Here is a 72,089-nt window from a genome sequence, read left to right on the forward strand (position 1 = left end):
ATCTACAATCTACTGGGGATTTTTATCGTCAGGCATGACAATTACCCTTTTCTTTGTTGTTAAATTGGCCTACTTTAATTTAGGTAGGATTTCTTTGTATGTCAGTAGACCTCAATCCAACGCAGAATTTAAACTCCTGAGAGTTCTACGTGTCCTTCACCACCCCCCATAATTTTTGTTCTCTTCATATTTTCCTGTTTCCAGATTATTTCTCCTTTTTTAAATTTGGTAACATTTTTCTATGTTTAAATGAATAAAAATCAGACAACTTGTGATTTATTTTGTTTAGTTCAGTTGGCCTTCTAGTGCCAACATTTCTCTTTCTTTGTAGAAAATCAATCTGGGTTTTCAAGAGCTTGCTTGATTCATGGTCAATTTCAAATTCTAGTTCATTCTAATAAATCAGCCTCCAAATCAGGTGTAAGCGATGTGGAAAGAGATGCATTTTTATTTAACTTTTCAGAAACACCAGTTAGTGAGTTCCTAGGGCACTGAATTTTTTTATAACTCATAGGGCCTCGCTAAGACCTTTGTCCATGATAGTTCAGTAGTGTTGAATAAAGTAGAAAAATACAATGTTAAATAAAGGAGACCAAGTTAGAATATGAATACAGGCCAAAACCAGAAATCCAAGACAAGTTTCCTGAAGGTGGGTTTTCATGGTTCTCTTCCCCTCCACGCTGGGGATGAGGATGGAGTGTAGAGTGGTGGTTAGGGGAGAGTCTGGCGCTCCGGCCACAGACCTGAGTCCCTGCCTCTGGCTGGCTGGACTGGGGGCAGATGCCCATAAGGAAGGTAGGGCCTGGCAGGCCAGGCAAAAACAAAGGTATAGGTGTTGTTGTTTTTAATATGCATATGTTTAAATTTCTTAATAAAGGTGTTATTTGAATACCTGAAGAAACTTCTGGCCATGAAGCCTTTTGAAGGTGATGTTATGTTGTCAAATGGAAGCAACCTTGGCTGGGGACACTGGGGCTGGACTTCTCTTCACAGTCTAACCTGAGAGACCGGACAGGTCTGGTGGGAGACCGTGTGAGAAGTAAGGTGGCATTGCTCCAGGCAACAAAGGGGTCGAAGGTCAGGCAGAGGGCAAAGTCCAGCTGTAATGGCAGATAACAGCAGCTGCTCAGCCTGGGGACCCGGCTCAGCTTACCCAGGTGCTTCGGGTGTCACTTAATGGACAAGTTCACCAAAAAGAGGCTTTCACAGGGAAGATACCCCTGAGCTTGCTGCATCACAGGGAGACACCCCTGAGCTTGCTGTGCCAGGACTCTGTCTTCTGAACTACCAAATGGTTGCAAATCCATGAGACCTTAGTTGTGCTAGGACACACAGGCCTCACCATGTGCAGGCCAGGAAAGAGAGATGTCAGTGGATGCAGTCTAAGACATGAGTTTTCCCGCCTTTACTGAAGGGCTGGGTGGTTTGGGGGCAGCATTTTTTCAGGCCAGAGCCTGCATACTCCCCACAGAGCAGGCATCGTTGATTTCCCTGGGAGCGGGCTCATTCTGTGGCATTGTGAAGGAAGCCAGTGGACTGATTACGTTGCAAGGGCAACTGCAGAGTTTGACTCTAAGCAGGGACGTGTTCCAGCAAAATGGAATGTCCTGCGCAGTTTCTGATCCACTCCTTCGGCCTTCCACACAGATCAATGTCTTTGGGTCGCCAGAGGGCTTGGGAGGGCTTGAGGTCAGTCATCTTGTAGCACACGTCCCCAGCCCCAGGACTCTTCGGAACCGTGACTGCGCTGCCCAGTGAGAAAGAACTCTATGTTTGACCGGGAGTGATGTACTGCCTGCTCCGCGCCTGCCAACCCAACACCCACCCTCCGTGTTTAGAGCTTGTTCCAAGCCCTTGGCTATTTCTGAGTCATTTCGTGGAGGGTCCTTGACAGACACTTCTGTTAGCCATTTAGAGTGACACATGGACTCCACGCTGGCTGTTTGACACAGGGGAAACAAAACACGGTGTGCAGAGATGGAGACTCTCTCAGATCAAACCCAAATCTGCAGCACTGACTGAGCGAGCACCAGTGGTTTGGGGATGTGGAGGAATTCTGGGCTTTTGAACTTTCATGGATCACACGGAAAGGAGGAATGAGTGTTCTCCCATTCTCCCAGCCCTACTTTGCTTATTTGCCATCTGTATGTCTTCTTTGGCAAGGTGTCCATTAAGGTTTTGGGTCCAATTTTTTATTCATGTTGGTTTTTTAGTTATTGTTGAGCTTTAAGAGTTCTTTGTATTTTGGATGATGTCTTTTTTAGATGCAGTATTTACAAATAGTTTCTCCCAGTCTGTGTTTTGTCCACTATAGATTTCTACTGTGATGAAGTGTGGTCTTCTATCCATATGCTTTTTTTCTTCAATTTTTAAGAGCAATGGTTTACCTCGTGACTTCATTTCCATTACGGATCTAGGACGAGTTGTTGACTTTGCAGATCAGTGGTTGCCAGGGGCTGGATGTGCCAGCCGACTACCAAGTAGCGTGAGGGATCTTTGTGGAGTGATGGAAATATTCTACATCTTGATTGTGGTGCTGGTTACTCTATTATATGCATTAGCCAAATCTCAAAGAACAAGACACTAAAAGTAATTAATTATTCTGTAGGTAAATTATACCTTAGTAGAAAAAAATTTTTTTTCTTAGTCTAGGCATTCAGAGTCAGGCTACATATAAATCCTGGTTCCTTCACATTATTGCCCTGTGACCATAGTTCATGTAAGCTTTCTGTTCCTCATTTTCTTAACTTGTAAAACAGACCTAATAACTGCAGAGCATTGTTGGGAAAATTAAATAAAATGATGCATATAATTGTTCATCGCAGTTCCAAGCCATATAAGTGCTCAACAAATGGTAGCTATTGTTTTTGTCTCCCTATTAAAGAGCTAAGTGGTTGTTTAAGACAGAGGTTACTAGACAGAGTTGTGTGAGTTTCTCTTTGAAAAAGGAAACAGAAGTTTTATTAGACAGCTTGTTAAGAGCACTACAGTCCCACAAAAAGAGGGCATCTCTTTTGTTTCCTGAGCAAAATATTATTCTCCTGCAGAATTCCTGTTAATTCTTTCTCAAAAATATTGAGGATAGACTTCAGAAGTCATTTATTCATCTTTCTTGAGAGAATAATGGCCATATTAGGTAAGTTTGAGTTCCTGGAAAATAAACTGAGGAAAACATGAAAAAAAAAGATAAATTACCTTTTACAACCCAGACCACTATATTTGTTCCTAAGATATAATTCATTCAGTTCTTCATTTAACCAAAAAGCAGCTACATGCACCAAATACTGACTGTCCCAAGTGCTGGAGACTCAGCAGTCACCTAGGCAGGAAAAGAGCCACTGTCCTCGTGAAACTTCTGTTCTACCTTTAATGAGACTCAGGGAGCAAGCTTCCTGTGTATCCTCCCCACCGGGATTTGAATGAGTCCCCTCTAGTCTCTAGTCACCTGGAAACAATTAATGAAGACATCTCCCCCGACCACCCATACCCTCCCATTGAGTCCCACAATGAAGGGTGTGTATTGCTCTTCGTTTTCTCCCTTTCAAGACTATGATCCCCTCAGACTATGCCGTATAGCCTCCCTTTTTGTTAACTTTTTAGTTTGAAATAATTGTCAACTTGTAGAAAATTTACAGAAATAATACAGAGAGTCCTGTGTATCCTTCATTCAGCTTTCCCCAATAATATAATCTTATGTAACACAGTACAATATTGAAACTGGGAAACTGGCATTGTACTATATTGTGAAGTACACTATACAGGTCATATTGAGATTTCAACACATACTCCTTGCCCATTGATTGAAATTTTCCTCAGTCTTGAGCTTCTTAGTCCCTTTCTAGCTAGGAGTTCCTCCTCTTTCAGACACCTGAAGCTGAGGCCCCTAAGACTCACCTGGAACATTTCAGACTTTCCCGACGTGGGAGAGTCTACTCAAATGCTGTTGGCCCAAACACAGAATTTCAAAGCCAGTTCGTCTCTGTCGCCACTGAACCTCATGCCCGATTTCATTTGCAGCCATAAGGACAGCTATTCCCACTTTGCATCAGATTCCATCCCCGTACGGCATTGTCTGAAATTCAAGCTTCGCCTCATCTCTGTTTCCCCATGCTCATGCCCAGTCATCTCAGTGCTGCATCCCTTTTACTAGCCCGCTCTTCCACTCCTTTCCTGTCTCCAACACTTTTCAACTATACTCTCCAAAATTCCTATTCCGTAGCAATTAACCTCTCTTACAGGTACACACACACAATCCTAAACACATCCTAACAGAATGATCATTACATATTTTTGTCTTAAGTAAGACTAGAGGTCTTCACAAAGTCATCATCTCCTGAGAAAAGCCTACTTGAAAGGTGTTGATTCTTCCTGGTTACACAGCAGCAAAAGCCGGCCAAACCCTGTTGCCATCAGCTGGCTGTGAGGACACAGGTGGCACTGGTGTTCGCACAGCTCCCCAGTTTCTCAGTGGCTCATCCAAACTCTTGTTTCTCCACCTGTGCATAAAGACCCTTGGCATCTCAAAATTCTGGCTTCTACCTTCTTGATTGCTGTCTCCTACTAACCCCTTCATATTTGTCCTAGACCTTGGTACCTCACTCACAGCTTACCTCCCTGTTCCACATCCTTCTATCACACAGAATAACACTGACACCTATTAATGTCCATGCAGATGCCTTTTCTACTACTCCAGCTTCTCAGTTTCTTGAATTTCTGAATTACAGAGGCCTTTACTTTCTATACCCTCTAGCCTCTTACACCCATGACCACATTACAGACATGTTTGAAAGCAGAACCCTTCTGCCTCCGACACCTAGAACTCCAATCCCCACTCTGATCTCCTGTCTTTTGAAGTTTTTCACATTCACTGGTGCCTCTGAGTCTACGTTTGGTGTTCTATGTTTCTTTCAGGTCCCCCGATTACTCTATTTTTCCCCTGATAACTCCATTTTCACTCAACTTATCATTTTTTCCCTAAACTCATGTATTTTTCTACTCAGTCTGGGAGCCATGGTTAATGACTTGAATTCCTCACCAGCAGCCCAAGTCCTAGGTATTTTCCTTATTACGCTCTATGTTCTTGTTAAAGTCCAAACACCACATCGCACCCAAAATCTATGCTCTGTTCTTCAATGGCAAGAATGTTTAGCATTGCAAAGAAAACATTCTGAATGATCCAACTGATGTCACTACAGATTCGTAGTCTTCAGCTGAATTCTCGCTACAACTCAACAAATCTCTCTGCTTGTCCACGGGAACATACTGCTTTCTCTCCCATTCTCTGCAACCATGCTAAACCTTCACCATGCTGCATGGGGTCTCTGCCCATACCATACTGTCACCTCTTCCACTTTAAATCGGCAGGTACAAGTTGGAGAGATCACTCTGATAGCAGTGAAGAGGATGTTAGGGTAGCCAGCCTCCAAGATGATCCCGAATCTAGATCTCACAAACCTATGGATCAGGAACTTGAGGGAAAGTTCTATCATAAAGTTGTAGGTAAGATGTTGGCTGGGTCTGTAGTTGTCTGAGGCCTTGACTGAGGCTAAAAGATCATTCCAAGGTGGCTCCCACACATCCTCTCTATGTGTCACAATTGGTGGGGGGAGGCCTCATTTCCTTCTTGGCAGTTGTGTCCAACATTTTGGCCTCAATTCCTTGCGGAGGTGTCCCACCTTGTGGCATCTCTGGGCCATGCTGGAAGAGGAAGAGTTGTCTTGGGCCACACATTAAATACAGAAACACTAATGGAAACCGATGAACAACAACGAAAAAGGTTTAAAGTAAATTTATGATTTTGTGTTGGGCCGCATTCATAGCCATCCTGGGCTGCATGCAGCCTGCAGGCCACGGGTTGGACACCCCTGATAGATGATCCTAATCTTCTATTATGACTTTATTAAATTAACATTTGTTAAGTAGACCACAGGGTACTAGATGGTGAGCCAAGTTTCAGCAACAGATAATAAGAGAAATTGAAATAGAGAAGTTTATTACCCACAGGACCCGGGAGGAATTACATGGCACACACCTCAAGAGGGCACACGGGAAGGTCAAGGCAGAGTTCAGACAGAGAAAGGCAGCATCTACAGCAAATGCCTTTCTTAGGGTCCATTTCAGAGTGCTCTGGGGCTTCCTGGCTAGGTCTGGATTGGTTAATTTAAACAAAAAGAATGGAGTTTTATAAGCCCTACACAGGTCTCACCTAAGGAGATAAGAACTGCTGCGAGGCAAGGGAGAATGTTGATAATGAGAATTACTGGGGAAGTCATATCAGGACATTTCATTTGCTGGTGACACTAGGTGTGTTACACTATCGAGGGCATGCACTTGCCTGAGGAGACCAGTGTCAGTGGAAGGACCCTGCATGCAGCTTGGGCAAACAAAGTGGAGACTGAGGCCCCAATACCATACAGCAGCTCAGCTAAACTTTCAACACCTTCTGGTATTCATTTCCTTGTGTGGTCGCCTCTCTCCAAGTAGATTTTGTATAATCAACAAAGTACGGTGCCAGCGACTTCTGAGGCTCAGTCATAGAAGAAAATGTAGCCTCTGCTGTGACATCTTAGATCACGTGCTCTCGTGGAAGCTAAGCTACCAGGCCATGAGGTGATCCATGCCACTCTGTGGGAACAACTGCAATAGAGAAACTGAGGCCTCCCACCCCCAGCTGTGAGATACAGGGGCCGTGTGTGGGAGCCGCCTTGGAAGTGGATCCTCTAGCCTCAGTCAAGGCCTCAAACAACTGCAGTCCTAGCCGACATCTTCACTGCAACTTTATGATGGAAATTCCTGATCCACACGATCTGTGAGAGATAGTAAGTGCTTACTGGTATTTTAAGTTATAAAATTTTAAAATAATTTGTTATGCAGACATAGACAACCCATGCAGATTTACAGACAGAGGTCCAGAAGCAAGGAGAGTGGTTAGGAGGTTATAAAATAGTCCAGGCAAATGCTAATGAGGGCCCGAATTAGGGCTGTGGGGTACAGAGGGATAAGAGAGTGGGATCTGAGAAATATTCAGGAATAGAAATTTGCATGACATTGAGTAGATGTGGGTGTTCTGGGAGCATATAATTATTCTCAGCTTTCTAGCTTTGTGGCTAGATGCCAAAAAATTAAAATAGCAAATGTAGGAGGAAGAGTATGATTGGAAAAAAGGATGATGGCTTTAGAATTGTGAGTTTGGGTTTGAGGTACATTGAGGTGCTATGTGGATAAGCCACCAGTGCCTTCTGTAACTGTCCCTTTTTAGCCCTTAGCTTCCCGGAGTGCTCTGCTGCACTTGACCCTGTTGAGGACTCTCTATTTACACAAGTTTTCAACTTCCTCGGCTCAGTAATTCTCTTGCTCTCTGGAGCTCTCACATTTTCTCCTCAGTTTTTCTCATTGCCTACTTTGCTCATCCAAACATTGGTGTTCCAGAGAATTCTGCCTCAACCTGCTACTCATCTTCCTCCAAATACTCTGCAATGGGTGCTCCAGAATCTTAGATTTACCTCCTTGGATTCAATAGAATGAGGTTTTAAACAAATAACCTGATGTAGTTGTCTCTTTTTATGGCTATATATTCAAATTTCCAATTGACATAGTTATATCTCTGTCACATCAGTTCTAATTTTCTGTTATTATTTGTGATATCGTATGTTATAATAAGTAAATACATATTTGGTTTCATCCCTGTCCCTGGCTCATAGTTTCCCAAACCCTTGTAATTTCCTAAGTAATTAGAGCAACAGAGGTACCATTTGTTAGAATATTTAGTTTTTGTCCTCAATTCCTGAAATAGCTCCAGAGTGATAAAGGTGAAACAGGTGTTTTTTTGTTATTCATAAAAAGTCTCTTTCAATCACATCTAACTTTATGTTAATAAAGTAATTTTTCAAAAGCCCCTAAGGATGGTTGCCAGGGGAACCAACCATGTGATTAGAGGTTTAGAACTCTCATTCTCATCTCCTCACTTCCATGGAGGACAAAAGGGCTGGAGGACGAATCAAGCACTAATGGCCAATGATTTAATCCATTTTTTCTGACATATGAAGGCTCCACAGGGTCTGAGAGATTCCCGACTGGTGGACAGGTTGGAGATTCTGGAATAGTAGTCTGCTCAGAGAGGACATGGCAACCCTGTACCCCGTCCCACACACTTAGCTTTGCATTTCTTCCACCTGGTTGTTCCTGATTATATCTTTTTTTAAAAAATAATAATCTAGTAAGTAAAATGTTTTCCCGAGTTTTGTGAGCCTCTCAAGCAAATTAAGCCCCCCCCCACCCCAGGGTGGGAGTAGAGGTCATGGGACCTCTGATTGAGAGCTGATTGGTCAGAAATACAGGTGATAACTTGGACTAGCAAATGGCATCTAAAGGAGGTTGGGGTAATGCAGTCTTCTCGGAATGAAGCCTTAACCTGTGGGATCTGGCCCTGTCTGCAGGTAGATAGTAACAAGTTGGGTTTAATTGTAGGACACCCAACTGCTATATAGAGAATCAGAGGATTATATGGTGAGGAAAAACCCAACACATTTGGAGTATAAGTAGTGTTGTGAGTGTATTATGAGTGTAGAGAATGAAAATAAGAGTTTTTCCCAAACATTGTTGGAATGCTATATATGAGCTTTTGTAAATATTCCTGTTGCCCTTCTGGACACATACTGAAATTGAACCTGATACCTCTTTATTCTTTAAACTACAATATGCTCATTTTTATTGTTTTAGCTAATGAAATGTGAAGTGACACATAACTTTTCCATAAAAGCATTAACAGCAATTGCACCTTATCAAGTTCTGTTCCTTTTAACTTGGTTCTAGGCTCCCGAATAATTTTAAGGCGTAGAACTCTCTGTTGATGTGCATTAGACATGTATATGGGGAAGAAATAAATTCAATGAATTTTTGTTGTTCTCAAATCATTACCTAGCCCATCCTAATGGATACAACTGCAACAAAATTCCAGGAAATGTAAGTATGTCTCCTCAAGTTCCGAGGATCCTTATGTCATGCGAGTAATAACTAGAGGTTAACAACCTGAAATATCTAAGTTAACTAAGCACGTTTGATGTATATACTTTCCTAGCATTTATATACTAACCTCAGAAGTGGAAGCTAAAGACTTCCTTCTCTTGTCACACTCAAAAAAAAAAAAGGAGGTCATCGGTTGGTTTAAAATTATTTCTTTATATTTCATTTTAAAATATAGGCCAAATACAGGTTGGGGCAAAAGTAGGTCTACATAAAATTTTCAGAACATCATTTGGGCAAGATTGCTTGAAAAATATAGCGAAACATTTGCTTCTTTGGTGGTGGTAAGACCAAGGTATTAGAATAGTTATAAGAAAATAATTTAAATGTATTTCTTCTATTAACTCTATGTATTCATCCACTATCCTCTTTTATGACAAGTTACTGTTGTCAATTTCTCATTAACCTAAGGAATTTTGAGCAATATTGACCCTGAGAAATTTGTAATGTTAGTAATTCATGTTAAAATGGGTTTTCCCAAGAGTTTTCATATAATGTTCAATGTATATTCTTTTAAATAAAAGCCCTATAAGATACATCTCAATTTTTATCATTTCAGCACTTCACCTTTTGATCTATTGCCATATAAGGAAATTATGTATCTGGGCAGAAATGATAAATAATGGAACACACAAGTGAATAAAATCTTCCTTAATTATTGATTAGACCTTCAGTATGCTCATCTCATTCCTCAAATAGCTACATTAGGTACCTTTTCTAGCAATATTTAAGAACTAATTAGATAGAATTTTTCATCAGTCTGAAAAAACATGTGTCTTAGTCATCTCAAGCTACCATAGCAAACTACTACAGACCAGGTGGCCTAAAGAGCAGACACTTATTTCCCACAGTTCTGGAAGCTGGGAAGTCTAAGACCAAGGTGCTGCCGTGGTCGGATTATGTCGGCAGTCCCCTTCCTGGCTGGTAGACAGACAGTTTCTGGCTGTGTGCTCATATGGCCTTTCCTCTGTGAGTGTGAGTAACGAAAGAGGTTTCTCGTCTTACAAGGGCACCAATACCGTCACGGAGGTCCTACTCTCCTGACCTCATCCAAACCTAATTACCTCCCAAAGGCCCCAGCTCCAACTGCTGTCACACTGGGGTTTAGGTCTTCATCCTATCAATTGGAGGTGGTCACAAACAATAACTATAAGCTCATAACAATATTACATAATACTCTTTTGAACAGTCATATTATAAGTCACCATATGCATTATTAAGTGAAGCATTGAATATGTAGAGACTCAGGCAACTAAATGCAATGTGGTACTCTGGGTGAGGCTCTGGAACAGAAAAAGGACATTAACGACAAACTGGGGAGATCCCAGCCAAGTCTTCAGTGTAGCTAAGTGTAACATAATGGCATCAATGCATTAGCTCTGACCATCAGAGCAGAGTAATGTGAGATGGTAACGTTAAGGAAAACTGGGACTGGGTGAGGGGTGTACAAGAGCTCGCAGGACTATCCTTACAACTTTTCTATGAATCTATATCACCTCCAAATAAAACAGTTTATTAAAGAATTAATATGTAACACCTACAACATAAAGAAATATGTAATATGGGAAGAAACATAACAAAAATGCCCATGAACATTACAAGCAAATATGAAACTTTATCAAACAATATTAAAGGGGGCCTAATTAAACAGAAAGAAATACCGTTTTATGCATAGGAACGTTCATTGTAACACAGACAGCAGGTCTCTCTAACTTAGTAAATATATCCGATGTAACTCCAATGAAAATGCTGACAGAATTTGTCATGGATCTCAAGAAACTGATTCTAAAATGTGTATGTTATAGCAAACGGACAAGAAAAGCCAATTCTGGTGTCAAAGAAGAACAGAATTACCATAAAAATGTAGTGATTAAAGCAGTGTGGTGTTGTCACAGATACTGACAAAGAAAATCAGTGGAACATAGGAAAAGCTGAGAAACAAAGAAATATGTACCACATGTACACACGCAGAAAGAGAGAGAGAGCTGTCGTGGTTAAATTTATGTGTCAACTTGACTAGGCCAAGGGACGCCCAGAAAGCTGGCAAACATTGCTGGTTGTGCCTATGAGGATGTTTCTGGAGGAGATTAGCATTTGAACGTGTGACTGAGTAAAGATCAGCCTCATCAGTGCAGATTGGCATCGTCCAGTCTTTTGAGGGTCTGAAGAGAACAAAGAGACAGAGTAAGGGAAAATTTATTTTCTCTTTGCATGAGCTGAGACAGCCATCTTCCCATGCCCTGGGGCAGTGCCGCTCCTGGCTCCAGGGAACGGCAGATTCAGACGGGGGCTTACACCACTGACTACCCTGGTCTCAGGCCTTCAGGCTCAGGCTGGGTCTACACCACCTGCTTTCCTGGGCCTCTGGGGCAGATGGCAGAGTGAGGGGCTTCTCAGTCGTACTGTGTGAGCCAATCCTCATAATAAACCACCATCTGTCATTTATATTATATTATATTATATTATATTATATTATATTATATTATTTTTTTTTATATCTCATTGGTTCTGTTTCTCTGGAGAACCCTCATTAACAGAGAGAGAGAGAGAGAGAGAGAGAGAGAGAGAAGAGAGAACATTAGATTTGCTAATACACAAGTGAATTAATAAATAAGAAAAAGGGGGCATGAAGTGAAGGGAGAGGGCTGAGGCTGAGATTTTAGATAGCATGGTCAGGGAAGGCCTTGTGAGAAGGTGACTTTGAGTAGAAGGAACCACACAGATATCTGGAGGAAGAGCATTCAGGCAAAAAGAACGGAAAGTACAAAAAGGCCCTGAGGCAGGAAAATGCCCACTGGGTTTGAGGAACAGCAAGAAGGGCAATGAGGTTCTAGAACATTAAGAAAGGAAATAGCTGAAGAACCAGAAAGGTAATAAGAAGAACACGCCATTTGGGGTCTTGTGGGTCCTACCTCAAACAAGATTGAAACGCTGGAAGGCTTTAAACAGAGGAGTACCGTCATCTATCAAAATTTATTCTGTCTGTCATTTTCAGAAGAGACTAGAAGAAAAAATAGATGCAGAGTTTGTCCACGGTAACGGGATAATGAGAAACATTAAATTTTGACTATGTTGCCTAGGTAGAGCTGACTTGATTGTTGACAGACCAGATATGAGAAAGAAGCAAGATGACTCCAAAGGTTTTGCCTCAAGTGACAGGAGAATAGAGCTGCTATTACTGATGAGAGAAAAGAATACTGGAGAAGCAGGTTTGGTGGGAATATCAGGAGCTCGGTTACAGACAGGTTAAGATGAGACTGACTATGAAGCAACCTGTGTGGAAAAGTTGATAGGTAGTTGGATAAATGAGTTTGTATTTCACTGGAGATTATTGGCTACAAATATAAATCTGGGAGTCAACTCAGCAAGTAAATGGCATTTAAGTCCCCGAAATTCCTTAGGATCACTTAGGGAGATCATAAATATTAATGTGCAAATAGATCACCTGGGGATCTTGTTAGAAGGCAGATTTTGATCAAACAAGTCTGGCATGAGGCATTTCTAACACTGAGTAGTAAAGTTCCCAGCACTGAGTAGGAAGAACATAGGGGGAGACTGTAGATAGTGAAGAAAAGAAATACATAGTGTGAGTCCTGAGGTTCTCCAAAATTTAGAGGTTGGGGAATGAGCAAAGGAGACTGAGGGGAAACAGCTAGAGATAAATGAAAAACCAGGCATGTGCCTCATCCTGGAAAGAGGACGAAGTGGTCAACTCTGCAAGTGCTTCTGGTGGGTCACATAAGAGGAAGACTGAGAACGGACCATTGGAATTGGCCTGCCCAAGTCATCAGCGACTCAACAAGCACAGCTGCAGTGCGGTGGCAGGTGCTGTGCCTGCCTGGTTGGGTTCAAGAGAGATGCAGGAAGAGAAGTTGGGGACAGCTGACATGGTGAACTTCTCCATGGTTAACTTCTCCATGGTGAAATTTTAGTGTGATGCTTTCAAGGAGCTTCACACTAAAGAGAATGAGAAAAATTGGAGTATAATTGAAGGAGAAAAGGTCAAAATAAGATCTTCAAAGATGAGAGAAAAAATATAAAATATTTGCTCCCTAAGAAGAATGATCACTAGAAAGAGATGCAGAAAGGGGAGAATGCTCAAGAATATGCTTGAGAGGGCAAGAGAGGAGGGATTATTGTGCTTGAGGGTAGGGGTTGATTTTAGCCAATAGCACAGCAGTCCATCCACTGTTGGAGAGAATACAGAATACACAGGCTTCCAGACGAATGGGTAAGAAGATGTGGGGGTGATTGGAGCAACCTCCTCTGATTGCATCTTTTTTTCCCATTGAAATAGAAACACGACTATGAGCCTAGAGTGAGAGTGGGGGAGGTTTGAGGCTAGAGGAGAAAGTGTGAACTACTCACCTTAGAGAGTAAGAGGATGACTGGGTTAGAGAAACACAGTATGATTACTGGGCAGTGTTAAGTGTCCACTTGAGATTAATGTTCAGGAATTTAAAGTGAAGCCAGTATACACAATTGTTACTCTGTAGCCACATTTAGCCCTGTAGGTCAAAGCACAGGCTGAACATAGAGCTGAACAGCAGGACTGTGGTTTAGGCACAATAAATCAATTTTTAAAACTTTTCAAGTCTCATGCAAGTCAATAACCATGTTAGACACTGGCATCACAATAATAATAACAATGATAATTATAAAACTCCTTTTTTACATGCCATGCTAAGCTCTCTACTCTTATTTAATCTTCCCCCAAAAACCTACAACACAGGATGAATACTATTATTATCACAATTTTATAGATGTAAGAAAGAAACAGAGGCTGTGCTGAATCAATTATGCCCAAGCTCATACATCTCTTAATGGAAGTAACTGGGAGTTGAACTTAGTGCTCTTCATCAGCTTAGTCTAGTGGGGAGACACGTTAGAAATGGGGCGACAGTGCTGAGCACATCATCCTACTTTGAAGGCCTGTGTTCCCCAGGGGACACAGAAGAGACCTGCTTTTATCTAAAAAATTGAACAAAAGTAGGTAAACCCCAATATTTTAATGTAAGTATATATTACCGTATGTGTGACTATATTGTTCGTATTTTCCTGAAATGGCTGCTACCCCCAATATGACAGGAGTGATTCCTCCCCCCGCTTAGGACTTGGGAGTGGCCCCGAATGACCACGATTCTTATTTAGTGACTGAGTGAGCCTGTGACTGGCCATCCGTGCAGGCTCCCCACCCATTCCCTCGTCAAAGATACTCTGAGGCACAACACGTCCCAGGACTTTGAGTGTGTGCCTTAATCCGATCTAGTTTCCATAGCTTTGATAGGAGAGCCCATAGTGGTCAAAATAAGTGAAAAAAAGTTTTATTTCATTGAGTTTATTTCAAGTATTGCTAATGTAAAGGATTAGAAAGTCTTTTTTTTTTTTTTTTTGATCCCCTCTTATTCTCTTGTGATCTGAAGTAGTCCTTATGAAAAGGAAATCCAGAAGCTGATTTGGGGATACCTCCTTTGGAAGAATGGCTAAACACTTCTAGCTCAAAAAAATTAGACAGGAATCCATTTGTCCTGCTTAGGCCTACTATGTGCCAGGTGCGGCGGGCCAGTGTACAAATGTGTTCTCATTGAGACGACTCACCAACCCTGGAAAGAAGCTCTTCTGAGCTTGACTAAATTCCCCAGGGTCGGGGTAATGGCTCTCAACTAGAGAGAGACTAAGCTGGAATTCTAACCCATTTCTCAAGGAATAAAGCCTTCAGCTGGTTAATGAGAAAGGACTCTGCCTCTCTTAGTGCCTTTTTTGTGGGGGAGCTGGTTCTAATAGAATCTCCTTTCAAAATTTTAGAAATGACCCAACTTTTTCAACATAATTTAAAATACGCTTCATACCTTCTTTATTCTTCTTTTACCCCCTTAAATCAGAAAATGAAACTTCATTCACAGGCCAGTTTTCTCCTATGCACTTTGTGGATCTAAATGAAGCCAAGATAATAATGATGAACTCTTCTTGCACTCGGTAGACCACCGCTATGGAGAGAGAACGGCAAATCCCCACGCTGCCAGGAACTGTGCAAGGGCCGGGGGAGGCCCACCACTCTTCACAGATACAGACTACCCACCCAGGCAGCAGGAAAAGTAAAATACCCTCTGGTGAAATGGAGGGCTGTTCTAGTCACATGATTAAGGGGTACCCTAAATCTAGCTCTCCGGCACTCTCACATAATGCTCTGCTTGGACTAGGTGTTCTGTAGTGTTTTATAAAGCAAGTTCCTGCTACAGAGAAAACTTTTTCAGGTGGACAAGAGTGTAATAGTGCTTTAGCTAAGATGCCACATCCAGGGCACCAGAAGATGTGAAAAATATATGCTTCCCTTGGGGAAGGAAAGGAAGGCCAGGATTCCATAAGGAATTCAAAGAACGTTCTGAGGACCAAAAGAATCCCCTGAAGCCCCGCCCTTATGTCTGAGGCTGCTTTCTTGGAGCAGGTCTTTTACGGTCCACTAGTGGCACATTCCTGTGGATCTGGGATTGCTGACTGGTGTGGGAGCGCCTGCAATCCCTTCTGGCAACAAACGAGTTCTCAAGTTCTTATACACCTCTGAGTCAAGCCTTAGGCCACTGTCCAGGTGCCAAGAACATCGAGTCTCCGTAGTGGGGAAATTGCACCCATTAACATAACAAGATTAGCCAGGAGGACAGGTGAGGTAACCTGTACCTTTGTGCCAACCTGGCAACCCAGTCTGATGCTCGTGTATTAAATGCCCTGCCTAGCAACAGCTCCAATGCCCTGTTAAACTGGCTGGAGCTGCTTGCTGGCTTGCTTGCTTGCTTGCTTAAATATTTTTCAGCCTCAAACAGGAAGTCTTCAGTGACTCAAATCAGAAGGAACACTGAGGTAAGATTAGAGGGAAAGGTTGTTGGTTCCTGAACCTTTCTTTAGGGGATCAAATAGCCAAAGTCATAGAGTATTAATAAAGCCCTTTGGGAAGTCACAAGAGAGCAGAATAAACAAACAGGTGAGCCAGAGTGGATTTTTCCCTTGCTGGTGTGTTTCAGTGTAATTGAAAAAATCAGAGCCATCTCTCCAGACACTGAGAACTAAAGACTGACCCCTATTAACCCACAGCTCTGAAATTTGCAGTGGCCGACTTGCCATTTAGTTTGAGCATCCTCCCCTCCTGGGCACTTCTGCGTCTGCCTGGCGGACCTTCCTCAGAGCCTTTCAGAACGCAGAGCTCTCATGGTGATTGCTCCTGCTCCTGGGCTCCTGGACAATTCCTTGGTCTGATCCTCCTCGGCAAACCCGAGGGCCAAAGGGAGCCTACCAGCTCATTTCTTTCCACAATAGGACAGAGGAATACTGAGGACTCAGCATATTGTCTGGGATTTTAACTTTTGATTCTTAAGGAGAAATGATGAATGGTGTCTTGCATCAAAAGTAAGGTGATGAGCGAGGTGAGGGACCTAGTGGTGAGTAAAGCCTTTGAAATACGGACAAGTAACTCCATTACAGAAAGTGGGGCACAAGCCCAAGAAGAGAACATCTGGAGAAACAGGATTTAACAGCTAAGTGTATTGCTGAGGAATCCCAAGCATACTCAGCAGCTTAGTACCCTCTTGTGGACTCTCCATCGATAATTCCTTAATGAACTGCAGCAAGTGCTCATCTTCCTTGACCTGAGACGGTTGAAAAAATAGTATCACGACCAGAGAGAGTTGGGAGAATTCTCTCTGCCCTGGCCTCTACCTGAGACATGTTCCCGCAACTTCACCTTCTTTTGTGTATTTCTTCATTCTAGTTTAACGTTTTCTGATTTCAAGGAACAGACATCCCATGCAATCAGTTCTTCATAAAGGCAGGGAGAAGGACAGAGAGGGTTGTTTAAAACATAGACCTCCCTTTAAGCACAGCAAGGTCACATGCGGACTGGAGCTGGGACCCCTAAGTCCTCAGGAAGAGGGCCGCTGCTCTGCCCTTTCTCTGTGCACCACTGTGTCTCATGGCCCTGTTTCTTCTGCACACCCTTTCACAGCAGCTGTATCCTGGGCTTCTCCAAGGTACAAGAGCACTTGCAGAGATTGCGTAAACTGGTTTGAGAAGTGCCGAACCTGGGTTGCCTCCCAGCTCTGTAACTAACCAGCTGTGTGACAGTAAGGAAAGTGATCACATCCAAGTCATGGTTTCCTCAGTGCTTGGCACACATGAGCATTTCATAGGTGTTAGCTACTATGATTGCTATTATTTATTATTGTGGTTGGTGCTGTTGTCATTACTACTATAGTTACTGCTCCCCACTAATTCTAGTTTGCTTCTGACTTCGGCTTCCATGGCACAATGGCACCCCACTTCCTCTGTGACCTTGCATTCTGGTTCCCCCAGAGAACCATGTTGGTGTTATTATATTCAGTGTTTCCAATCAACCTGACATCGGTGCCTTCCACAGTTCCAGCAGCTGCAGCCAAGGATGATGGCTACACTACAGGAATGCAGTCACCGCAACCCTCAGCTTCAGAAGAATGGGGGATGTTCCTTAGACCTCAAAACATACCTACTGCATTCTTCCATGAACTTTAAACAAAGCTAAGTATTTTCAACATCCCATTTTCCTATCAGAGGTCCAATATATTATGAATGCTGTCAGTAAACATTTTTCACTACGAGGGTCTCGTATATCTTTTTTAATGCTAGGGTGGGATCCTCTCAGAGGTCAATGCTGAATTGAAAATATCTGTCGGCCTCAAGGATGCATTGTCTTCTCTCCTAAAGTCCACAGAGCTCAAATCAGTGAGCCTGTGTCTGCTGGATAGTGTCATGTGATTGGTGTCAGACTCATTAACAGAATTGTGTTTTAATGCAAACAATTAATAGCTTTTTATTAATATGCAGTTCTAACTTAGTTCAACATCCTCTGTCTTTACACTGGTTTCTAATAGTAGTTGGCTGCTTCCACATTTCCTGATCATTGATCATAAATGATGCTCTAGTTCAGTATTACACTCAGAACTTAGCCACATACCCCATGTGATTTAAGTGGCCTGTGCAGACATGCTGTGGCTGTAGGCACCCACACTGCTCTCTGCCACCCAGGTTACTCTTGACTTCACAGACATAGCTGATGGACACCTGAACCTGGATGACGTCAGCTTAGAGAGGTGGAGTCAGTTCCCACTAGATTCACACGTACAGGGAAGGTGAAGAGGCTGGATACCCTTCAGTAAGTAGCTGGGTCTAGGTGGGACCCACGCATTTTTTTCAATATATTAATATTCAAATTTTTTAAATTATTTTTAATTTTTAAATTTTAAACCAAGATAATTTATATGCAGTAAAATTCACCCTTTTTAGTGCACAGTTCTCAGGTTTTGACAAACATATTAGTCATGTAACTGCCATCATAATCAAGATACAGAACAATGTCATCACCCCAAAAAGTTCCACCATGCTTTATAGCAAACACCTCATTTTTAAACACCCCCTAGGTGAGTGTGATGGGCAGCCATGCTTGGGTTAACACTAACACGGCCCCAACCTTTTTGCAAATGGAAAAGTTATATGACTCATCCAAGGTCACATTGCCTAACAGCCAGGACTGTGATCTACGTCACTGTTTCTTAGTTTTATCTTTTTTTAACACACATCCCTTACTCTAAATTATCTTCTGTGTCACAGTGGCTCCCCTAAGTAAAAACAAACCCATGAAATAAGCAATAAAACAAAGTAACCACAGACTGAAACAAATAAATGCCAAATTAAAACAGAATGAAATAAAACAACCATACTACACAATCCAGAAAATCCTCATATTAGCCTGAATATACTCGGAAGCAACAGCAAAATTGGAAGGGTTGATTATACCTGATTCCTAGCACAAAAGGCTACTCTTTTCTTCCTTTTTCTCTTTTGCAAATATTCTGTGTGTCCCACCTAGTGCTAACATACCCCTAGGCTGAATTACCTCTGAACAATACCCTGCAACATAACCAACCTCTTTCTTCTCTTACCTTCCCTCTTATCTAGTCAATGGAAAGGGGCGGATTTGGAGAAAGCCTGTGCCATAAATATCTCAGGGCACTGGCCTATAGACCTGATCCAATTATGGCCTTAGTGATTAGCATATAAATAAAGTAGCTTTGCCTGTTTTAGATGAACTTCTCAAAGATAGAAGCCATTTTGAGAGGCAAACAACCCCACCTAGGGAATGCACCAAGCAAGGCCAAGGAATTGTGAAATGCTGCATGTTTTTATTTATTTTTTTTAAGATTTTATTTAATTTTTAGGGAAAGGGGAAGAGAGAGAGAAAGAGAAGGAGAAAAACATGGATGTGTGAGAGAAACTTCCACCCGTTGACTCTCACACACCCCCAACCAGAGACCTGGCCTGCGACACAGGCATGTGCCGTCACTGGGAACAGAACCAGCAACCTTCTGCTTCGCAGGCCGGCACTCAACCACTGAGCCGCACCAGCCAGTGCCCTGAATGTTTTTAAAGGGAAAAGCACCGAATTCCATGTAGGTATGTCCGTATGGTAGCACGACGTGTGAGAAAGATCTGCACTGAGGTATAAAGAGCACTTGCTGCTTGGTTCTGCAAATGCCAGAAGCCAAAGTCAAGACTCATTTAAAACCCTAGGCATAAACTCAAAAGACAGAACAGTAAACAACAGTCATCCTTTCTAACAATATGAACCTTTCATGAAGTCTAAAATAATTTTCCACCCAGAGATTTTTTTTTTTCATCTTATCCTTTGGTTCTGGGCAGGAAATGATGTCCCCCCTGTGTGCCTCTCAGTCCCAGTGGGTCCTTAAGAGTTTCACAGGTCCTTAGGCCTGAATCCTGAATGGTGTCCTTCCTTTTCTTTCTTTGATCTATTATGCTACCAGCATGTTGCTGAAGGGTATGGTGATCTTATAAAGCCCTGGTTGGAGTCCTTTCTGAAACTTTGAACACAGAATAGTATTCACTGAAAAATTAACTCCCCAACTAGTAGCCTGGTTGTCTCTGAGTTTCATAGCCTGGCATCTAAGTCCCAGGAGGCTGGCGCCAAACCACTTGGGGTGAGTCCTGACTTCACTATTTCCCCATCATGTTAGTGCCCAAGGTACTTAATCTCCTTTGGGTCTCAGTTTCCTCATCTGACGATTGGGTGCAATAATTTGACCTATCTCAAGGGGGGTTTGCATGAAAATGAAAGTGCTTAGCTCTGTATCTAACTCAGAGTAAAACTATTGTCTCGGGTTAAGTTGGAATATTCTAGTCATCCTGACTTCCTTAAGAAATACTTTGTCTGAATTACCTCTTGTTAGGGATAGATAACTGAGAAGCAGGAGTTACAAAGAATTTATGACTGATATTAAATATTTAACTTCAAAATAGCCTTGGTAGTGCTTTATCAAATGACTTAAAATATGTATAAATGACCTTGGCTGGTGTCGCTCAGTGGACTGAGCACGGGCCTGAGAACCAAAGGGTAGCAGGTTTGATTCCTAGTCAGGGCACAGGCCTAGGTTGCAGGCCAGATCCCTAGTGGGGGGCGCATGAGAGGCAACCCACTTTGATGTTTCTCTCCCTCTCTTTCTCTTTCCCTTCCCCTCTCTCTAAAATAAATAAATAAATAAATAATCTAAAAATAGTGATTTTATATATATGTGTGTGTGTGTGTGTATATATATATACATATATATATATATATAAATGAGCAATTTGCTCAGAATTGTGAGGAAACCAGTGGCTAAACGAAAATTCTTCTGAACACCCATGTGTTTTTGTCATTGTTCAACGAACGCTGCCACATCGCCATTTCCCACATCCTAACAAGCCACGGGTAGATTTTAGAGTGTCTGAATATAAACAGACCATTTTTATTCATCGTCCTTGGTACCCTTAACTGTGCCACACAGACAAATGTGTTTTCCACCTGTGCCAACAAGGCGCATGCATGCGAGTGTGTGAGTGTTTGTGCCGTTTTTTATTTCCCTGTAGTTTCTCAGTTTCCTACACATCATATCTTAGGGTTACTGAAAAAAGTACCTGTGTGGAATGCAAAGCAGAATTTCTCCACATTTAAGCTCTGCTCCCTCTTCAGAGTTGGTTTGAGAAGGTGAGAGTCAGTTGTGCTAACAAAGACTGACATTGTTGGGCAAGGATGTGTTTCCAGAAGCACATTTGAGAGAACTGTGGATGAGGCCTGCATTCCCTTCTTTACCTGAGATTTCTTCCACTGTATTTTGCAAACCAATAGCATAAACAGATGCATGAAAAGATTCAGAACTGCCCTGCAATAGAAAGGACATGACTCTGGAGTGAAAGGGAGCTGGATTTGAATACCCCGACTGCCACCTACTAGCTGTTTGATCTTGAGTAAGAGACTTAGCCACTTAAAGCCTGCTTTACCATGTGTCAGATAGCTTGCAGAACTCTCATGAGAACTAAATAGCAAATGTAATACAGGATTGGTACATAGTAGGTGCTTAAAAACCTGCAGTGTTTATCGTTATGAAATTCTAACTCAGTTGACTTGCATCCAGCACCATTGCATAGCTATCAAGGTTTTTAACTGAGTGAAAAAAAAAACAAAACGAGTTCTGTGGAATTAGGCTCTGCTCAAACACAATGGTATGGCTAAGAGTGAGCAACTCCCAAGCCAGACCCCCCATAAGGAGCTCAAAGAACGGTTATTACAGCAGGGATTGCAACAGGGACAGTGGCAAACATAGGTTAAAACTCAAATGTTCATTTATAATTACAACATAGAATAATATCCCTTTAAAAGAGAGAGATAACAATTTATTAACTAAACTCAGAGGCTTTTAAAAAATCATTTTTGCCTTTTACAGGATTAGTTTCTTAGCTTTTTCTATTTTCACTTGACCTGTTCTCTGTACGTGATCAGACCACAAGCTAGTTGGAGCTAGTTTTCTGAGAACTAATAAAACTTCCTGCATCAACATGGAAAAGTTAATTAATCATAATAGCTGTTCAGGACATTGTGTACCCCATCAAATGAGAGACTTATTTTCTTATTATGATGCCAAAGGCCTAAGTGTTCATGATAAGCTGGTGGCTGGTACACTTGTCTGACTATACTCGCAATATAAATATCACCTGCATTCCTTTAACCTGACCAAGACATAAAGAACAGACAGGACAAAAAAATGAAATGGTAATGTATTTAGATGCACCGGCATCCAGCTGATAGATGGACATAAGATCAATATCTTTTAAGGTAAAGAAATGTGTTTAAAATTATTACTGATGACTCCTCAGTACATATGCAAAAATATAATTCTCTATGCTATGTTTAATCAATTTTATCTGAAGAAAAGCACAACATTATGCTACAGAATAATCAAATTATCTGGGAGAGAAATTTTATCTGTGATCAACTGGAGAATATTTCTGGCCTGTTACTGGGCTTCACCGGGAACTGTAATTAATTAATTTGACACATGTGGGATCGTCTAGCTTTTAATACAGATATTTAGGAAGCCAAGTAGTCATAATGACTATACAAATGCTTGTTTTGAGGAAGTTTCAGAAGTAGGAGTTCAGCAGAGTGGAGAAGATGAACTCATGTTTCCAGCTTCTAAAAGAGCCCCCATCATGTGCTGGGCTGCAAGGTCACCCCAGGAATGGCAAAGAAACAGAGAGGGAAGTGAGACTTTTTCAGAGTGTATCAAAATCTCTTTAAAATGTGTACTCTTTACTCAGCGATTCCATATGTATAAAGATTTACAATAAGAGTGGCTATGTACATACATTCAGGCACAAAAATCATTTTAAACATTTTTCATAGCAAAGACAAATTAGAAACAAATAGAATTTCTAAACATAGGGTGTCAGTTAAATAAATTCTGTCACCCCTGAAAAGGAACAGTACACATGCTAGAAAATTATGCTTCAGGAAGGTATCTACTGACTTGGGGGAAATAGTTATGAAATGTATTTAAATAAATAGTGTGAGGTGTACAATAGCATATACAGTATAATAACAACTTTGTAGCACCTACATATAAACATGGATATAATAGAAAAAATGTGATTACACCATCTATGCCTCTGAGGTACACAGTTTGTTTGACTAAATGGGATGAAGATGATATTAATGATGAGCCATTAAAGGGATCCCATTTTCCTCTTTTAATTCTGTGAATTCTGAAAACCACGAACATAAATATCAGGAAGACTACGTATTTTTTACAAATACCAAATAAACACCTTAGTAAGTGTCACCTTCTTAGTTCCCAGAGTAAAGAGGGGAATTAAAGTTTGTAAAACGTTTGCATAAAAGAACCCAGTGTACTTCTGACATCATCACCTCGTCAAAATTATTTTTGTACCACAGGAACAATGTTAACTGTTGTGAAATTTCACTGAAAAATAAACAAGTCATTACACCCAGGACATTTGCTAGGAATACAAATAAAAAGCAACCAGGCTAAGAGAAATGCCGCGACTGCGCCCAGCTCTTGTCAGAGAGGTCTTTCACCCTGTGCACAAAGCTCCAGTTCCCGCTGCAATAAAACACGTACTGTGCATCGTGAGACGAATCAGCACAGGCACCGTGTGTGGACTGTCACCCCGTGGCAGTGTGGAAGGCCACCTGTTCCTTGGGCAAAGGGCACAGACCAGGCTGGGACCTGAAACTGAGAAGAGGAAGAGAACTAAATAAGGACACACTCCCAGACAAGCGTTGAGTCAGCCAGTGCAGTCTGCAACATCACAGCGCATCTATTGCTCAAACTGCGAGAGCCACCTGCTCAAAATTGGACATCACAGTCAAATAAGGGGAGCACCACGAGTTACATGACTATTACCCTTGGCCTCCAAGTCACAGTGGTCTTCAGAGAACTGCCGGACAGTGGGGAGACTTCCACACTCTTGTCAGTAGTGCAGGGAAAACTTCAAGCTTTTAAGACAGAAAGACTTCAGTCCTGGTCTGTCTGTTATTTATTAGTTGTTTGAGTTCGTGCAAGTCTCTTATCCTCTCTGAATATGTCCCCTGATACATAGAATGGTGTTAATAGTATCTACTTGGCAAGGGGGTTGTAAAGATTAAAAGAAGTGTTATGTTTAAAATGCCTGGAGTAATGCCTGACATACAATAGATCTTTAATAATAGGTCCTTTTTGCTTGCCCGCTTTTACTGCCTTCTCTAGATACAGTTCTACTTATTAGTTGCTTTAAAACAGTGGGCAAGTAGAAGAGGAGAACAAAGAATTATTTTAGTGAGTTCAGACATTATAAAAACTTCCCAATGAAATGACAGGTTCCTGCAGACTCCGGAGGTTCGCTGTTTATGTCTAGGTGCCAGTTAATGTGGTGTGTGTCGCACTCCTTCTTACAAGAATTAGGCTGCTGGCAGAATTAAGTGCAAACATTTGTCTGCGTGTGTATTGTGTTGATTTGGTGTATTCATTTTTATTTTGTTCATAGAATTAAAGGACTGAAACCTGGAAACAATATGTGTAGGCATTTTTCATAACATCAAGAAAAACTCAAGACCTGTCTTCAGCAGAACTATATAAGAACCAAGTAAAGAGATGGCTGAATTTCAGTTAATTTGCATGAAGCAAATGGGCTCAGGGGAGCTTGAGAGAAACTGCGACTTCGCGGTGTGGTCCTGTATCTGGACATCTATAAAACAAATGTGTTCATTTAACAAATTTTTGTTAGGAGCATTCCGTGTGCCGGGATCGTGCTAGGGGGACACAGATGTTCCCCAAGCCACTGACTAACTGCACGAAGCCTCCTAAGCAAGAGCTGCAAAAACCTAGTCAGTTTCTAGCTGTTTTCCTGTCATTTCCAGGTCAGGGTCACCACTTGGAGCTAATCCTACAGTTCACACCAAATCAGAAGTTCCAGGATACGATACTTTGCAGCGTGTGATGATCAACAACTAGAAGGAAAACCCAAAGGTTTAGGTACTTTTACAAGCACGGACAACTACAGATGATGAAGCAAAGCAGCAAACTGGTAGCTGGTCCCAGGAAAACCACTTAAAGTAAAGTGCGCTCGCCTGGTTTGAGACGTGTCATCTCCAGTTGCTGCAAAGTGTGTTTCCCTGTTGCCTATTCCTGATCTGAAAGCTCGGGCAAGGCCCAGCTGCTCCTGGTGCCAGTGGGAGATTTCTAAGCAAAGTAAGAGATTTCTACACAAAACTTGTCAGTATTGTGAGGAAAACCACCTTTCAATTCTCAGAAAGTCTTATAATTACACCTAATTTTCTGCAAATAGAACTTGTCAGCATAATAGCCAGGTAAATCACAGTTCCCAACACTTTCAAGGAGGAAAAATAGGCCTGGCCCGTTTTTCCAGATCCTGTGGTAATGAGAGTCTCACTCGTTATTAGTTCTCTGGCTTTGGGAACACATCTCACCCCGCCCTGCACCTCCCCTTTTGAAGCATTATGCTGTAGAAAGAGTTTTAGTTACAGGAAAACAACTGCTGTGATATGCTCAGATGGCAAGTAATGGTCATAGAAACAGTTCTTCCCATCTTGTCGCTCTAAAAAAATTTTTGACTGAAAAATAGCAAAGAGAAGAAACCTTTCAACAATTTACTCATAATCACTATTACAAAGAATGTGTAAGCTTTATATTTATGGCTTTGGAAAGCTGTATAGAGGATAATGCTATTTTTTGCTTTAAAAATAAGAGGAATACCGTTTATCAGTCCATATGCTTGAATGTGCTTGTATGAGCATGAAAATAGGTGTGGAGAGTAAATAGCATGGATGATTTTGGATAGAGAGAATGGGGCTGAGATGGGGAGGGATTAATCTCTATACCACATCTTCTTACAATACGCAGGTATCGGCTTGGTAATTTTTTTAAACTAGGAAAAATAAAGAAAAACTGTTGTAAGGTATCCAGGGCTGAAAACATAGCCTTGAAGAGACTTTACCATTATATTAGCATTTGTTCAGGTAGACTTATTAGCTGTTAAAGGATCAATAATCTAATTGGAGAGATAAGACCTATTCACATAGGAGGATAAGTATTTTTATGCTGAGAATAGAATGAACTAATTTATATTTATTTTTTGAAATAAGTGGAATGGGAGTGAAGTAATGAGTGCAGCTGGAATGCGGCATTCATCTCCAGCTCTGCTACTCACTGGCCTTTGAACTTGGACAAGTTCCGTAACGTGTGTAACATCCTTGCTCAGGTCCTTCACCTCTGGCATTCAGAAAGAAAACATCTGGATGCAAAGCTATTAACTTCGCATCCACTGCTTGAGAAGCGTGTCCCTCTTTCTCACCGCAGAACCTGGGAATTTGAAGCTGCTCCTCCAGGCCTTCTTCTTTGAAGTTGAACCCTCGGCTCCATAGTCATCTGGAGACCTCTGGGAACCAAATCACCCCCAACCGCCAGTTCAGAATTCGTGGCTCAACACAAATCCTTATATTCAATGGTCAAAACATAAAACCAGACAACTTTTGCTCATGGTGCTAAGTTACAAACCATCTGTCTCTGGTCTCTAGTGTGTGCTATTGGGAAGCATCAGAACAAAAGTTATCTTCCAAAAATTCTTATTCTAGGCTTCTCTTGGTCTGGACTTAAAAGCCAGGCAATTCTATACAGGTGGCATGCCAGTTCCCTCTGACTGCCAATATCTCTTGTACGGCCGTGGAGGAAAGGGGCTGAGGAAGAGCCAGAACAGCTTAAGATTTATACATTAATTCAAAAATAGGCAAGGAAGGAGGAGAAGAATACAAAGATAAGCACTTGCCACAGTCTGTGCTCCTGGCAGAATCAGCAAAAATTAACCATGGGCTCTCGTCCAGGGAGTTCCCCATCCGACTGCTGTATGTGTGTCCCAGGTCCAAAGAACACACGGAGCCTGCCCCCGGTCAGCCCAGGTCTCCATCCGTCCTGCAGTGGGTGGCAGACTGCACTTCAGGGGCCTTGCATTGTAGAGTACATGCTAAGGAGAAGGAAAATGAAGTGCATTCCTTCTATCTCACCTGATATATTTAAGAGTATTGCACTTTATTTTTATTGTTGTTCAAGTACAGTTGTCTCCATTTTCACCCTACCACTCTCCCCTGCTCCACCCACCCCCACCTCCCACACTCAATCCTACCCCCGGTGGCTTTGTCCATGGGTCCTTTCCACACGTTCCTTGATGTCCCTTATACTTTTTTAAAAATGAAAAGACTGACTATTGAAGCTTAGGCTGTGTTATTGGCTTTTGTCCTGCTAGTTTCCCTTCACCCTTCACCCTGTTACAGTGCTAGGGGCTGTGCAAGGAGAAGAACAAAGGACTGGCCTCGGGGAACTGACAAAGCTATCTCAATATGAGTGAGCAATGAAAAATAAGATATATCGAACACAGGGCTAAGTGCATTTTAGGGAGAGAGGTGGGAGCTCCACACACTGTGTGGGAAGTCTGAGCCAAGCTGTCAATCAAAATCTCAAGATCATTTAGCAGGAGGAGGGAAAAAGAGGAGGCGATCACTTAGTGAGCTGAGCAAGAGGGGACTACCTTGCAGTTGTAGAGAATGTTAAGAGGTGGAGTGTGAGTGGGCAGCCTGTGTGTCTTCTGCACCCACCCATCACACATTCTTGTTGGCTAAAATTCTGTTACTGAACCCGCCAAGTATTCATGCTTCAAATGAAGCAAACTTAAAATGCATCTGATTCCACATAACTGGATTATGTTCAGTAGGCCGATGCCCTTGCCTAAGAACCGTTTTTAAGGAACTAAAACTTGAGGAAACTTGATTATCTGATCAGACCACTGATGTTCTCTTAAGCTAGCCTGTGCTTTGTGTTTAAATAGTGCCCAGGGGAGAAAATATATTGTTGTGGAAAGAGCAATCCCCTGAGAATCTAGAGACTGGTACCCTAGTTCCCAGTTTGTGTCTCAGATACTCTGAGCCTTGGAGAATGTTTCCAATGTATTTGTCCCTTAGGGCCCCCACTGGGATTTAAAAAATGAACTAAGTCACCTCTAAGTTCCCTTTCTACTCCAGAATTCTGTGTTTTGCTAAACATTATTAGAGGAGGACTAATAGTTTGATAGATTGACTCCAATGAATCAGCCCATATTTATTAAGCTTCTACTAATGAGCTGTCTTGGCTTAAAAAAAATTCCAGGTGGATGGTAGAAGTGCTTTGCATTCTTGGAAGCATGCAATGCCCTGGGAGAATCATCACAATTTTATAAACATGCTGTGACTGTGCTTTTTCTTAATCTACATGCCATGAAACGTCCCAGGGAGATAACTCATGCAGTGCTGGCTTTGGAATGACAAAGGCTTCTCAGAGCAAACAGACTCAGTTATTATCTATGGGAACTGTGGCAAGGCACTTAACTTCTCTTGGTCTTAATATTCTTATCTGTGACGTGGTAGCAATGAAGCCCACCTCGAAGGGTCAAGGTGAGGAGGAACCTGGCTTCCCACAGAGCAGTGGAGAAGATTTACCCACAGGAGCAAGGACTGGTTTCGTGGTTTCTTAGTTATGCTACTGTGAGAAAGTTACCCAGTTTCTCCAAGTCTCAGCTTCTTCGTGTATGGAATGGGAATAATAACACTTACCACACACAATTACTATATGTGAAGAGTTTAGCATAGTTCACGGCGCTTGGTAGGAGAAATACTATACATTACCCACAAATTCAGAATTGGCCTAATCTGCCCACCGAAGCTAGAGTTTACTTTTGTATTACAGAGGGAAGGGATCTCATTGGAAAACAAATGGTAATGTGAGAGAAAAATGTTAAACTACCTAGAAGATGAGCTACTGGTACGTAGATATAACACATTCCACACATCGAATTTATGCATAAATAACAATCACAGTGAAAATAAAAATCAACATTGCTTTGATTTGCAAATTATTCTATTTCTGATAAGGACTTCTACCTAATCTATTATTTGTAAAGTGATGTCAATATTTAGAATACAGATTAAAATATTGCATTTTATTGACAAAACTGGGGCTTGGAGGAATGGAAAGCACACTTACTTTGAGGCTCTATGAGGTTCTTCAGTTACAAGCAACAAAAGCAACTCTGGCTGAGTTTATTAGAAGGATGTTGGTGAACACAACACGCCGAACAACAGAAGCTGCAGAAGCGGGCTTAGCAGTGGGACAGGAACCCAGGCAGGGCTCCTGATAGGGCGGTTTCTTCCCTCCTTGCATAGAATTGAAGAGAGAAAATTCAGTTGACCAGGCTTAGATCCTAAAAGGCCATCCCTTAAGATCCTTGCCACAGGAAAAATCTGGCCAAAGGCTACCTCTGCATCTTCTTTGCCATCCTTGAGGAAGAACACGTATCCACATTCTCTGCCCTGCCAAGACTACCCACACCAGGGGAGAAGCAAATCCCCTAAGTGACATAGAAACGCTGACAGGAAGAGGGGATGGATGCTGAGGGGTCAGTGTCGACAAAGGCCCACTCTGGAGTCAGACAGACCTGTTTTCCCTTCCGGCCCTGCTATTTGCCGCGCATTCTCCTCCGCTCCCCTGCGTTATAAGACGGGGATAATAACAAACCCAACTCTGTACGGTTGCTTTGAAGCATACCTATTGTAATGTTTATGAAGTGCCCGGCACAGTGCCTATCTCAAGTTCCATAAGTCATACCGTCCTGTGTTACTTTGAACTGTGCTCGTGGTAAGCTTTTCTAGATCAGCTCCGTGCACATTTACTTCTTGTAGCTTCTTACAGCCGTGCGTAGTATTCTATTATTGAGGTATATGCTTCCAGAGAAAAAGTTCATGCCTCCTTTAAACAGTGCCATTTGCTTTTAAATGATGACTGACAGGGGAAGCATACCCTGGTGGTTAGTTGTAAGCACTGTTTTGAGGTTTTCTTATGTCTACATTATATGGTGTTTGTAAACACAGTCTATGTTCATAGTTACACTTAAGCAATAGGCTTCCGTTTTCTTTTTCATGGTCACGCCGAAGGACCTTGAAGACACACAGGCCACGTCATCCATACAAAGAAGGTGATGACGGAGTGGTGGTTGGCACAACCTCACCTTCCTAAATAGTTTGCTGATTCACTTGTTCCATTTTTAAACATCAGCAGATTGCCATTGGTGACATCTGCTATTTATTTGGTTTGACTCGTGGCTGGCGTGAGACTTCCATCTACAGCAACCAGGAAGACACGATCAGCGTGAGGGGAACGCTTTGCAGTCCATGACCAATTTATAATAATGAGGAGCCTTGTCTATTTTTTTGTGTTTGTTTTCCCTGAAGGTATCATTATGTATCATGTGTTGGAAACATAGCTGCCAGAAGTTTAGCATAAACCTGGGGAGACTGCATCTAACTTCATTCAAGTACAAATTGCATGGTCTTTATACTAATAGCCAGCAACTCTCAAATTGCACAGGCCGGTTATTCAACATACTGCATATTTAAAGGCCTTCCACCTGTGGTCTCCTCTAACCCCCACTCCGGCATGGAATCGGTCTGGTTGGAGCTGAAAACTGTCCTTTCTTGCTTCCTGGTACCAATTTTTGAGAAGTACCCTCAAATGACATTTTTTTAAAAATCATTGTTATGTGACTGCCGCAGCTTTATGAAAACATGTTAGTTGTTTTTTGGTTTAATCCACCATGAATTAAATTATCCCAGGCAAATTCACTAAGGGTTTTGTTCTTCTGTCTCAGGGCCACTCTGCTGTGATTAGGCAGCAGTGGCCTCCGACCCTGGTAGTGACTGTATTTGCTAAGTCCTTCTGCAACACTTTAGGTCAAAATTCGGCTACATTTCCACCACAGTGTGGTCTAGCAAAGCAGATGCAGGAAAATACTTTCTGCCCCCTGGTGCCTCTTGACTTTAACTGCAGCGGATGACTCAGAAAAGGGATCTTCTGGTCAGGAACAGAGGGATAGCTGTACTGCCAAGGGCACAGGGGGGAGCCACAGATGTGAGGACTTCACAGATCACGTAGGTGCGGGATATGTAAGTATCGGGCAAACAAATGGAGAAGAATCCTCAACCCGGGTGTATTCGGCCCTGCTGAGGGAATGGCAGAGACGCTGGGCCCTGGGTCTTGCTATCCTCCTTAGCCCCACATGGAGGAGCCCCCTGGGTGCTGCCTGGGCCACCCTGGCCATTGCTCATTCTCTGCACTATGCCAGGTTCCTCCCCTCTCAGTACGTTGACACCCGCTGCTCCCTCTGCCTGAAAAGCTCTCCAGCCCCGTTTACCCACTAACCCTAGCCCCCCCTTGAAAATGTAGCTGAAAGGACACCTTCCGAGGGAAGAATAAAGCAGGACTCCATTAAATCTTCTCACACCACCTGCATTTTCTCCTCCAGGGCACTATGACTAATCACAGAAATTGTCATTTAATGAGTGTGTCATCTGCTAAAATGCAACCCTTCCAAGAATCCTGTTCATTTATGTTTGCATTTTAAATGTCTTATACATAGTAGGTGCAAAATAACTTTTTTTAAAAAAAAATAAAGGAATGGATTCTATATTGAAAACTCAACATGCTTAAACCTGATAACTCTTCTTTTAGGTTTTGCAGGTAAACCAGAGCTAGGTTCATTATGAAGTACAGTTTCAAAGACACCAGGGGGAGGGAGAGAGGAGAAGGCAGGGAGGGCTGGACCAAATGAGGTCAATTTTCTCTTCACTGTTTCACCTAGCAGTAGTTGTATGCTAATGTAATGAAATGCCAAAACAAGCTTGCAGAAACTCTTCTTTCCACAAACTTCTCTAAGTGTAGAAAGGGTAGAATTTTTTTCAAACCCCATTTACATTTTACCATTTGCCTGTCCTACTCACCTCCCTCCAAGATTCTGACAGTTTTTATTGTGGTACCTGCTTTTTTTTTACCTTCACCTGAAGATATTTTTAATTGATTTTAGAGAGATAGGAAGGGGAGGGAGGGAGAGAGAGAGAGAGACAGCCATGTGAGAGAGAAACACAGAATGGCTGCCTCCCACACGAGCCCTGGACCAGGGATCGAGCCTGTAGTCTAGGTATGTGCCCTGACCAGGGGTCAAACCCTCAACCTCTCGGTGCACTGGATGAGGCTCCAACCACCTGAGCCACCCGGCCAAGGCTGCGGTGCCTGCATTTAGAACAGAATCTTAGGGACCGAAGCTCATTGCTTACTGTGTCAGCAACAAGGCTTCTCACCGCTGGGCAGAAGTCACTCTGCAGTTATTTCCCTATGGTCTTAAACTGGAAATAAGCAATAATTGTTATTTTCCTTTTGCAGATGGAGGAAATAAGCACAGGCAAATCTGGGACCTTGACCACTGTCACACAGAGCCTGAGGGGCAGGCAAGAAGGGGCTACCTCTCAAGCAACAAAGGAGGGAAATCCCAGGACTCCAGGCCCCTGGGCCATTTCCAAGGCCTGCAATGGATTAAGATCCTGGTGTTCCTCCCATTGGCTAAAAGTATAATGAATGCAGGTTACGGCCTGACTACCTCTGAGATAATCCTGTAATGCTTAGTAGGGGAAAGGAGAGAAGTCCAGAAGTTCGCCCTCCTTTTTTTTCTCCTGCTCAGCACGAGTTAAGTGCTAACTTGAAAGTTTTCAAAGGCAGACTGGAAAATGCTGCCTCTTCAAGAGGCAGCCCCTTATCAGAAAACCCGTAGGACGCAGACAACATAGGTCAGTTACAACAGGACACGCATGAAGGAGGGGAAGGGGCACAGCACATGTGTAGTTATCGTCCTACCTACCTGACACACAGCATGAGGGAGGGTAGACTCCAGAAGCAACAATCACGCGCAGGTCCATTGTCTTAAGAGAACACTGATTCCTTATCCATTTAACTCTCAACAAATACATACTGAAAATTAGCAATATACTGAGCTTTGTGGATATAACAAAGAACAAATTGAGGTCCCTAGTCTTTTCAATTTTTCATTTCAGGGCAGAGGCAGGTAGGGGATGGAGAGGGAGATAATATACAAATAAATAAACAAACAAAGTAACTTCAACCACCAACGAGTGTTACAATTGTGATAAACCATAGTAATGGGATAGCAAGTGACTGGGGGGTGGGAGTTTAATTTAGGCCCGTGCTGTCCAATACAGTAGCCATGGGTCACATGTGGCTCTTGAGCATTTTAAGTCCAAATTTAGATATACTGTAAGAGATGTGCTCAATGTCCAAGACTAGTATGAGATAAAGAATGTCAATAGTTCCTTAATATTTTTATACTAATGGTATGTTGAAATGGTAACATTTTAGATACAATGAATTAAAGAAAATATCATTAAAATTAATTTCACTTCTTTAAAAAATTTTAATGTGGCTACTAAAAAATGTACAATCACATGTATGCCTCACATCTGTCTCCCCTAATATGTCTACTGGGCAGCACTGTGTTGGAGAGAATGGGCAGGTACGGCAGCCTGGGGAGGTGATAACATTCTTAGGACGGGACCAGCCCAGTGACGGTCTGGGGCAAAGTGTGCAGGGGATGATGGAAGCTGAGTTGGAAAAGAAGGGCAGAAAGCCGGTGCTGCTGAAGAGATGGCAAGGTGAGGGAGTGGTGGGAGGGAGGGAGGCCCTTGTGAACTAGAGGAAAAAGTTAAGGTTTTATAGAAATACAAATTTTCTATAAGTTATTGTAGATTTGTTTCTGTGCAGTTTTCCAGGCACTGTTCCAAAATATTCAGTAGGAACCCTGGCTAAAAACAAAAAATGCGAAGAATCCCACTCAGTTAGAATATTTCCATGCTAATAGAGGCTTAAACTGAGATATGCATTTATTAAACTCATTTATTTTCATACAGTGATTACAGTGTTTATACATGGGTACTTTTTATGAGCAGGAAGAACACAGGTGGACAGAATGTACTCGAACAAATCCAATGAATGTCTCAGTCTCGTCTTCCTCTACTCCACTCATCTCAAGCTCAAATTCTGCGTGTGTGTGTCACAGAGGAGGGCAGGCAAGCCCAAGTCCACCCCGAAAACACTGAGTGCTGTTTGCGAAATAAATATTGAAGTTTCCCCTTCTTTACACAACAGTGTGTGCCCACTATACATATTTTTTTTTCTCCTGGGCAACTCCCAAGAAGAGGAAAGTTAATTGAACGTGTTCTCCCTTCCTACCCTGGGGGAGTGGTTCTTAAAAAAAGCAGTGCATCATTTAATGGCCAAATATGTCTGATGTATTTTACAGTTTATATAATAAGTGTATTGCCAGAAAAGCAAAATTTTGAGTTTCACAAGGGAAGTGGAAACATTTTTGTTCTTAAATATGAAAGGGAAACTGACATCCATAATTATCAGTTAGCTCTCACATACACGCTAACAGGCAAAGAAGACAATGTCCTAAATAAGGATACGTTGTCACTAAACTAAAATGGAATGAGTCCAAGTGTTAAATTACCCAGGACACTGTCAAGACGGGTACATAGTCAAAACACGTTAAACCCTGTCAGTCACTGGGGCCACGACCGTCAGAGGCAGGGCAGGGTGTTCCTGTCCCTGGTCCCTGGCAACCAGAGTATGGACGAGACAGCTGGGTTACAAACCACAAGTGGGGCTCAAGTGAGTCAGCCAGATGTAGTACTTTGATTGACATCTGAACCTCTGATGTTACGGATGGATAGGGTTATAGCACTTTTTCTTAGTCTACTAATTATTAAAATTCTATATTCAAAAGGTTGTAGACCTAGAACCTAGATTTAAGTTTGTTGTTAGTCCAACAAAAGATAATTTCAGAATGCTGATGGGTTAAATGGATGCTAAAAGCATCAACAACTTATCTTTGTCAAAATAAAAGCCTCTTATTTAAACAAATCTCAAAAAATTTTTGCTAGGACAAATCAGGGCTTAGCACATAGCACATATTCTGTATATATTTGCTGAATGTTAGAATGTATGAAGGTTAATTAAGATTTGGGGAACCTCAACCTGAGATTAGTAAATACAACAGGGAATGCCCAGTCCTATGTGAGCCTGATCAACTCCTCCCACCGTGGTTCCTGCGGGAGCGATGCATCTGAGGAACAAGCACACGTGAAAAATAAAACTACAGTGGAACCTCATTACTGGTCGTTAATTCGTTCCGCAACGTGTGAGGAGTGCCAGAACCAGCAAGTCCTGAGGAAGCAGCAAGTGCCGAAACTATTTTGTTCTCATCAAAATTCGACGAGTACAGGGTTTGACGAGTTCTGAAGCCGAGTGCTGAGGTGTGACTGTACATATTTAATATGAAAAGCAAGTGTTTCCAGTATCCCAAGAACAGCCTCTCTGGCAGGCTGAACTGGCACCCTTGTTGTAGACTCAAGCCTGCCATGGGCCCATCTACACCTCTAAATCATAGTCTTCACAACAGTTAGCTGCAAAGTCTGAAGACAGGAGTTCTCCAGAGCTGAGAAAGTTCATTTTGAAATAGGAGAGAAAGTAAACGGCTGGACCTGGACCTTTGACGCCGTGACTCTGCCAGACAACTGGCTTGGCTTCCTTCATGGCCTTGAGCTCAACAGATTTGCAACTCCTCCTTCCTGGGGTGAGGGTTCTTGAAATAGCATTGACCTTGGTGGGGGGAAAACACAAATGGAAATCAAGGACAGGTAGTCATAATCTGTAAGTGACAATTTTGAGAACTTCAGGAATAAAGGTCAAAGCAATTTTGAAAATGTAGTTGCATATAGTAATTATCATAACTAAACACAAGCCTTGCAGAATAAGTTCTACGAAACTCATTTAAAATTTAATCTAATTGAAATTCATGGTGATTAAGGCGCTCTGCCAGGGCCAAATGGTGAATGACTGAGGAGCAGATATTTGAGCCCGGGTCATGTGCACATGGGCACATTTTTGCAAATTGAAGCAAGAGCAGAACACTTTCGCCAACATTAACACTGTGAAAGCGCTAATGGAATTTGCAAAATAAAAAAGTTATCTGTCACATTGGGCTATTCATTATTGTTATTGATATAAATTGCATTAATTATACTTACAAAGACATAAATAATTAATAGGAGAAAATGCAGTAAGGAGTAAGTATTTGTAAGATAAGAATTCCTTCAAGCTTACAGCAAGCAAAAAGAACTGTGCTTGGCTTTGGTTTCATTTTCCGCATTCCAAGCTTAAACTGTACGTATAGACATCTTCACTTCACACAAAATACGAATGCATAAAATCTGGTTTATTAACTTCTTTCCCAAACTGCCTCATCTTTTAAGATGTCTGAAGAGAAGGCAGTTCCAGGTTGGTTTAAATCAGTGGCTCAATAACATTATCAAAGAATCAGGAAACGTGGACATTTGCTCAGTCCACAGACAAGCTCCGCCTCTCATGCTAGTTCCATGTCACATACAGAAGACATTGCCTCTTCCTGTGTTCCCCTTTCTCAGAAGCAAAAGACGTTTCTGGAAGGTCCCTGAAGACTTCTTTCACATCCCATCAGCTACAAGTGGAGTCATCCTGAAACAGATTCATCCTCCTTAGTCACTTCCAAAGGGAGTGGGCCTCCTCTTCCGAAGACTGTGGCCAGAAAGAAGAGGGCGCATCGTGGAACAAACCAGGATCTGGTTAGGAAGGAAGAAGCAGGGAAAGAACTCGTGGTGGAGTGACCTGCATCCCTGGCCTGAGCTGTCACCGTGGATTCTAACCTGTGCCCGAGGACACAGGGCATTTATTTCCATGACAATCTGTTTCACAGACCCTTTCCAGCCCAGGGAAGTGCAACATTGGTGGTCTTCTGTTGTCACGGAACTCAATGACAACTTCTCAGTCTCGTCTTCAAGGCTCCCTACAATTCACTCCAGATTTTCCTGCTCCTAGGCCATATTCCTATGCAAGCTTTTTTCTGTTCTGGGTGTCTTTTCCCGAACTTTCCGGCACCATATCTCATGTATCACCTCTATCCTGTCACCAAAGTGATACTCCTAAAAACAAAGATCTGAACTGCACTGTTTCACTTAAAATAATTTCTTATAGGCTGAAGTTTAAATATCATAGCATGGAATCTATCGCCTTTCACAAATTAGTCACTACATACCTTTAAAGGCATTTTCTCTTTTAATCTCCATTTCTATTCTGTACTCCTCACAGACACACACTTCAACCACATAGAAAGTTCTCACCCTCTACAAACACATTTTGATATTTTATATCTTCATGCCTTGTCATATGTTGTGCTCGCTGCCTGGAATATATTTCTCATCTTTTTCCATCTAGTAAAATTCCAGTCATCACTCAAAGCCCAGAGCAAAGTTCATTTCCTTCATAAACGTTTTCTCAATTCCCCAGGTAGAACTAATTTGTTCCTCTCTAATTGCTTCCAAAGAGTTCTATTACATCAATAATACATTATATAGTAACATTTTGTTTGCATCCATGTCTTCCACCAAGATAACAGACCATTATTTATTATTATCGTTGTCATTATTACATTAATCTTTGGCCCTCAGCTCCTGGTGAAGGGCATATTCTCAGTATAAGTCAGAGGGTGATCCATCTAGAATACCAACTCTGCCTACTTCCCCTTACTCTTCCCTGCCCATCTCAGATGCCACCTCTTTTCGGACTTAGTCGTTACTCCTCTACTATGAGAAGTTTTCCTCATTTAAATCCCCGTAACTTTGATTGTGCAGTGAAGGTCTGCAGTCACATCCTGGCTTGTCCTCGGTTGCCCCACCCTTTAGTCTGTCCCACTTGCCTGTGAGCTCCTTCGTGAGGCCCTGGGCCTTTCTGTCTCTTGGTTCCACTGCGCCAGTGGTCCGGCCCCACTCAGGGTGGTACCAATGCACAGTGTGGCTGGTTAGTACGTGTGTAGATGCAGTCGGGGGAGAACAGTTGTTTTTCTCTGATTTCAGCTTTAAGGTCAATCTTTTCATTTTAGAGAGTAGGAAACTAGGAAAAAAGTAGGTAAGCAAACATGTTAGAGAAGCCAAATGTTTCCTAAACATCTGAGGGACGGGGGGAATCTTGTATGTATTTTGGGGTAAGCTCTAGAAGTTCTATTAGAATTTTTTATGTTAATATTTTTACTTAGACAATACGTTTTTAAAATATATGAACATTCTTGGTGTTTCTGATTTTTTTTTTTTAAGTCTTGACAGAAGGTTTCTTGCTCTCAATGGCATTGTGTTTGCTATCTTCTTGATGTCAAAAGATGCATTTTCAGGAACTTCCCTCAAGTTTAAAGATAGGAGGGGCTACCGGTGGGTGTTTATCTATTTCAGAGGAATTGAAAGACTTTATACTGTTTAAAAACCACCATTAAATCTAACTGTCTCGAGACCAGTAGCATTTTATTAGTACGTGGCAAGTTTCTAACTACCAGTAATTATGTCTGTCTCACACCAAACAGCCCATTGTCTTGGTTGATTCAATGAAGACAATCAAGCTTAAGAAACACTCAAATAGCATGTCCCAGAAGCCAAGGTTTCCTAAGTTTTCATTGTTCACAGACCAGACGCCCAACATGGACTGTATCTGTGTACCACCTACATGGCAGTAAACTTGATAATTCTTGGAATAAAACAATCAAATTAAATAACAACATCATTTGTCATAAATAAGAGGCAATTTTTTTTTAAAAGAAACAATAAAACATAATAATGTGATTGTAATTCCAACTAGAATGTAAGGAGGCCTCAGTGCCTGAGACCTGCTTTCTTTATTTAAGAAGGAAGATTAACGAAAGTTAAAAAGTTGGGGAAAATGCTAGCACTAAAAAGACCTGAAAAATGTTTAAAAAGGACATGTCTTTTTCTCTATGTAATTTATTGAATGTTCATGCTTGTTAAAATGCCTTCTGAAATCACCTCCCGACCACGAGGGCACCAGCTTGCATTTGGGAAATACAACTACAACCAAATAATCAATTGGTGGATTAAAATTACAGTTTTGTTTGTTTGTTTGTTTTTTCTTTCCTGGTTCTTTTTTTTTTTTAATTGTTATTCAGTTACAATTGTCTGCATTTTCTCCCCATCCCTCCACCCCACCCCAGCCAATCCCACCTCCCTCCCCTACCTTTACCCTCCCCCTTGATTTTGTCCTTGTGTCCTTTATAGTAGCTCCTGTAAATCCCTCTCCCCACTGTCCCCTCCAGTTTTTAAATCAGTGTTCTGATTTATGATTATGTTTTGCATCATGAAAATGTCGTTTGCTAAAGACAGTACTTCATCATTTTTTTTAAGGATTTACAATATTTGACTAAGTAGGCAATGTTCAGGAGTTAAAATATAAACTTGATTTTATGAGAAAACAAGTTACACTTAAATAAGACTTCTGAAGAAAGAACAATAAAGAAAGGTAGATGGATTTAGAATCTTTGCTTATTTCAGTTGACACCGTAATAGCATTTCTCTTATTATTGGGCACTTACTGGCTCACCCAGTAGAACGCTCACTTCTGAAAGATAAGTTCAAAGAAAACTAGATAATGTTTTTTTAATCTCCTTTATGTCTTCCAGAACACACAAAAAATTAAAGAGGATTACTTGAATATATCTTTGAGAGTGTTATATGTATCAGCCTTTCCCGTCACCATTCTGCAATTGTTCAGGTTTAAAGATTCACCTTCAAAGACACGTCCTTGTTGAGAGGATATTCAGAGCTGCAGCAGTTCCACTGAGGAGCCCTGGGAGCAGGGGCACCCCAGAGACCGCACTCAGCACACAGGTGGGCTGGAAGGAGGCAGCGCCAGGTGCTCGGGCCTGTGTTGCCAGCGCCTCGCAGCTGTCGAACTGGGGCAGCAGAGCGCTGTTTACCAAGTGAAGGCAGATAGTAAGGGCAGTTTGCTGTCACTGCTAACCTGTGCCACTGAGTGGCCCAGGCAAGGCGGGTTTCAACATCCAGGAAGGGATTCGGAATCATAGAGGTTCTTTCTTCCTTTGACCAAAATGCAGTACTCTTTTAATGGGCAACTTTGGATCAAATTACTTCCTGGGCTGGACGTAGTGCATGACTTTTAAGTGCCTGAACCAACTGGTACCTAGTACCCAGTTAAGAATTCATTGGGATGGCTCAGCCTTAGGGGCGCCAGGAATTGAAAAGAACACGTGTCCATCTAAGTGGATTAAACTCGTAGGGAGCAGATGAAGTTGTAGGCAATGGGAGAAGACAGCGGTGTCTTAAAGGTTGGAGATTGGCAAGAGGGTATGGTATAGGCAGCCAGTAGATACCAGCAAGGCCAGCAGAATCTGAATATTACAGCAGGTGGGTAGAACAAAGCAATAGGAAGTCTATGCTCTCACAAGCAGATAGGCAGGTGGGTAGGCAGGGAACAAGGCCAATGCCTCAGGACTGAGTTTCTGAGGCAAGAGTTGGGAGAATTGCCTGACTCTGCCAGGGAACAGGAAAGAGCTTAGAGGTGGAAAGGAGTGAGTACTGGGTGGGCTGTCAAAGCACAGTCTTGGGCACAGGAAAACAAGACAGACCCTCAGAAGAGGTGCAAGAGGAAAGCTGAGTCATTTTCCTGAAAAAGAGTTCAAAAATCTATTTATTAGAACTGGGGCAGGGCCAGCAGATAGAGGGACTCAGTAAGTGGCCGAAAGTGGAAAAAATGAAGCCATTCCCTAAATAATCTGGATTTCTAAGGTTTTTTCTGTTCTGTTTGTATATTTGGCTTCTCCTTTGTGTTGGAAGCTTTCTTGGGATATATCTGGTGATCCTTGGCCACCAACAAACAATTGAAAACAAGGCACTAAAAAAGCTTTGCAGGCAAGCACAGACTTTATCAACTAGTGGCACTCATTATAAAGTAATTGACGTTGGAGTTCGATGCTTTACGTAAGACGCCCCCATGCCCCCAAATATCAGGATGTAGCAATCTCTTCCCAGGTGACATTCAATTTCTTCAAAGCGGAGTCCTCTGTCTTCTGCCTAAAAAAGTAAATATCTGGTAGATAAAAAGAGAGCAGAAAAGGGAGGAGATTCCTACCGTTCATGCTGATTCTTTCACCCCCACACCATGTGTCTCCCTTCTTCTTGATGCCTCCATATCTTAAGTCTCTCCCGTTTAATGATGCTTGAGAACAAACTTCATTTCCTTCCCTTGCTGATGTAGGTTAATCACAGGTGAGCTTTGGTACAGAAAGATATCTAGTCACTCAATAGTGTAACTCACAACCTATCCCTTTGTCTAAAACTCCCACCCTCTGCAGAGCCTGGTCTCTCTAGTTCTAGTGAATCTTAGTGATTTGTCATAAGAATAAGCTCAGTCTTCATTAGTAGTTTACTTTGAAGGACCTATAAGTTATAGCTTCGTCTCTATTGAGTTAGTAACTAATTCTCCATCCTCTTTCCATCTCACAACGTGGTTCAGCTCTTTCATCTCCTGATTTTTCTTCTGTTTTCTCTGTCTTCGAGGCTTTGTAATTTTTTCTTTACTAGCATATTAGGTTGCTGAGAAAGATTCAAGTCATCGTCTTTAATGAAAACTCCCTGCCGTGACTGACTATTGACAACACGAAAAACGCGGTGAAGATTTGATCCTTAGAATTCCAAGGGTAGCCTTCATATTTACTGTAAAATTAATAGGTAGACAGATAGATGAAGCGATTGGAACAGGTCTTGATGGAAGAAAAGAGAATGACTCTGATGGTTCGTAGAGAGTAGGAAGGAGGACACCAGAGCGTAATTCATTACTCCATTGGGTACGAATGGGGCTGAGCTTGCTAGGCAGAGCTGACCCAGGTTTTCCTCAGGTTAACTTTATCTGAATTATCACCCCATCTCACCTCCAATTGACTTAAGTGGAATGATTGCCAAATGCTGCTGGTGCCAGGTGCCTACCTGGCTATATATATGAATAACCTGAAAAGTCTGTTAAAAATAATAGATGTGCAGCTCTCACACCCACACCTAGAGGAACTTATTCACTAGGTGGGGCAAGCAGGGAGGGAACTCTGAGTTACCATTATCAGTGATCCTTGCACCGATTGGTTCATACTTATCTGTATCTCTCTGCATCTGTTTGTCTGTATCTGTAGTACGTGCTCGCTGATAACAAGTACACTAGGCACTCGGAGTGCAAAGAGGAATAGACCGTCTTAATCTTTAAAGAATTTTTATTTAGCAGGTGATCTAGGCTTAACAAAAATCACTTTAATTAAAGTTAGTGTGTACTCACGAGGGCAATGTGAATTATCCCAATACTGTGCAAATTTGAAGGAGGATGGAAGAAGGTCTTGGGAGAAGAGGGTCACGACGCCGGGTCTTGAAGAACGGGTGAGGTTTCTACGGGCAGGAATGGGGAGCATCTGAATGGATTTTTTTCAGGCATTTTTCTGAAATAAAGTGCTCGAAATAAAAATCCTGTTACACTACAGTCACATTAAGTTTGATACATTCTGTGTTGATGAGCATAAATAAATATTTTAAGTTCAATATCTAAGTTTGTTGATATGGGCACAACAAAATTTTTCAACAGCCTTAATTAATATTAATGATCCTTATCACATATTAACTAAATATGTATTGTGTATTGAAATCTGTTAACAGATACTGGACAAATCACAACAATAGCATAAAACTTGTCTTCCTAGGAAATTATGTCATGTTAACTAAAAAATACTCAATATTTCCTATTAAATATTTTGATAATGTTCCATATTCTTTCAACTTGATTTACCTCTCCTTTAAGTAACATGTAATCTAAATATCCTTATAGATCACTTTTGGGGCAAAGATGAACTTTTAAAGCTCTTATTTTAGTATCATAAATTCCTAGGTAGTAATGGGAAAATTTTTATTTTCTCTTTTCCTTATTCCATTTATAGTTAGAAATGATTTTAAAGCTTCTCCTTTCCCCTCATACATTCCATCGTAGCTCTTGCATTGTTTTTCCAACTTTAGGTTGCTATGACTTTGCTATTTCTGGGTAATCTTCACTTTCTTTATTAGTTTCAAAAACAATATGCCCTTTATATTAGCCTCAAGCTCTTCTTTCAGTTAAAGTACAAAATTAGGTTGGAATTGTTCCAGATCTTTTTCAAAGAGAAATGCTAATGATAGTAGTGTGATACACTCTGTATGTCATCATTAAAATGATTAAAACGGTTAGAAAGTACCTATTTGTGCTCTGTGCTGCACAAAGAGATGGAAATTATTGCTGTTCTCTAGGGAATCTAATATTAAGGAGGAGGCATAGGTAAAGGACGTAAACTGTGAGCAACAGATACATAAAGCAACAAGATAATGTAGTTATTATAGAAGATAAGCTCTAGGCATTAATGAAGAGAAAGTGTTACAGGGTACACTCAGTTTCAGAAATGATACGCACAGAAAGGTGGCATTATTATAGGATACACATGCTTATGTTCTTTCCCTTTGACTCACTCACCTACCACAGCCCCCTCTCTACATTCTACCTTCTCTTTTCCCATCTGTTCTTGCTCATTTCTCTTATCCTTCCCTCAATCTCGTCTTCACTCAATAAAAGAACAGTTCCCCAGCTTTTCTTGGTCCTAAAAAGAGTATTCATTTTTCTCTCAAATTGCTCCTCACCCAGTGACACTAGGAATGAAGAATCTTCGATCCTAAATGGCCACTCTGAGGGCTCCTGTACAGTCCCACTGCCACCTGGCTGGGGGCCCTGCCTTTGAGAGCACCCCTGATTCCTCAGGGAAAGCACGAAAGATAGGCCCCCTGGTGCAGTGGAGAGAAAACTGCGCGTCAGGGACAAGCAGCTGTGGGCCCAGCTCTGTCACTAGCTACCTGTCTGGCCTTAGACCACGCTGGACCTGATGGCTCCTATCTGCCCCACGTGGAGGTTTTTTGCAGGCTAAATAATGCGCCCACCCCCAATCTGTGTCTGTCCGAATCCCCATAAGCTACAAATGTTACCTTGTGTGGCAAAAGGACTTTGCAGATGTGATGAAGTAAAGGAACGTGAGATGGGGAGATTATCTTGCATAATCTAGGCGGGCCGGAGGCATTCACAACTGTCCTCGTGAGAGAGACCCAGAAAGCTTCCTCCGGAGGAGAAGAGAAGCCCTGATGGCCACGTTGCGATTTGAACCTGGGGGAAATGGCCACAAGACCACAAGTCCAGGGGTCCACCAGAAGGAACTAGCCCTCTGGCCATGCTAGCTGTAGCCCAGTTCAATTGATTTTGGACATCTGGGCTATAGGACTTTAAGATAGGAAACTTGTGTTATTTTAAGCCACTCGATGTGTGGTAATTTGTTACAGAGCAATGGTGAACTAAACAAGTTTGTACTAGGTGACTTCCGTGGCTGCTTCTGATTACATATAATTGCTACTTCATAGCAATTACCCATTGCTAAATGGCCTAGCCTGTGCATGTGCAGTACTTGGGTGCTTTAATGGACTTTGTTCAAAGAACATTTCGACAAGACTGTTGCTTATTCTAAAGGGCAAGTGCAGTAAAAGAGCCTCTGCAGTTTCATCTGCTGTTTTGTTCCAAAAAGAATTAGCAGTCAGAGAAGAGCATCCATCTCCCCCCACAATCTGACCCCAGTGCACCTCTCCTTCTTAGTCTCCCACTCCCCCTCCTCCATGTCAGTCATCACTTCCCAAACAGACCCTTCTGGGTCCCAGTTGCTTTGTCAATGTTCAACACCAAATACCCTCTCCCCAGACCTGCCCAGAGCTCCAACCAAGGGCACAGTCTTCTCAAAAGCTCTTCCTGACCACCCAGATCATGTTTAATCTTTTCTTCCTCTATTTTGTCCTTGTGAACTACACGTCCTATTTCTATTCCAAATCTGAAATCCACCTGCAGTCGGCGCTTACACCGCGGTCTCAGACACGAGGAGCATTGCGGGCAGCGTCTGTGGCTTGTCAGTCCAGTGTTTCCTGAGTACGTGACCGATGCCCGCACATAGCAGATGTTCTGAGTGTCTCGATTAGAGTCCCAGGGGACTAGAGCCAAGGAACCTATGATTGCTTGTTCTCATAAATACATATCTTAGCACGAAATTCCCCCACAGGAAAAGTTGCACAGGAACATATTGTTAGGGACTTGTAGGGACCACAAGTTGTTAGTGGTCCCTACTCTTCCTCCTTGTTTTCCAGTGTTTTACCACAGTGTAAATTTCCCAAGATTACCTCTCCTCTGACATACCATGGACACGTAGAAAAAAAATTAAACAAATCTTACTTGCACAACTTGTTCCAGTAAAAAAGATCAAAGGTTAACTCAGGAGACAAGAATGAGTAAAAAATTTTGTTAAAACACCATATGTTACAAGTTACAGGGAGAACATAATCCCTTCTGATTGACTTTCACACCATAATTCTTTTTATTCCTTTAACTTTAAGATTAAGGGCATTTTAAGACCTTAAAAACTGTTTTAAAGTGTCAGGAGTAATCATTGATAACATCTCTTTACCCTCTTGTTCCAAACCAGATCCTGATTAAGTCAAGCTCTTCAGTACCTGAACGGTAAAGGCAATTCATTCTAACTGGTCAACATTAAACGGGATCCCAGTGTAGATTTGATGATGGAAAATCAAGAGGTAAATTAGTTCACTGTAGAAATACCTTCTAGTGGTAGAATGTCCATCACTTTCCTCATTTCTTTAGTCATAGCTGGTGCTTATGCCAAACCATTCATTTAGATAACTAAGGGAGCTTATACCAAAATAGGAGATAAGCAGGAAGTACCAATGTGTCTGTTATTGTTACATTTGCGACAGTTAAAAGGCCCAAAGGTCAAATCCACATTGTCTGTGAAAGAACACAAAGAGAATGAAGGTTACCGATGCCCACTCTCGTTTCATCACCACCTGCCCAGACTAACAGAGTCAACTGGACGCCTCTGCCTTGTTTGAACAGAGGTGTCTGAGTTAACATTGACTGCATTCAACCGGCAGTGATCCTCGAGGGATCCTACATAACAGCTGCTTACACTTAGCAATGCCATAAATAATTTTATCTTTATAAACAGCAAACGGATACTGATTCTTCAAAGAAGGAAAATCTGCTAATTCCTCTGACCGTAAAAGAACATCTGTGGTATGCTACTACCTACAAGTAAATAAACAAACCTCTCAGACTAAACCCAGGGCGCCCACACACACTAACTTCTTCTTTTATTATTGATTCTCTGGACACAGTGGAGTTCTATACTACTTTCCAGTCCAGAGTAGGAATAGAAAACTCCCAGGCTAGAAATGGCTCTTGGCAGAATTCCGTCTGACTATCCACTGATTCCTAAAATTAATTGTTCCTTGTTTCCATGCCTAACTACTTGGATGAATCAAATTTGGGAGAAAACAAGCATGTCATCTCAGACTGCATAATACTATGTGTAATTAGACATGTAATTTCCAACAGGAAGTACATCTCAAACTTTCATAAAAAGCACAAGCTGAAGTCAGGCCAATGTAAGTTAAAATTTTGATTGTGCCACTGGGTCCCTGTGCCTGGGAACAAGGAACTGAAACTCTCTGGGTCTTAGTCTCCTTATTCACACTACAGGAATAGTAGTCCTTCTTTGTCATGCTAAATAAGATGAAATATGTCATCAACGTGACAATCTGTAGACATTCTAAAAGTAGCAGCTATTATTAGGAGTCATGGGAAAAGCAGCCTTATTTCTATAATGGATATATAAGATATCCCATAGAGTATTTTAAACTCCTTGAGCTTGGGTACTATTGTATTTCCTGTGTATCCCTAACAGAGTCTGTCAGACTTGAAGTCTAAGTAGATATTAAAGAAATATTTGTTAATTTGACTTGATTATGTATTGTCTTTAAAACAAGCAAGGGATGCCAGCTTTCCCACAACGTCTATTGCCTTTGTTTCACTTGTTAATTTCATGGATATCTTTTCAAGTAGTTTGCCACTAAATGGCAGAGAGCTGAAGAATGGGAGACTTATAACAAAGCAAAATAAAACAAACAAACAAAAAACCCCACTCTGACAATAGAACAACATGCAAGCCTCATTAGAATATAAAAGAAGGACCTGTAGCAGGCAAGCCTGTCTCGGGAAGGTTGGCCATCATTGTCTGTGACACTGTGTTGAGACAGAATGTCAGATAGTGGGAGGAGGGCACAAGAATGGTTACATCTGCAGCGGAGACTGGTGCACAAAGTAAGGTAAGTTCAAGCTCAGCCCTAAGGAAGTCATAACTACTTTGCAGCAGAGCCAGGAGAACGGAGGTCATAAGATTCGCACAGCGTCTGGCAAGAAAATGGGCCGCCAGCCATAATGTGCTAAGCTCTCTTCCATACTGCTGCTAGCTGGGAGCTTTGGCAAGTTTCTTCACCCCTCCTGATCTGTTTCCTCATCTGTAAGCTGAGAGGGTTGAACTAGATGAACTCCCCAGCCCCCTCCAGTATTATTAGTTTATGCACATATGCTTCCACAAAGTACTACGTGGTTCCCCAGATTATAAGACCGCACATGTTTGACAGTGCTTTTAAGCTGACCAAAAGCTTCTACATTATCCTTCCACTTGACCTTCACAACTACTTTGTAAGTCATGCGTTCTCATCCCCCACATTTACAGATGAGGGAATTGAGTCTTCAGAGATCAAGCAAGTCAGCCAAGTGCACAAGATTTGCTGGGGATGGAATTGTGCCAACAGCCAGGCCTGACAAGAAGCTTTCTGGGGAGATCAGTATTAAAAGAACAAGTACATAATATGCAAGGAAAAAAAGTGCAAGTAAGTAAGATAAAAGGAGAAAGGGTAGGAAAAATATGGCACAGGTTGAAATAAAAGGCAAAGGGCAGAAGCACTTTTGCAAATTGCCAAGGACAAGAAAAAGCTTTTTTAAAAACATACAAGAGATGGTCCCACTTCTTAACAGATGGCATAAAATTAACAGACAGGAGACTACAGAAATACTTCTTTCCTATTTTGTTTCTGCCTTAGAAAGAGAGTATCTTCAAACTGGAAAGTGTAGAACAAATACAGTAAGACTTTGAGATTGAAATAGGGGAGGAAGGAATCATTGCATTTTGAAAATATGCCCTATTTACTAGGGCCCAGTTTCCAGGCTCAGAAGAACTATCTCAGGCTTCTGGAAAGGTCCACATTTTGACTAAAAGATCAATTTTAAAAATTTCTTCATTTATAGAAATAAATGAGATGTTGGAAACCTAGAGATGGACAAATGTTCCAACTCTTTTTAAAGGGTGGTTTCCAGAAATTACAGACAAATGAGTTTGACATCAATTTTTGATAAAGATCTACAAAGGTAAGTTGGTCAAACAGGCATACAGAACTTAGAAAGGAAAGTTCCAACTAGATGGAGCTCCCCTGAGTGACCTAGAGTAAGTCGTGGCCAACCAGCCTCATGTCCGTATGGGAAGAAATCATGGCAGTATCAGTTTAGAATGTTATAGATGTGATACATATTCATTTTTAAAGGATATTTTGTTTTTGAGAAACTCAATGCAAATGAGAATTCCTAACTACAGTACTCCGTGTCCTCCTGAAAATCTTTGCAGCTGGTGTTCATTCCGTGTTGACTCCTTGGCAGGGTGGAGGGGGCACTCCAGCTGATGCTGAGTGCAGAGCCCCAGAGGCCCAGGAAGGCGGGGCGGGAGGGGGCTGGTGTCTCAGGTCTGTAACCCACACTGCGAAGAGAGGTGCGAGTAAGCCTGTAGGTTGCCAGGGGGAAAGTATGGGGGGACCAACATTTGGAATTCGTGACTCTCTATGTACAAAGGCAAATAATATATTTTATTTCTCTATAGAGTAGCAACTGTGTTCCCCCCCACCCTGGCCCCAGTTGAGAAATTTGACCAAAAGATCCCCAGGAAAAATATGCATTGAGGGAAACCCACATTTACCTAGGTGAGGCTTCATCCTCATGTAGATGAGAGCTGAAAGTGTTTACACAGTTCACTTCCAAGACTTGTCTCTGCGCGGCTGTGTCCCAGACCGTGGGGCTGCGACACGGCCCCTGAGGACTGGATGGCAGCACACATCCAGTTCTGGGGACACACCCACAGAAATACCCACACGTGTACAGATTCTGCGTGTCACTGTCTACAGAGTTGGTTTACTTGTGGGTATCTTATAATGTCTAATTTCATGATCCCAAATATTTAAATTTCAGGATATAATGAACAACACTGCTTAATATACATAGCCATAATAAATAAACATGTAGTAAAAAAAAAAATAGAAGCTATAAGGAAAAGCTGGAATAATATTCATTTTGGTAAAAAGACCATTTTATGGCAATTCAGCAAAGATTTCTCCAGCACCTGTGTTGCAGTTGCTTCCAGCCTCTACAGAATATCCGAAGAAGGGCCGAGTCTGCACTCCAGGGGAAATGAAAGTACACAAGGCAGGTACAGCCGGGGTTCCCACCCCAACTGATAGCAGGCGCACCCCTGGAGTGACTCCAGACGCTTTACCCTCCCCACTGTATTTAATTCTCATGGCAGCCCTGCGAACCAGGTACTATTATGCCCATTTTAAAGATGAGGACACTGAGGCACAGTGTGGGAGGTGACATATCTGAGTCACACAATGCAAACTGCCTGCCTTCAGAGTCTGCTTTCCCTTTGATGTTATGCGAGCCCTCGATAACTACAATACTGACTAGGACACTAAAATGAAAGCGTGATTAAAGTAAGAACTAAGACCTAAAAACAGTAGAAAGAGAACGAAATCACGGCTGGTTGGCTTGTTGGCACCAGAAAAGCCCTTGTGAAGAATGAGGCATTTGGACAGCAGAGCGTCGGGAAAAGTAGAATGTCCGCAAGAAAATATGGGGTGAGTGGGATAAAACCTCCAAATTATGGCCTGAAATGCACCTTGAGCCTTCAGTTACATTCTTTCCTCTAACTTCAGGTAGATAAAAATTAGAATCATTCTTCAGCTGACAACACATTATCCTAAGAGAGTCTGTAAAGCTTTTTCATCTTCACTGATAACCATATAAAGAAAATGCACTAGAATTGCAAGGAAGGTATTAAATTCATGTCACGTGCTTTATAATTTAAGAATGGCTTGGAAACTGACACTAGGAACCAGAAAAAGGAGGAATCTCAATAACTGGAGAATTTAATTGAGCTTTTTCTTTTTAAGGCCAGGCTGTCTGTGAGCGGGAGATCAGAATAAAAACCTTTCTAGGACCCAGTCTTTGAAAATACTCGTAACAAACCTTTGCAAGTAAAGACCAAAAAGTAACTAGCTTACAACTTTTTTCCTACTTTACCGAATGCTGTGCAATCAGGAAATAAAGTATGATTCATGCTTTTTTACTTATGAATACTAATTACAAAAAGACGCTATTCCAAACAAAAAACAAACATAAAATATGATTCATGTTTTTTTATTGTGAATACTAATGATATAAAGATGCTATTCCAAACAAACAAAAAAGCTGAACCACAGACAATTTGTATTCATTAGCCTTGTTTTTCAAGATTCGTTATGAACAAATACACAAGTAGACTCTGAACCCTTTCCTTGGTTGTTAGAACTAAATAAAATTTAATTTAAAGGCCTGCACATCTATCCCCTGTGTTTTTAATAACCAACACTAAACCAATGTCATTGTGCAGTGAAACATGCCAGATTGCAAAGAAGCTGGTCTAGGCTGGAGGGGCGATGCTCACAACGAAGACTGGAGGAGGGAAGGGGAGTATGGACTTTGACAGACAGGAAGAGAGAAGGTCTAGACCAGCTAGTGCAAGGGAACTTGCACTTGCCAAATTATACGGAGGCTCACACAAGAGTACAAATTTTGGAAGAGATGCTAGGTAACGAGAAGCCAGGTTAAGGTGAAGTGAACTTCCCATGGACTCCTCAAGCCTCCAGTTGTTAAGATAAGTTTATTGTTGCTATTGCTATGATCTGAATGTTTGTGCCCCCCACCATGCCAATGTTGGATTTCGAATGCCAAATCCAACCATATTAGGAAGTGGGCCTTTAGGAGGTAATTAGGTCATAAGGATGGAGCCTTTATGAATGGAACTGTGCTCTTATAAAAGAGACCCCACAGAACTCCTGGCCCCTTCCACAGTGGGAGGACGGAGGAGAAGGCATTTGTTTGCAACCCAGAAGAGGGCTTGGCACTTTGATCTCAGACTCCCAGCCTCCAGAATAATAAGACATACGTTTCTGGTGTTTATAAGCTACCCAGTCTGTGGTATTTAATTATAGCAGCCTGAATGGACTAAGACAGTTATAAAACATCTTAATTAAGATCTGTATCTCAAAACTCAAAACTTAAAGTAAAATAAATCTTCATGTCCACTTGAAAAGATATAATAATTAGTCAGTGTCTATGTTAATACTGGAGTGCAGAACAAAGAAATAACTTGTTCCTGGAGCCCACCCTGCCGCCACCCACTCCATCAGATGGACAAAAAGTGAACCAGTCATTAGTCACTTGCTGATCTCTCCCAGGATGGAAGACAACCTGTCAAGTTACCTTGGCTGGGGATATCTTGCTGCCGTGACCCAGGATTTCCCAGAGCACATCAATAGTCCTTAATATCTGCAAGGTTCTCCTTCTGCCTCTGAGACCACAGAGAGCGAGTCAGGCGTCTTACCCCATGGCTCTCAGACCCATGTTCTCAACTGTGCCTGAGAGAGCAGTGGAGAGGCAGCAGTGAGTCCTCCTCCACCCACGGCAGCTGGGGGAGAGAGCATTGCCCCTCTCCCTGCATACAGAAAGCACTGGAAAGGGAAGCTTAGTGCCCTCTCTGCAGCCCCTTACCTGCAGCCCCTTACCTGCTCAGCCCCCGCAGGAGTCAGGCTAATCTGATTGTCAGGGTGTGACACTTATTGGGACATATTTCCTCATGGGAAGTGTACTGGACATTGATGTGTCCCCTTGCTCTTTTACTTTCTGGGATCAGCTGGAAGAATTTGCTGCAGACACAGATGATGGTCATTCTCGACTTCTTTTCTACCTCTACTCTTGTGCCTGGGTGCATGAGGTTGTGTCTGCCTTTCAGTTTTTGACTCATGGAGGATGGGGTAGAAAGCCAACACAGTTGACCAGAAGCCTTGAATTTTAGGGATGATAGCATGCTTTTCCAGGTTAACAAAGAGAAACCTGAATTTTTGCTTGACTGGAGGTAGGAATACCAGGTTCTTACAAATGTCTGTGTGGAGGTGGTGAGAAACTAAATTCAGAGTGGCCATGGGAATAAAGTAGAGTGACCAAATTTGAGATTCTTGTTTAAGGCAAAATTTTTAGGGTCTGGCAATGAAAAAATTTAGGCTAAGAAATGAGAGAAAAGGAAACATGAAGATGTTTCTAACATTTTTAACTGAGGAGACCAGGTCAGTAGACACCATTACCAAGCTAGGCATATATCAAGGTATTTCTTTATTTCTTTTTGTTCTTTTTCTACTTAGATTCCACATCCCTTCAGGCTCTGAAATGTTGCACAGATACTGGGTCTAGTCTAACTTTGATGGTAAGAAGAGAATAAGTCACTTGCCCTTTTAGATACTTACAATTTCTAGCCCACAAACAAATTGCCTGTAGTAGTTGAAAAGGAGATTTAATAAATCCTGTTCTGGGATTCAAAGTAGAAATTCACTACCAGCAGATGATCCTACTGTTTAACGCCATCACTCATTATCTCATTAGTCTTCACAACATCTCTTAGAGATCTTTACTTCTTAAGTGGAAGATAATACAGATTGGCCTATCCAACTGCATTTTAGTCCATTCTGATTTTATAATGTCCTAGAGGCTGATGAGCTAAAGACCTTACATTATTTCCCAAATTTTCTTACAGCTCTCGTTTCTTGCAAAGCCTGGCTTCCACAAAACAGACCTACTATGCAAGACTGGAAGACAGAGGTAAAGCTCACAACATCAAGTCCAGTCCACCACTTCTGCAATTTGCAGTAGCATCAACAGAGTGGCAGTATTTGGTTTTGCTGTGTTTTCTGCCACAGTGGCTGCAGAGGTCCTGTTATTGTTTGAATTGGGTCCTCCCAAAATGTTGAAATACTAATCTCCGGTACCTGTGAGTGTGGCCTTATTTGGAAGTAAGGTCTTTGCTGATAATCAAGTTAAGTTGAAACCATTAGAGTGGGTCCAATTGGATACCCTGTGTCCTTATAAGATGGGGACATTTGGGCACAGAGACAGGTGTTCACACAGGGAGCACATCAGGTGAACATGGACATAGAGATCCGAGTCACGCATCTACAAGCGAAGGAAAACCAAAGATTGCTGGTAAACACCAGGAGTTAGGAGAGAGCATGGGACAGATTCTCCTTCATAGTCTTCGCAAGGAACCAGCCCTCCTGACACCCTGCTCTCAGACTTCTAGTCTCCAGAACTGGAAGACAATAAATCTCTGTTGCTTAAGTCATTTTTTTCTCTGGCAAAATAATGCAGGTCCTAATGTCTGGTCCCTAGCTCGAGTGGTAGGGAATGCGGAGAGGGTAGTTGCCGAGTGGTAGGGAATGGGGAGAAGGTAACACCCACTTTGATGACACACATGATGGCAGAGTGAAGTGTTCCTAGAGCCAGCAGTTATAGGTTCAGCTTTTAATTCCTAGATTCCTTATTGTCTTAAAGGCAGCAGCGACCTTGGTAGCCAGTTCAGTGGTGGTTCTTGAAGACTCAACCTAAGACCTGCTCTTGCCCTTCCCATTATCTTAGTTAAGAGCTTTCTCTTAAACTAGGTCCACTGGACTCTGTAAGCTGAAATGTGTATCCCGTATCCTGCCTGAAGGACACAATGATGCTGCAAAATGCACCAATAATTCTCACTCATAGAAAACAAAAGTTCTGTGTTTTTCTTTGCACAATACAGTATGTAGAACCGTAACAAGTATGAATAAACCAAAGCAGAGGAAAATTAAGGACTAGATTTAATTGAAAATAGGTCACAGATCTCCAAAAAAAAGTTTGTTCCCTTTAGAGATTCCTGTATTTCTGACTTTGCTGCAGTAGTACGCGAGTTGTTTTTTCCCTAACTAGGTAAAATGGGGGAAAGTAGAAAGACCGAAGTACAGGTACATGGATAAGAATGCATTTTTACATATGGGCGTAGACATTAATAAATGAGTGCAGAAGGTATAACGGCAGCCAGGACTAGACAGCAAGGACACGTTCATAGAAAACACTTTTGGCGGCCATGGGGCTGGAGAAAAACCATCCTCTCTTTTGGCCACTTCATTGTGAAGTGCTCCCTGCGTGGCATGCTGGGTAGGCTGCTGTGCTACGATTTATTGAAGTGGATGAATGGTAGGGAAAATACCAACTGCAGGAAGCGAACTAATTCTTGATGAAACCCTGAAGTAGAAATGTAACATTGTTGCTCCTTTTCTTCCCTTTCTGTTGTCTTTCTTCTCAATAGGAGCAGCTTCCACTTGGAGTGCCCTGGGCTTCCTTTGCGACATTTGGAGAGGTCACCGCTGGGTCTCCAGCAAGAGAACAGTCTGACCAAAGCACTAGGACAATTATGTTAAGGACCGACAGGCACACGCCATAAAGTATATGTTCACTCAGATGTACGATTCAGGCACTCAAATGTTCCCTGCAGTTTAGATTTGTACATTTGATCTACCCTTCCCTCATAACCATCGTAAAATTGCCGGGGTGCGTGACTCACTTTCCTTCATTTACTCACATTTCAGTGACGGTAATTAACCTTGTCTAATAATTCTCTTCAGTAGACTGATTCAAGGATTGTAAAAAGCAACAGGCTTGTAGATGGTAGAAGATACAGAGGTGACGACAATTTAAAACCAGTAGCTGGGATACAAGAGCTAGAAAAAAATGGAAGTATTTTCTTGCTATTACTATATTTTATAATGAAATAGTCTATATAATCACCTGTTTGTCTTAAAGTTGTATGTCTTGTTCCTCAAAAAGTTAAACGTACAATGACCACATGACCCAGCAATTTTACTTCTAGGTGGATGCAGTAGTCCCTCTCCCCTTATCCACAGGGGTACATTCCAAGACCCCCAGTGAATGCCTGAAACCACAGATAGTACCAAACTCTACATACGATATATATTTTTAATATATATATATATATATATTCACCTTTCCAGCTGAAGCACTTCATGGCTTCTCTTTGGCATATCTAAATTGCCAGCATCACTGCTCTTGAACTTTGGGACTATCAGTGAGTGAAATAGGGTCACGTGAACACAAGCGCTGCAGTACTGTGCACCGCAGCTGACCTGACCCCTGAGGGGCTACTCCGTGATGAACAGGTGTGGCGTGCATACAGCACGGACGTGCTGGACAAAGAGACAGTTCCTTCCAGGTGAGACAGAGCGGGACAGCTTGAGATTTCACCACACCACTCAAAACAGCGTAGAATTTATAACTTGTGAATTGTGGATTTCTGGAATTTCCCATTTTGTGTGATTCAGACCATGGTTGACAGTGGGTAGCCAAAATCATGGAAAGTAAAACCATGGCCAAGTGGTGACTACCATACCCGAAAGAGTTCAAAATAGGTGTTGAAACTGTGGAACAAACTCAAAAAGAGTTTGGGCTAGAAATAAGTGGTAAGATTTATTCAAGGATCTTCAAGTTTGAAAACTGAAAACACAGCTGTGCGAAAACCTAGAAGTATTCCAAAGAAGGAATACAAGGTAAGAATTTTTTATGGTAAAAGTTCATTCTTGACAATAAATCAGTCTTGCATTCTTAGCTCTAGGATTGGTTCAAGATGGTTGTTAGTTAGATTCAGGTGGTCGGGATGATGGATGCCAGGTGGTCTGGGTACATGAGTCCTCATGTGGGGCTCAGATAACCTCCTGATTAGGAGGTTACCTGGCGGCCTGGTGTATGGCCTGATGTATATCCAGACATTGACACAGGACTGACAAGTTCAAAAAGTCTAGTGAGAATAAGAATAGTCTTTCCTCAGGCCCAAACCTTCATCATGTTAATAATTTTAGCAACTTGGTTAAGGCAACTCCATTTTATTGATTCCCTAGCTTTACTTTTTCATCAAAACAAATACATTTACATGCATGTTCACAGCAGTGCTATGCACAGCAGCCAAAGGTGAAAAACGCTCATGTCCGCCAATAGATAAATGGGTAAACAAATTGTGGCATAGACATATTCAGCCATTGAAAAAGCAGTTAGTACCGATAGATGCTACAGCATGAGGAACCTTGAAAACCTGTGCTGAGTGAAAGAGCCACACGCAGAGGTCACATGCTGCATGATTCCAGTCCTATGAAATATTCAGAACTGGCAAATCCGTAGGGGCAGAGAGCACATTAATGGCAGGCAGAGGAAGAAGAAATGGGGCAGCGACTACTTAATGGGTATGGGGATTTCTTTGAAAATAGTGAAAATGTTTTGGAACTAAATGAAGGTGATGGTCGTACATTGTGAAAGTACTGAATGCCATTGAATTGTTCACTTTAATATTGTCTTATGTGAATCTCACCTCAATTTAAACCTTTTCATGTGTTCCCACTGAGACACTATTAATACATTAAATAAAATTATAAATTTGTCATCCTTTTTGCAAATCGGTGTAGTATAGGTAAATATTATACTCTTGTCAGTTTACAAAGTACATTCACATAAAGCCATTAGTCCTCAGTTAACTCATTTATAATTATTTAAATTCACAGATGGGTAGCTCCTTGAGGAACTATTCCTCCTTTTGCAGGTGAGGAAACTGTGACCAGAGTGGGTAGGAGACTTGCAGAAACAGAGGTGACCTGCCGGGGAGGGCAAAGCCCACCGAGAACCCGGGTCTCCTGACACTTGGGGGTTCTTTAAGGCCACAGATTGCTCCCGTGGCCTTCACTGCTGCCTTTTCGTCCTTTAGCACTAAGGTCCCGGAAAGGCCTTTTGTGCCTCCTAAACCATGTGAAGAACCACCCCCCCCCCACTCTCATTCCCACTGACTCTCTGCCAGGTCGCCCTGTCCATGATCTTCGTAGTTTTGTCACGATGTGTAATTATTTCATTTTTGTATGTTCATTACCTGCCAACTTCACCAGCCTGTCAACCCTACAAGGGTAGGAAGCTCTCTGTTTTCACCATCGTGCACTTCCAGCACAGTGCCTGGCACAGAAAAGGCACTGGGTAAGTCATTTTTTGAATAAGTGAAGAAATGAATGAATAAGTGAATGAGTATTCTTTTCCAGTAGCCTGGAGCAGGCTGCTCTCTGAGCGGACTTGAAAGCACTGTACTGTTCTTTGGTCACATGGCCAAAGGGTGGATTTGTCAGAATGTATTGGTTTACAAATGTTTAACCATCAGCTTACTTATCTACCTTCTCTGAAAATGAGATTCGAAACGATAATAAAAATGGCTTTGGAGTTTGTACTAAGCCAGCTATGCATATGGTACAGAATGTTCTCAGAAGCAACAGGACTCCTGAATAACAAGGCAGCCACTTCCTGGACTCTCCCGCCCCGTCTGCCTGGTGTCCTCCCTTGCCCACAAACCTTTTGCCTCCTGACCTGAATCTGGATCTCCTCCCCTCCCGCGAGAGATAACAGATGAAATCCAAGGAAGTCACCTTCATCCTGAATCTTGGCTGCCTCGTGTGCTCCCCCATTTCCACCCAGCTCCACACTTGGAGCACTGCTATTTTATGGAAAGAATGTCATTAACACCACATTCCCCACGCTGCTACCAGCAGAGCCCCTGACCCAACTGCATTATTCCGCTCAAACTGTTCGTGCTAGATTGCTCCAGATGGCAAAGCTGAATCAACAGACCCCAGCAGGAAGGTTGGGTTTCTTTCACAGCAGGTAGGAATGTGCAGTTGTAGCACAAACAGAAAGTTTCTTTGGCCTTCCCTGAATTATGTGTTTGTCGTACTTAATAAAATCAGGATCTGTCAGGCTATTTTTTTGACTAACAAATTTACACTAGCATTACCCATATGACCTGCTATCATTTACACACACACACACACTCTGTCACAATGCATGCTTATTGTAAAAAATTCAAACAATATAAAAGCATATAGAATAAAAATATATAAGGTCCTTTATCTACCTCATCCTACTTCTCTCTCCCAGAGCTATCTCGTTAGCATTTTAAAGTAAAATATTTCTCCCTTAACATTTTAGAGTATGTTGTTCTGACACTCTTTATGCATTTAAAAGCATCTATTTAAAAACAATCATAAAAAGCACTTATAAAAACTGTATTTATTTTAAAATGCATATGTTTTCTCACATATTAGCTTTTCTGATATTATGTTGTCTTGCATTTGATAGCTTCTTAAATTCAATGAAACACTAAATTTTTAAGTTTTTAATGAAATGGCTTATACTTAATGTATTGTTTTGAAACTTGCTTCTCAGGAGAATCTAAATAAGTTCTTCACACAATATTTACCATTCCCACTGCATTTATATCCACATTACTGTTGGTATTTTAAAGCTGTGAAATAATGGTTATAGCTCTCACATCTTTCAAGTGCTTCTAAATTTGTTTCTGACCCCTCACACAATGCCATTAGCATAAAAGGTCCAAGTCCTTTATAAAGGTTTTTTTGTGGATAAGATGAGGAATTTGAATTATACTCTTGGAAGCACCCTCATAACCTGTAGCTAATACACAACAAAACACAAATGGCTTTCCTAGTGCTAATGGCAATAGGTGTGTCTTTTGACTTACACACTGGTTCATTGGTATTTTCTTTAAGGCTGGGTAAGTAGGAATGTTCCAGCATGTCACACACGCACATTGATGTCATAATACAAGCATCATCAACACGCATGAGAGTTGTGTGTTGTACAACATCTCACCGTCTTTAATAGGAAGTGGGGAAGGGAGGCTAACTCCATTCCCCTTTTCACCCACCACAACTGTCCCAGCCTTTAAGTCACACACCCTCCCCATGCCCTTCCCCCAGTTACTGAGCAACTGGCCCAGTGACTGAGCAAGACTGGGGTAAATTCGAAAAGATTACAGCCACGTGGAATAGGAGTGTAGAGAAAGGGAGGACTCTGGCCTGGACTCGGATTGGCTTCGGTTCAGTAAAAGGCCCAATGAAGCAGGGAAGCTCTGGCCCTCACCAGGGAGAGGTCCCAAAGGTTCGGGTGAGGTCAGGACTTCTTGGTGCTTTTTCAGAACTAAGTCACAGGACTCTGGGTCCTGCCCCACATCCAGAGCAGACCTCTTGGGACTGGTGAAGTCTAGACTTGCTCTACCTCTGACATAGGAGGTAGTCATGTGAGCCCTAAGTGTGCCCCAGAATATGGAGTTTAGCAGCTGAAAATGACCCCTGGGCGTGAACAGCATCTCAGCCTTGGAAGGCAGTAGGGTATTTATGACAGCCGCAGTATAACTATTCTAAGGGTTCAGAAGGACAGATGGGGACTTGTACTTTCAACCTGTGAGATTAGTCAGCATTCTTGCCACTTACCTTCACAGGAAGGAGTCACTGCAGTGGCTTTTGACCCAATGGCCTGATCTACATCTGTCACATCACCAATCAGAACCCATGAATCTGCCACAAATATCCTTGCTGCCTCTACCTCCAAAGAGACCTCAACTTAGTCACCTCTCACCGTCTCATCCGCTACCCCAAGTCCAAGCTGCCATGGCCTCTCGCCCAGGTTATTGCAATGGCTTCCCTGGTGTTTCCTTGCTTCTGCTATGATTCGCCACCACCACCCTTCAGACGAAAGCCAGAGTCGTCTTTGAAAACATCAGCTTCCGATATCACCTCCCCCCAGCCCCATTTCAAAGCCTCTGTGGTTTTCTTCTGCACTTAGAATAAAATTTAAACTTCTTGGCCTGGATAACAAGTCCCTATGCATCTACCTTTCCAGCATCTGAGAATCTTTCTACCCCTCTGTCTCTTACATGTACTATTCCAGACATGCTAAGCTTTAATAGGCCTGGCTCTTCCCAAAGCAGAACGTGGGCTGTTGCCGCTGCCTGGAAAACATTCGCTTCTATTCCAAGCATGAGTGTTCCCTCTCGTCTCAAAGTCTCCACTACGGTGTCACCTGCTCAGCATAGCTGTCCCTGTGCACCTGTCTGAAGGCTCCTCCCACATTACTGCCATATCATTCCGTTTATTTCCTCTTTTAAGAGCACTTACACTCTGAAATTATCTTCTGTGTTTGTTAATCTTCCTAAATGGAAATTCAAACATCTGAGTATGCGGAGCACTGTTAGTTTCTCCCTTGTGTTCTCTTTTTCTAATCCAGAACATTTCCTGAACAATTCAGCCAGTAAGCTTTTTTGAATGAATGAGTGGGTATTACCTATATATTTTAAATGAATGGGGAACTTCTGCCTGTCTTTAAAATCCACCAGCTCAGGGCTGCCCATCTCATGACAGGAGTAGAGGCTGAGTGAGAACAGAGAAAAGCAGCTGTTCCCGATCCAGGTGCTCATCAGCATCCGCACTCTGTGGGCCCCTCTCTGACCTGCCAAACCGCAGTCTGCAGTGGCAGAGTCGGAACATCCTCGGTTAGGAAGGTCCAGGAGGGTTTCTGATGCCTCTTTGTCTCAGTGTGATCAGAAGAGCCCTTCCTTTGTCTCTGGAGTCACCGTTGCCGACAGTGAGACTGCTGCGGGGCAAAACGTGTGGTTAGAGTCAGTGCTTCAACTGCCTGGCCTCAGAGAGGCCGCAAGCGTGGGAGTCCTCCGGGGCTGAGAGCAGAGCTCGCAAGACAGAGGCGATGTCCCACCACACCCCAGCCTTCCTGAGAAGGGAATGAGCCCCCTCAGATCAAAGGGTTTTAGCTTTTGTGGGGTGCATGTGAACTCTGTATGTGTCAGGGGGGAGTGTTTAAAATAGCTCTTTTTATAAAAGCAAAATACAGTAAAAAAGTTTTTTGAAAATACAGGAAAAATGTTAAGAACTTAAAAACCATCCATGAGTCTTCTGCTCAGAGATTATCACATTAACATCTTGATACCCCCCCCAAAAAATCACCAGAGCCATTAATATTTATTGAGTGCTTACAATCTGCTAGGCATTTTCTTGTATGTGTCCCATGTACTTACTTACTTAACACTCACAACAACCCAATGAGGTAGTTTCTTTACCCATTTTACAGATAAGAAAACTGAGGCCCAGGGAAGTTAGGAAATTGGCCCCAAATCAAACAATTTCTGGATTTTAATTTAGCAATCTTCCTCCAGAGCTCATGTTCTTAACTACTATATAATAAAGCTCTGTGTGGTTGTATATGTTTACATTTTTATAAACATACACATATTATATACATAATGGGGGGAATGCTGTAACTATTAATAATCTTTCTTCACCCTCCTATTGAGGAAGAAATCTCATTTTTGGGTAGCTGCCATATCCCTGAAAAATAAATAAAATATTTTAGATTCATTTTTATTGGTTTAAAATAGTAATCATTTTTCTATTGTAGGCAGTTTTATTTACTTATTTGTTAAACTATGAATGGGTATGCAATTTTATCAAATGTTTTTTCTATGATTATAGAAATGAGCATCTTCCTCACCTGTCTCCCACACCCCCTTAACCTGCTAACTAAGCTGGCTTTACATTTATTAGATTACCTGCAATTTTTTTCTAATCAATAACTAAATTTTGCTTGCTGGTATTTTGTTTTAGAATTTTGCCTCTGTGTTTAATAATTTTTAAAATAAGTTTAGTTCCTCATACTGTCCTTGTCTGGTTTGGGTATCCAGGTTATAAGAGATGTGTAAAATGGGTTGCGTAGTATGCCATCTTCTCCTGTTCTCTAAAAGAGTTGAAGTTTGGAACCACCTATACCTTGAACTCCTCTATAAAAATAGTCTGGGCCCAGGATTTTGCTCATGTGCAGACTTTTAATTTTTAATTAATTTTTAATGATTATAGCACAAATCAAGTTTTGTCTTAATTTTTGAGTCAGTTCTGAGCATTTTTATTTTCCTAGGGACATATCTATTTCTCATAAGTTTTTTTAGTAAAGTTGTCATAGGCTTCTTTTCTCTCATTTATCTCTTCTCTTAATGCTATATTGTACTAATATTCTCGTTTTAAATTTCTAGTATTGCTGATTTATGACTTCTCTACTTTTTCCTGATAAATCCTGAAGCTGCCATTTTTATTTTTTAAATAAATTTTAAAATATTTTATTTGTATCTTTAATTTCTTTTCCATCTAATTCTGCCTCTTCAACTTTCTTTGAGGTTATTCAGTGAGTTAGTTTTTCCACTTGACTTCTTAAATTGAATCCTTAGCTCATTTTTTTCCTTTTTTTTTTCTTTTTAATGTAAGAATTTAAGGCTATAAATTTATCTCTCAGCACAGTTTTATCTACATCCCGCCAGTTTTGATATAAAGCATTTTGGTTATTCTTTATTTCTAAGAATTTTCTAATTTTTATTAATTCTTTTTGATTGATTTGAAAATATATTCTAAATGTTATAAATGTATAGAACCTTTTCAATGATCTGCAAGATCTGTGTGGAAAAAGTCCAGCCATTGTTAATATGACGAGAACGGTTTGTACAACATCAATGTAACCTGGCAGCCAAGGAAAGCATGAAATGCACATGTGTGAACAATGATGACTTCACTGTGCTAGTCAGTGAGGGTGGTAGACCAATGAGTGAGCATGTGTACTGTGTGGCCATCACATTCAAAATGACTGAGCAAGTAGAGCAACAAATATGCATCAAATTTTATGTTAAGCTTGAACATTCCTCTACAGAAACTATTTGGATGATTCAGAAGGCTTTCGGGGATGATGCAGCATAAATAAAAGTGTGGCACAAATGCTTCAAAGATGGTCAAGAGTCTGTTGAAAGTGATCCATATTCCGGAAGGCCTGCAACATGCACAACACCTGAGAATGTTGAACACCTGCGGACTGCAATCAATAAAGATCGGTGACTGACAGTGCGAGAACTAGAAGCTGATCTGGGGATTCCAAAAACTACTGTGTCTGAGATATTGCCTCAGGATCTTGGCATGAAAGGTGTTGAGGCAACAGTCATTCGGTGGCTTGTGCTACCGGAGCAGAAGGAACAATGGGCTATAGTTGCTAATGACTTGATTCAAATCACTACCAATGAACCAGGTTTGGTGCCCTGCGACTTCTGGCTTTTCCCAAAACTAAAATCACCTTTGAAAGGGAAGAGATTTCAGACCACCAGTGAGATTCAGAAAAATACAACGGGGCAGCTGATGGCTATTCCAACAAAGGATTTTGCAGACTGTTTTGAACAGTGGAAGAGATGCTGGGAGAACCATGTAAGGTCCCAAGGTGCCTACTTTGAAGGGGACTAAGGCATCATCATCCTATGAACAATGTTTCTTGTATCTTGTATCTTCTTCAAAAAAATGTCTCTATTTTTCATATTGCATGATTGGATACTTTCTGGACAGACCTCCTATTTATTGCATTATAGTAAGAAAATGTGATATGTTACCAATCTTTCCAGAATTTGTGAGATCTTCCTTAAAGCCAAATATATCTAGTCACTTTGCAGAAGTGTCCCATGTGTATTTAAAAAATGTAAGATTATGCCATTAACCTCACAAATGTAGCTTCTATACTGTCTGTAGATGTTTTTCCTGGCCTTCAAGGAATTCCCATATTTTCTCACAAGTGAAAATTCATTAAAAAACAATTTATTTTCTTTTATTTTTTAAAATTTATTGTTGTTCAGTTACAGTTGTCCCACCTTTTCCCCCATTGCTCACCCCTACCCTGTCTGCCACTCCTCCCACAGTCAATCTCAGCACACTGTCTGTGCCAACGAGTCCTCTATTTGTGTCCCTTGGCTGCCCCTTCCCCTTCTTTCCCCCATTATCTCCCTACCCCCACTCCTCTGGCCACAGTCAGTTTGTTCTTTATCTCCAAGTCTCTGGTTCTATTTTGCTCATTTGTTTGTTTTGTTAATTAAGTTCCACTTACAGATGAGATCATATGGTATTTGTCTTTCACTGCATCTCTTACTTCACTTAGCATAATGCTCTCCAGTTCCATCCATGCTGTTGCAAAGGGTAGGAGCTCCTTCTTTCTTTCTGCTGTTTAGTATTCCATTATGTAAATGTACCACAGTTTTTTGATCCACTCATTTACTGATGGGCACTTAGCCAATTTTTACAAAAATATATTTTATCTGAAAATTTTACATATACTGGACTAGGAAAGAATCTTGCTTTTGGAAATGGAAAATTCTTATAATTTAAGGTGAATTATTTTCTCCCTCCTTCCAGCAACTTGACCTGAATTGTGGTATGGATTAGACTGTATTACGAATATAGTCAGAAGTTTTTCTCTCTCTCTTCATATCAAACATCCTGGGGAGAATGCCTATGTAATATTCACTTTATAAACCTTTACTTGCCTGGAACATAGCATTTTATTAATAGCTTTATCATAACTTGATAAAATTATTTAATAGTAACCCTGCCAAATGGACAAGCTCAAGAACAGAGACTTTCTTATCCATCTTCGTATCCTTGAAACCAACGTGGCACCTGTCATCGTAAGGGCTCAAGAGTTTCACTGATCAAATGAGGAAGGCCACTTTTTCAAACATGCAGAGAGGAAATGTATGAGGGGGGACCCCTCAATATCAAATTTATTTATTTAAAAAGTGTGTGTTTATTCTTACATGTTTAAATTTCAGTCACCTTCAAAGTACTTTCCATTTGATGCAATGCACCTGTCGAGATGTTTTTCCACTGCTCAAAACAGTTTTTGAACTTGTCGACTTTGATGGCTTTTAGTGACTCTGCCGTTTTTTGTTTCACCTCTCCCACGTTGGCAAAACATTTCCCTTTGAGGAATTTTTTCATTGGGGGAAACAAAAAAATGTCACTCAGAGCGAGATCAGGTAAATAGAGAGGGTAGGGTACAGGGGTCATGCCATTTTTGGTCAAAAACTGCTGAACACTCATTGCGGTGTGAGCTCGTAAATCACCCATCATAAAATAGGCAAATACATTGAAAGAATATTCCAAAAAAAATTCACTGAAGCTGAACATAGACTCTCACAACAACACCAGCTGGTTCACTAATAAAGATGAGTTCCTAGAACACTCATTTAGTGGGGAAAGTCTATACTACAAGGGGCCCGCCCTCCAGAAGATAATTCTGGGCTTTAGGGGGGTTTCCCCTGGTATATTACAAACACCAAAGAACACATATAAGTTAGCCTTTGAAACATTTAATTCTGTTTTCTGCTCATTAACTTAAGGAGTTTGAATTTATTTCCTGAAAGAATTTTAATTGGGTTCAACTGTTTAACTCTTCCTGCCTCTCCAAAGACTTTCAGTTGAAATATATTAAACAATTCATTTCTGTGGTTCTAGAAATAATTCTTATAAAGATAGCCACATGGAATCAACCTTCTGATCCTTGGCACACCATGTAACAGTACGTAATTTATAGACTTTTTTCCCCCAAGAGTCTGACCAGGCACATCAGGCTCTAAAACAACTCAGTCCCTGGGGCAGGGTTTCTGAAATCTTGTCCAGTGAGATGTCACCAGGAGTCAGAGTAGGTGGCCACTGCTCGCTTTGCTGCAGAGATGATTTTGTTCCCCAGAACTGGCTCCCAGAAAGAGAAATTCGATTCCTCTTTCAGCCTTACTGAGCCTAGTGGAACTGAGTGCAGACTCTACAGGACTCAAATCCGAAAACTTTGCCCATTTATTCCACACGTATGGAACTCTTCCTGTGTGCGTAGTGCTGTGTGTCTTCAGGCAGCCATTGATCGGTCCGTGCGTCCTTCTGTCTTCTTGTTTGAGTTTCCATTGCTCTTCTTTCATCAATAATGTAAGAATGCTGAGGAGCAAGTGTGATGGAAGTCAGAGCTAAGGATTTATAACTCAACAGCTAGGAGAAACACACTGGGCATTTTCTACATTTAAATGTGCTACCCTTTTAAACTTTATTAAACAATTATAAGGAGCAAGAGCCTGCAAATCTGATAATGAAGGCCATGAAAGAGAACACTCATGTCTATTATAAAAGAGGATTTAATGCTGAATAAAATGCTAGTGTTTAATATCTTGCCCTGCACCCTTCGGTACCGATGAACTAAAATTGCATAAAGAGAAAGGTTCAATCACTAAGTATTTTTAAAGTTCCAGCCCTCCACTTGGTTTCAGACAAGAATATGAAAACTAGTGTTTACACAGATTAAAAATTCCTTTACAGGGCCACCGAGATGAAGTGATTTATACCAAGGAGAGAGAGAGAAAGGGGTAGAGGGAGAAGGAGGGAGAGAGAGGAATTAAACCCACATCTATCAGAACGTTACGTTTATCATATGTTCATAAACCTATGCAAATGCACATCTCAAAATCAGTAACCTCAAAAGGTGTGGGGGTATCAATGTATTTCATTTTGAGTTAGTGAATTCAGATTAAATTTTTTCTTTGCAGCCATTTACATAGTATGTATTATTGAATTAATTTCCAATAATTTGCATTCCATTTGATGATAGAGGCATACCTCTCTTCCCGATTTCAATGCGCTGTCCTCTGGCTTTGGCTGGCTGCAGGCATTATTCATCCTTCCTAAATTAGCAAGGGCTCATGTCCCTTCCGTGTGTGTGGGTGTGTGACAGAGTCAAGTGCTTATTAGCAGTGCTTATGATCACTGAATCGGCATTCCTGGCTTCTCGCTCTCCTGTCACACTCCTCAGGGAAAGATCGCCACAGGGCACCAGACAGCAGCATCTCCAAGAAGTGGAGGTCTTGGTTAGAGAACCTCTTGCCGGACTCCTGAACTCATCTGGGTAGATTTCTTACTATATTTCAAAAGATTCTCATTACCCTAGGTTATCCTTAGCAACCAATTACACAGCGATAGCTATTATTACTATTATTATTATTATTATTATTATTATTATACATTTAGAAAAGTCAAGATACACATGATAAATTGAAAATGCATCCTGAAGAAACTTGCCTGCCTTTTGGCTGCACCTGTTACTGTTTTTTCTGCAAAGTGTTATTAGTGCCCATAGGCTGTTGTCAAAATACTTACACTGGGCGATGACAACGAGCTTAGAATCCGACAGTCTGTAAGTTCCTGATCGCTTAATGGCAGTCACTCTAAGTGTTAAAACACACGGCTTCCGTCTCTGGACTACTCACAGAAAGTGTTGAAGTGTACTTTCTTAAATGAATAACAACAGTTGGAACTATAAGCACAAAGACCTTAAAAGCATCAAGTCGTAATTGCCAGGCATGCTGGTCTGGCTCAGAAACACTTATGTTTTCATGGTGGCCTTAAAAAATAATGACTGGATGGTGGTTGTAAAATATGCCCCATTTATTTGGATGAAAGGCCTCTATTGTGTTGGTGGTATTTGTTTTTTATTGTAAAAGTATTAGATTTTCTCTCCCTCTCTCTCTCTATCTCTCTCTTTCTTCTACACTGGTACAAAAAGGAAGACTTGTAACGTCAGCCTCCCATACTCCATTTCCACTTATTCATCCATCACTACCCACGTGCACACACCACACTGCTGCACTTGTCATACATTTGCATGTCGTGCACAGGTGCATACTAACATACAGCCTATGTGAATTGAGTTGTTTTCACCAAGATGAAATTATGATTTACATATCGTTCCATAATTATTCCCACTTCCTACAACATGGACATTTTTCCAAGTCAATCCCTCAACTTTCCTCAATTTTTAAACAGTGCATAACATGTGTTTAAATGAATACACCATTGTTTTAACTTTATTTCAAACATTTAAATTGTGCCCAATTTCTCCCATTGCAATCAAAGCTGCAATGAGACAAGTCATTTGCTACCATGAATATACTTAGCTTAGGGGTGCTCATATTCGTTCACTTGTCCTGTCTTAGATAACAAATAAAGAGTTCTTCAAGATCCCGGAGTTATCATATTGATGCAAAGTGCTGGAAACCAATTTTGGAACTGCAACAGATGCAGTCACATTGCAAATCAAGTCAGGGCATCACGAGAAATCATAGCACTCAACTCCTCCTCTCCCCACTCCCTGAAAACAGGAAGTCCAAACTCTGTGTGTCAACCTTGTCCCCCTCAATGTTGTTATGGCTTGTTTCCACTGTGTTATAAAATATTTTCTCTTGCAAAGGAAGTCAAAAATCAGCTTTCAGTATCATCAAACAAAAGAATTGTTACATCCATTTCCTCATTAGACCTGTATTCATGGTGTGGTGTAAATGCAGGAAATTGAGAAGCTACTCAGGTTACGGAGTGGTGGGGTGGTTGGAAATTTCCAACAATGTAATGAATTTAGTCTAACAGTTTGAATGTTCCTCTTGGAGACTATACTCAGGAAGCAAATAAACAGTATAACCTGCCCAGCTCTTTAGAGAAAAGTTAATGTCTTTGGTAAAGAGAAGTAACAGAGTCACATCTCTTCTTTACCCCATTATTTCTAATTTTCAAAGGGAGGTATAAACTCCTAAAAGTTAAGGGGCTGGGAGAAATTTTCCATTTCTAATGCTATATTCTATGAGGCGCTAAAGAACTTTATGAATTTATCCCCAAGCAAGTACTGTATGAGTTTTAAAAGCAGAGAAAGTGAGACTGTGGTCTGATGAGATGAATTGGTGGTCCAGTAAGAGTTGCCCCTCTCGGGTTCCCAGGTCTGTGCCCAATTCCCTGTCACTGCCACTTCCCCTGCCCTGAATGACATCACCAGGATAATGCATCCTTTCACGGCCACTGAACAAATCCAGCGCTGTCCCTACCAGTCCTAAGAATGCGCTATTTTTCATTTAGCAGGCTGGCTTTTATCTTCTAAATGAGAGCTACCCTACACTCCCTCCAGGATTTTTTTCCCCCTACAGTCTCTTCTCCTGGGCAATTGAAAGATTTCCCTGAAATGATATCCAACTGATAAAATCTTGACTGCTACTTCCCTTGGAGAGGAAATAACAGCTCAGAGTCAAACCATGGTTTTCTTTATACTTGACAATGTTTCAGATCCCGGAGATGTTCTTAAAGGGTGGCTACTGTTACACTACACTGGTAATGCCTAAGCATGGCAGGGGGTGGGAGCCCTGTAGCTCTGCAGAGGAGCTGAGGTTTGCTCACAACCAGATCACAGCAGCCGGATCCAGGCCAGCCCAGGCTGCGAGCTCCGCACTGGACCAGAGGTGCCTCTCTGGGCCCAGCCCTCTGCCTGCCAGCTCGCACGCAGACCTGCTGGGACTGGGCCTGAGTAAGACTAGGAACCACAGCACCTGGATAGAGCCTGAAACTGGAAGGAAGACGGGGAATGAGTTCCTTGCAAAGCTGTTCCTGTCACTTCCCCACACACTTAGCAGGTAGAGCAGCAAAAGTAATCTACTACTCTACATGCCCTGTGTGTATTTCTTCAGCAAATGTCTAATTTAACTGACCTCGTCTTAACTCTCTCTCCATCTGTGCTTTCTTTTCAAAGACAGAGCATAGTATTCTTTAATCTATGCGACTGTGTAATTTAGTACCTATTATAATATCCTGGAATACAACTTGGCGGAGAGTAAGGATTGTGTTATACATACATTTTTAGTGACTACCTCATGGCCATTAAGATCATTAAATGCCAAGAGACAGCATTTTGCCTTGTCTTGCTTATTGGGTTAAGTGTACTTATAGGCACTCAGGTGGCCAAGGCAATGGGAGCCATTGATAAGCCACTTAGGAAGAAAAACGCAGTCTCCTCTCTGACATATCTCTCCTCTCTGTCCCACCGTTCCTGCTTTTACTCAGACGCTCTTCACCTCTCATTTGGACAATTGCAGCTACTTCCGGACCTCCTGTCATGGTCCCTCCCAATGCAATCCAGCCATCAGAATGATTTCTCCAGAACAAACCCTGACCACGTGACTCACTCCCCAAACCCCCTGACCGTGCCAGCACAGCTATGGGGAAAGCTGATGCTCATTAAGGGGCACTCAAGCCCTCTCCTACATGGCCCCGACCCATTCCATTCTCATTACACTCAGGGAATGGAGCACTCTAACCACACCAGGCCTTTTTCCTGCCTTTGCATTGACTGCCATGGCTACCACCATCACCTTGGAACCACTCTCCCCCCAGCCCCCAAGTCACCCGATGGACTCAACGATCCTGATAATAGTGTGACTTTCCTTTCACACAAATCGCACCCCGCGTGGAATGAGACCCCTCCTTCGTATCTCCATTATACTCTGTTCACACTGTGGTCACGCGCCTGTGACGTCCACGTCCCGCACTCGAACGTGGAGGCACGATCCCGTTACTCTACCTGCTCAGTGATCAACGGGGAACGTGGTGTGCACTGAGCACAGGGCGCGGCCCCGCGGGCCCTCCAAAGAGCGGCTCTGTGCTTCTGGCCAGTGCCGGGGACAGCAGGGGACATCAGCAGGCCGTCTGCCTTTCCTCACCTTCTCCCAGCCAAGGGCGGCTCCTCCGTTATCGCTGCGGCCCCTGGAGTGGCTGGTGCAGGAGCCCTGCCAGGCAGGAGCCCAGCTGCAGCGGAGCTGCTAAGCTTTGTGCTCTTCTTCTTAATACTTTGGCATAGTGGTTCTTAACCTTAGCTCTGTTAGAATCACCTGAATCCCTTCTACAAAATAGAGAAGGCCAGGCCCCTACCTGCACCAATTAATCTGAACTCTTGGGGTAAGGCTCAGGCATCGGTAGGTGGGGCTTTAAGCTCCCCGGGAGATGCTAGTGCGGCCTGAATTAACTATGCCATGGATTTCACCTGTTTCGCTTAGTGACTCCAGGGGACCACAGTTTGGGGGGCAAGGAATCCAGATGACCCATAATACTGCCCATGTGAGGAATGGAAATACCAAAGCACTACTCCACAGTGACTTCTGACCAGAGGCAAGAAAGAGGTTGGCTCAAAAGTTTTCCTGCCGCTGGGCTCCACTCGCAAGGGAAGACTCGCCTGATCGCGGGTGGCCCGTGTTTAGTCACGGCTCGCGGCACGCATTCCTGAAGCCGTGCCACATCGTGCAGATTGGAGACTATCCCCGCACTTCCACTCGCCACTGACCTTCTCCTAAAAATAATGGTATTGTTTCCCAGACATTGGTTTTTAAAGGCAGTTCAGTATTTGCGATTTGTTTGTCTACCACGTACCATTTTATCCAGCCATTTCATAAACCAGATTTCCTGGAACCGTTCCCAATAGCTTTACCCAATACAGCAATGAAAGATTCAGTGTCGAAAATATTAATACCTTGGCTGAATTCCTCCTTGCCTCTTTCTCCCTCTCCAGCCCCACCCCCACCTCGACGCACACCCTCTGCATCTGCAATAGTGTGCTGGGGTCACGGCAGCTGCAGAGCCCAGCGACTGTGTCACCCGTGTGTCTGTGAGACGAGCCTCTTCGTGAGGTCAGAAAAGAGACCAAATGCCCCTGGGGTGTGCCCTCAGCCACCTCAGTGGAAGGACTGATGCAACACTGCTCTTTAATTTACATGATGAACGTTAAAATGTTTCAAAACACAGGAAGGCTCCCCAGGGGTGGCTCTGATCGGTCTCCTGAACATAGTTCTTCACAGAGAAAGAAAACGAAATTGTCTTACGCAGCAGCTGGTTTTCTCCAATGTCTTCGAGTGAAGCGATAGCAACTGAGCATCTGCTCCGTAGGCTGGCTGAGGGTCCTGCGGATGGCGAGGGGACGCCAAGCCTGGGCGCAAAACTTTCCAAAGAACCGCCGTTAGTAAGTGAGCTACAAAGACACGCCCGTGCAGAACCACATCTCAAAGCTGAACATGACAGTAAGTACGACACAGGTTTAACGAAGTGCAATAAAGGACAGGGGAGATTAATTCATTTTACTTGGAAGAGAAACAGATTGATATGTTTCCTGAGCAAATGAGATCTTTTAAGCTGAGTTGTTTCTGTCATATTTGTGTAGCCCTTTCCTTTGCTGCCACACTCACAAATTCACATCGCGGCACAGCCAGGATTTTCTTTGAAGCGGTGCCACAAAGAACTTGCCATACAAAGGATGGTGGAAGGCTGGGGATTCAAGCAATTTAAAAATAATTTCAGAAGCAACTTCAGCCTCGGGGCATCTGCAGATACCAGCACAGCAACCTGTTCTAAGAGGGAAAGTTCACTGCTATTTTTTGTCATCCCTGAAACATGTCTTCAAAGAGTACATATTAAAATGTGCATTACCCTGTATGTGAAAAAAAAAAAGAAAATAAATCTAGCTGAGAAATCATTCTTGCAAGATTAACCGTGCACACATATATCATTTATAAAGAATCGGAAATTAAAAATATCGTTGAGTTTCATACAATGAGACAACATACTTAAATGTATAACCGACCATCTTTTAAACAATATTTTGGCGTAGATAAAATGGTCAGGTCACACA

General features: G+C 42.0%; 4 long non-coding RNA genes across 4 annotated transcripts in view; 2 read left to right on the plus strand and 2 right to left on the minus strand.

Annotated features, from left to right (window-relative positions):
• Nucleotides 1-6,335: 6,335 nt before the first annotated feature.
• LOC123478846 (uncharacterized) lies at nt 6,336-52,659 on the plus strand. The gene is made up of 3 exons (XR_006654223.2): nt 6,336-6,818; nt 45,268-45,376; nt 52,594-52,659. It is a non-coding gene; the product is annotated as an uncharacterized lncRNA (long non-coding RNA).
• Nucleotides 21,936-29,426, minus strand: LOC139440349 (uncharacterized). Its single transcript, XR_011650537.1, has 3 exons — nt 28,956-29,426; nt 26,713-26,907; nt 21,936-23,624 (listed from the first exon to the last, which is right to left on the minus strand). It is a non-coding gene; the product is annotated as an uncharacterized lncRNA (long non-coding RNA).
• LOC139440348 (uncharacterized) lies at nt 33,666-39,817 on the minus strand. Its single transcript, XR_011650536.1, has 4 exons — nt 39,470-39,817; nt 37,603-37,796; nt 35,900-36,469; nt 33,666-35,471 (listed from the first exon to the last, which is right to left on the minus strand). It is a non-coding gene; the product is annotated as an uncharacterized lncRNA (long non-coding RNA).
• Nucleotides 52,660-71,236: 18,577 nt separating the features above from the next.
• Nucleotides 71,237-72,089, plus strand: part of LOC123478845 (uncharacterized) — a 12,773-nt gene continuing 11,920 nt past the window's right edge. Inside the window, exon 1 of the long non-coding RNA XR_006654222.3 lies at nt 71,237-71,481. This is a non-coding gene — a long non-coding RNA (uncharacterized lncRNA). The remainder of the gene's footprint in view (nt 71,482-72,089) is intronic.

This window comes from Desmodus rotundus, chromosome 11, assembly GCF_022682495.2.
Source record: "Desmodus rotundus isolate HL8 chromosome 11, HLdesRot8A.1, whole genome shotgun sequence".
In the NCBI taxonomy this organism is placed as follows: domain Eukaryota; kingdom Metazoa; phylum Chordata; class Mammalia; order Chiroptera; family Phyllostomidae; genus Desmodus; species Desmodus rotundus.